The sequence below is a fragment of the Erpetoichthys calabaricus genome, chromosome 4, assembly GCF_900747795.2.
Source record: "Erpetoichthys calabaricus chromosome 4, fErpCal1.3, whole genome shotgun sequence".
In the NCBI taxonomy this organism is placed as follows: domain Eukaryota; kingdom Metazoa; phylum Chordata; class Cladistia; order Polypteriformes; family Polypteridae; genus Erpetoichthys; species Erpetoichthys calabaricus.
The window spans coordinates 82,025,361-82,097,449 of NC_041397.2; the positions used below are offsets into that span (position 1 = coordinate 82,025,361).

Below are 72,089 nucleotides of genomic sequence, written 5' to 3' on the forward strand. Positions count from 1 at the left end.
TATTGTAAGCCTTACATGATTTCTACCCCATTTTCAAATAGGACCTTGCAAACCAAGCTTGCTTTTCAGTCATTTTAAACAGAGTTAAATATTATTATTCTAAAAATAATTGCATGTCTTTAAAAAAAGTGTGAAGGTGTATGTGCATCAGTAAAGCATGCATGGATCCTGTATGGTACCCAATATTCTCTTGATGCTATAATAGAAAAAGAAGATTGAAAAAAATGGACGGATGCAAATAGTCAATTTTTCTGTTCTGCTATTTTACTGTAAACCTCACATTTTCCAAGAAATACAGTTACATAAAGATTATCTTTCATTTTACTCTCAAATTCCAGATACTGCTATCCATAACAAAAACACTGAATCTGCATGGCCTGAATATGTCACATCATATATTCATTACAATCTTGAGTGAAATTTAATACTAAGGAAATGATTAAGCACCTCCTGCATATCCCTAAGGGAATATTTTTTCTGAGAGGTATTTGTAAGATAATATTTTAAAAACTAGTTTTTAGATCAGCAAATTATATAATGCAGTGAATTAAGAGCCAAGCAGTTGAGACCATCATCTAGCAAATTTGACTTTGGCACCAGATCAAGGTTTTCCATTACAAGCAAAGATACCAAAGGATTGTCAGCCCCATGTTAATATGGGTGGATGTGGCTTCTGTAAGATCTATTAATTTAGCTTTTTGTATTTTATTAATTCATTAGTAAATCCTGATTGAGTGTAAAATGTGCAGGGCACCAGAATTAACTCTAAACATATAGGTAAAAATAAAAATGGAAAATTATTAAAAATAATAAGTAATGCTTGCTAGAGTTTATAAAATATTGTATATAATAGCAAGTATCCATCAAAAAGTATAGCTAAAAAACATTCCTAGGTTGTTAATTGACAAAGCCGCCTTTGGCGAGTGGCTAGTTGTGCCTGTGTTTCAGTTACTTCTTTGGGGTTCTAACTGACCTGCTGTAATTTTGCATAATTTTGGATATTTGAAGCTCACCTATTGTAATCTTTATGAAAATCATTTCATTTTTATCCATCAGTGATATATTAGGTTTGCAAAATGAACATCCATAGGAGAAGTTACCCCAAAGATAGATATAATGAAGCAAAATATGTATGTTAATTGTTAAAAAAAAAAAAATACCACTAAAGCTAAATGACAGCGGATAGTATAGCTTAAGTTTGTACAGTATATACCTACACTAATTTAAGTCCAATTCATGGGCACAAAGGAAAAACCGACTTTGGGCGTAACCAAGTCCATTATAAGGCACACTGACTCACACGTGCCAGACTAGTCCCAATCGTCCCAGCACACTCATATTTGGCATATGGGAGGGAAATAAAAGGTGAAACCAGAGGAGCTAATCCAAAATGTAATGTGATTCATTAGTAAGATCCAGTGCCAGTAGCTGATGATGAGCAAGAATGTCACAGACACTAGGTTGAATTAAAGTCATTCAGTGGAAAAAAACAGCAGGAAGCCCACACCTCCATTGTCTGAGTATAGACTTGCCCCTTACCACCACAGACACACTTCTACTAGATTTTTTATATATTACTTATTTTATGGAAACAAGTTCTGTAAAATGAAAATAAACTTGATCAAGATCTGATCCACAATATACTTTTATAGTGCCTGCGAGGTAGTGTTACACTCTCTAGAGTTTGTTGCTGACTTATTTTTGATGTTGCTCAGATAGGTTTAAATGGATTAAAATTGTTTCAGATTGTATTTATGCATGTACTTTTTTATACTCCAATTGACACTGCACAATATGTCATAGTTTGCTTTGCTATTGTAGTTTGGAACACTGAGGAATCTTTAGAGGACTCCTGGGATACTAAAGGAAGTCCTAGAGAAAACTTATCATTAAAAATTAATGTTAAATTAAAGTTAAATAGCATAACCCATTTTTCACCTTAACCTGTGAAATAAAGACATTGTACATGACTTCCATGGCTTTATTAGTTGGCAAGGCCCCTAGAGGTCACACAATATAAAGTTCATATTTGAAGCATAATATAAATCAAAAATTAATTTATAAAGTTCCTTATAACAATATTCAAATGCAAATACCAAAAGTGTGAAAAGATTTCCACCACTAACTCCCTGTGTATACCTGATCCATCCTGTCTGAGCTTCTCATTTAACCAACAATGTCAAAAAAACATATAAGTTATCAATTTTACTCAATTTCTAAACTGATATAGTGCCTTTTAATTGAGTACAATATAGAAAGGTGTAATATAAAATGCATTATATGTGCCTTTGAGATATACTGTAAAATATTTGGGCTGAGGGTAGAACTATCTTTTTTTTTTAAAAAAAGGGATAAAAAACCTTACTGACTCCACGTTGAATATGGCAGCATCAATATTGAAGCAAAACAAAGCTGTTGTGTTTATACAAAGCCAAGTGGGATTTCTAATTACAAATTCAAGACAAAAAAAAGAACTTTAACATTGGAAGGTAAGCAAAAACACTTCTTGTTCTATCTTTTGCCTATCCTTTGGCAAATCTCCCAGCTCACTGTTCTCCTGATCCTACTTAGATTTCATACTTCATGCTGAAGAAGATGTTGGCTGGTCTTAGTAAAGATGAACATCACATTTGCAAGTGAGAAATGTTCAGATTTTGCATTGTGTCACCTAAAGGATAAGATTAGTTTTGCAGTGATGATACCCACACATAACCTCTGCTGGACAGAAGTCAGGGTAAGAGAAGAGGGATCCAGGAAAAGAAATATATGAGGCAAAAGTGGAACATCAACAGAGAGAACACAGGACATGCAATTAGAAAGATCAATTCAGAAAGCAGAGTCTGAATGAAAATCCCAAAACATATGGAGAAAAGTATATATCTGTTTTACAAAAATGTTGCCCTTGCTTGTACAGTTAGCGAATTTACCATGATTACTGTAAACTACAAATTCTGGACAAGGGTAAAACTACATTATGACTTATCTATGGAATATTTTGTGTACCTGTTTCTGTTTATAACAGAACAGATACACAGATTGACTAGGATGGCTTGGATGGCCTTCAAAGCAGAGCATGTATAATCCCTTTGTGTCTAAACAGATTTCATCACATGCTCTGGTTTAACAACAACATGTAGAAGACATAGTTTGGTGATGCCAAAATACTCTGGTGTGACAGAGTGTGGATGTGCACCTCAGCATACCATGAGATGGACTTAAGTCTCATTTAAGGTGTGCTCCATTTTGTTCAGAAATTAACTTCATAGACCCTATAATAGAAAAGAGAGTCAAGAAAATGGATAATTAGAAGATTACTGGTGGAAAACAGAAGTAAAACATCACTGTATGTTTAAAATTTATTAAAGATTAGAATACATACATACACTGTCAAATTTAACTAACCCAATCCAGGGTTCAGGGGCCTTAAGCTTATACTGGCAACACTAGATAAGAGAGAAAATGGGTTATTTGGATGTTGCTGACTTATCTTAACATTACAAAATAATGTACTTCTGAAGATGTGTTACTGATTAATACATGTAAATTTTTTTTCTTGACTGATGTTAAAAAATTTGCCAAATAGCAAATGAACAAGCATTTAATAAGTTTATTATAATAATAATTCTTTGCATTTATTTAGCGCTTTTCTCACTACTCAAAGCGCTCAGCAATTGCAGGTTAAGGGCCTTGCTCAAGGGCCCAACAGAGCAGAGTCTCTTTTGGCATTTACGGGATTTGAACTGGCAACCTTCCGATTGCCAGTGCAGATCCCTAGCCTCAGAGCCACCACTCCGGCGTTATAAACAGAAAGCTCAACAAGGAATCCACCAGAGATTTCTCTGAACGAAATAATATATACAGTGTACTCATATGAATATTGACTAGAAAAAACATGGGAAATATAGTGGAAAATCAATTAGAATGAATCCCTGTGAAGGATTTTAAATCTTTACAAGATTACTTTTAAATGATTGAAACAATTAATAGGTTGGACTCACTAATGCGATAAATACTGAAGAGAAGGTTAGTGAGAAAGAAACTAGATGAACCAAAAAGTGTTGTGCACATACCTCAAACAAAGTGCCATTGGTAGAGTAACTCAAGGAAATGAATGCCCTAAAATTAGCACAAACTTTTATGTGTTATTATGTTCTTAATTGCAATTCAGTTAAAGCACGTGCAATATAAATAAACCAAAATGTGAAAAAAAGCAACTAAATTAAAAAAATAAACGGTTCCTTTAATATATTAAAGAAAGGTGACATGGTGGTGAATTTGTTAGCACTGCTACATCATAGCTCCATGGTCTAGAAATTTGACCCAATCCTGGTTCTTGTCTGTTGAGTGATGCCAATCCATTTTTCATTTGTCGGCATGAGTTTTTTTCTGGGTACGCTATTTTCATCTAAAGACATGCATGATAGATTAATTAGTGAGTTTATATATTGGTATATATGGTAGCACTGCATTTTAATCTCCATTGCTGATTATGTTGAGTTTGTTTTCTTCAGATCCGTTTAAGTTTATACCCTGGGTACTTCAGGCATGTTGGATTAATTGGCACCACTGTGACCTTGAAGTTGATTATGAATGTTAATCAATTTTTTATTATGTTCTGTTATGTCATTTGTAGGGGTGGTGCTGAGCAAAAGGTGGGTGCTGAGACAAAGACAGAGCTCAACTGATGTCACATGGAAAAACTCCAATTGCAGTGCTTAAAGGCAGTCCCTGTGCGCACAACAGTAGGAGTACTACTATTACTTATATATGTCATAGAAAAGGAACCCACTTCTCAGTTCCTTTGTATTCCAGAGGTTGTGGGTTTGCTGCTGGACACTTGCAGTTACTATGGTGTAAATGTCTGGATTGGGATGGATTGTGGCATGATTCCATGTCATAACATTATGTTAAACTGATATGGATATTTGTATGATTGTCCTTTGATGGACTGACATTCTGTGGGTTCCTGTTTCGAGGCCTAAGCTAATGGGATAGGCTCTGGGCAAAAATAAGTAGAAAGGAAAGATAGATGTGTAATAAAGATAACTAGTGCTGTGAATCAACCATTATTACCTTTGTTTGAATAAAAAAAAATATTCACTGTAACATCCTCTTTCAGCAAAAACAGAAAACAATATTACTGGTGATGTGGCAGAATGAAAGTGTCAATGAATTCCCATAGAGCTACAGTAAATAACATTGTTAAATTTCTACATTTTCCTTTTTTAATCATATTAACAAAAAACAGAGTAGTTCTTAGATAGACTATAAACATGGCAGATACTTTATCTGCCAATGAAAACATAAATTAGCATGCAATTAATGTTTTTTTTTTCGTTTAATGCTATTGTCAAGTAAACATTTAAGTTGATGATAGGATTCATGGCCCAATGAATTATAACCAACACTGGGTGGCCACTTCACATTTCACCTATTAAAACTTAATTGTTCCACCAAAACACCTTAAGATCTTTCCAGCACGAATTCAGAAAGGTCTCAAAAATGAAGCACAGAAATGTTGAGCCAAGTCAACTTCAATTTTTTTCAGTTTTTCTGTAAATTAGTAAGTGATCATCGCAGCACCCCAATGGCACACTGGAACTTAGTCACTGTCTCTGTTGATTTGACATTTTCCCTGCATGTCTTAGTGCAGGTGCGCTCAATGGAGGGAAATGTTACTTCATATTATTTGTTCCATCTCAGCTTAAAGATACTTAACTGTAATAAGATCTGGTAACTGTATTAAGGCAAATTCACTTTTATATTTTTGGAACCATCTCAGTGTTTCCCTAACCTTGTGGTATGGAACAGTTTCCTCTTGAAAAAACCTTTTCACTAATTTAACTGATCAGCAAAAAGATATCCTGTGGAATTTGTGTGGGTTGTCAAGTACTGTGCCCTTTCTGTAATAAGTTTCAATAAGTTGTACTTTCAAATATGTCTTTCACCACCATTGCCGTACTCAGCTGTCATTTGGCTGATTATAACAATAATAATAATTCATTACATTTATATAGCACTTTTCTCAGTACTCAAAGCACTATCCACACAGGGAGGAACCGGGAAGCGAACCCACAATCTTCCACAGTCTCCTTACTGCAAAGCAGCAGCACTACCACTGCGCCACCTGTAATAACTCATCAATTACTCTGTATAAGCTGTGTCACATTTATAAATCTTCATTGTCTCTTTTCATTAATAATCCATTTTTGATCACAGAACTGATGTCAGCAGTAAGGCAGCCCATTCACAATACACCCATAACACTGTCACCATGAAAATTCCAACAGGAATGCCACTGTCCCTTGTGCCACACATTCAAACTCCTCTTAAATCTTCAGTTTTTCTTTCTGTAAATCACACTTGCACTTGTACCAGCTAGAAGCATTAAGGTGGATACATTGTAACAGACTCAAAAAGAGCAAGCAAAAGGTTATGATGGGGGGACCTTTTTTAGAATTAGCTATTGTAAAAAGTGGTGTCCTTTGGGAATCAGTGCTAGGGCCACTCCTCTTTGCAATATATATAAATGATCTGGATAATTATATGAATGACAAGATGGTTAAGCTTGTAGATGATTCCAATCTAAGTGAAAGGCAGATAATTTACAATCAGATAAATTGTTACAGGTGGACTTGGACAGCATAAAGGCTTTGGTAGATTGGTTGTAGATAAAATTTAAGGCAATAAATGTAAGGTATTACACCTAAGAAGTAGAAATGTTAGATCTGAATACACCATAGGAGGCGTGAAAGTACCCCGTATGAGCTCGACCAAGAAGCCATACTGGACTCATCACCATCTACATCCAGACAGTGTACAGAAGTGAGCAAGGAGGCTAATGGGATCCTTGGGACAGCACACCAACACATCCATCCATATTCACTCATACTGATCCAGTTCAGATGTCAATTAACTTAATACATTTGTCTTTGGGACATGGGATGAAACCTGAATTCATAGAGAAAGTAAACATAGAGATGATGGCCAAGCTGAAATCCCATATCCGAGACCAGAAGTTAAGACAAAGAAGTGCTGATCACAATAATTCCATTCTGACCCATAACTAATTGTATTTCAAACAAATTACAAATAATATTGTTCAGCAACTTCTTAACATGATGTTATCAGCTTTAAAAATATTGAACTTTAAAGCTGAATAGCTGTAATTCACCTAAAACCTAATCAACTCTTAATAAAAACAAATGCAAGTTGCCCTACAACTTCCAGAGAAATTGGTTTATTCATTCTCAGTCACCACAAAATCTTTTGACGGACTCACAAACACACAGACATACAAACACAAATCTTTCATATTCCAGAAATATCAAAAAGCTTTTACATTGAAAAATGAAGTTATTTTATTATGAAAAAACACTTTCTCCACATCCGAAATATGCAGAAAATATAGAAGTATTACTTTTAATGTACTATAGCAGATTTGAACTAATAAAAAGTAAAATGCTGTGCTTGTTTAAAACTTAGAAATCAACAAATGGAAGAAGTATAAAGAAATTGAAAAGTCTGATGAATAAATAATGAACACAAGTGAGAAAATGTATTTAGGGCAAGTTTTTTAACTCTATGCAATGTATTCTTGCGCATCAGTTTAAACATGTGGTCACGAAGTGTGGTTTGCACAAGGGGTAGGATTTAGTTCTTAGTACATAAAGAGTCTGTCATGATGATAGTGACACATGAAGACATCCAAAGAGTTGTAACTGATGTCCCAATGGACCTCATAAACAAAAATTTTCAAGAATGCTACCAGGGTGGAATAACTTAAGTGTGATAAAAATCTAATTGCAGTCTCGTTAATTTAATGACAGTCCTCATCTATAATTTACTGTAAAATGAGGAGTGTTCTCAGGAATCATTTTCGTTCATTAAAACATTTCAATTTAATCCACAATGATGGAAATTCATACTAACTGTATCTCAGAAATATTTATTACAACACATTTTCTTTACTGCAGACATCATTTAGCATTTGAAATGCATATTATTACATAAATATACAGTATATCAAATATTAAAGTACAACAAAAACAACATTAGGTATAATATATTAATAAAAAGCACTTTGAGCATTTGAAAGGAGCTACATAAATAAAACCTATTATTATTAAAAGGCATTCATTGACAGATTTTTTCCAGACTTACCAACACATGCCATGTAGCATGGCAAATATGAAAGTAGCCTATACCACACATGTAAAGAAACTGTTGGAGGTGCCTCACTCTCATATCAAGTATAAAATTGCACAGTCCTCATTGACGGGACCTACTCAAAGTCCTACCTGCCATTATATGTGCTTTGTAGATTTCTTTGAATTATTTGCTGTGCTCTTATGAATTACAGCAATTACCTAAAGAGTCTGATAGGATCCTTGTTTAACTGGTATATTTCTGAATGAAATATTACATCTTTCTAAAAGGAAATTGTTTCATTCATAGTAATTATCATCCAAATCACTTAACAGGTGTCACAGGAAAATTAATTAAAGTGATTAAAAATAATTGGAGATAGTAATTATATTACACAATTATGTGTTCTTTGGTATCTTTTTTTCCATTTTATTTTTCTTGTTATATTTGTCATACTTTGTAATATACCTGTTTAACTATTCAAACTTACAAAATCTTTTTGTATATAGCTTTTATTAATTATTTGAAGTATATTGTGATATACCAGCTAGCACTAGTTTAGTCGGGAATGACTCTCTTTCATTACTATTACATTCCATACCCTTCCAAGATCCAGAAATATACATGTCTGGCATGGCACAGAGGAGAACTACTGCCTCTGTGATGCCCAGAACCCCTTGCAGCACATTCTTTCGGGGTAATAATGTAATTTTTGCCCATCAATTTACACTCAATAAAACATAATGACAAAGTGAAAACATGTTTTAGAATGTTTTGAAAATTAATTAAAAGTCAAAAATTGAAATCTCTAATTTATATTAGTACTCAGACCCTTTGCGATAGCACACCAAATTGTGGTCAGATGCATCCTTTTTGCTTTAATTATCCTTAAGATGTGTCTGGAACTTGATTAGAGACCCCCTCTGTCAAATAAAATGGATTGGATAATGTTTAGAAAGGTACACACCTATGTATTTAAGATCTCACAATTCACACTGCATGCCAGAAAAAAACAAAAGTCATTAAGTCCAAGAAACCATTAGATTATGTTGAGGCATAGATCATGATAAGGTTATAAATACCATTTCTAAAGCTTTAAGTGTTTCCAGGAAACAATTGTGAAATGGAAGAAGTTTGGAACCACCAGGAGTGTTCCTTGAATTGGTCATTCAGCCAAACAGAGATACCTGGCAAAAAGGACATGTTCGGGGAGATGACCAAGAACCCAATGGACTCTAAAAAGCTTGAAAAAGTCTTCTGTTTCAGAAGAATGATCATCTCAGAAGCATTCTGTGAATCAAGCATTTATGATAGATTGTCTAGATGGAAGTCACTCTTGAGTAAAAGGCATATCACAGCCTGCTTAGATTCTGAAAGCATCAGGAAAAAGATTCTCTGGTCTGATGAGACAAAGGTTGAACTCTTTTGGCAGAACTCCAAGCATTAATTCTTGCAAAGACCAGGCACTGCTCATCAGCTGCCTGATACCATCCCAATGGTGAAGCATGATGTAGGCAACACTTCACAGTGGCAGGGACAGTGAGACTGGACAGAATTAAGGGAAGAATGAATGTAGGTCCTGTTGGGTTTGGGGAGGAACAGTGCCCTCTAGTGTTCACAATATATATACTAGCCATCCCCCACGGCTCTGCCCATGTAGTAGTGAAACAGGACAAACTTTAAAAATCAATAAACAAAAAGGTATTGCTAGCTAAACGGAGGCAAGGTACACAACAAAACGAGGAGGTAGACAGATTCCCCGCTGCTGACGTCACACTTCCTCTTCCTCTCGATCCTCTGCCTCTGTCTCGGATTAGCGCAAATATATCACTCCTACAAGTGAACTATGATTCTTAGCGCGATAAGAGAAGTCGGAAAATCAACCGGAATCTTCAAAGAAATTCTAGAAAAAAACCCAATCTAAATCTGTTAAATTGTTCTCTTGTTCACTAGCTAAGAGGATGTAAGATACTCCCAGAGGTTGGTGCATGAGTGAGGAGGGCCCTACCTCCCTCCCCTCAGCCCACTGCATCTCTCTCGGATTCGCGCAAATAAATAGGTACCACAAGCAAACTATGATACTTAGCGCAATGAGAAAGGTCGCAATATCAACCGGAATGTTCAAGCAAATTAAAAAATCGATCTAGAAAAAAACTTGATCTAAATCCATTAAGTAGTTGTCTCATAAAAAGCAAACATACAGACAGATAAGACGTTGGATTTTAGATATATAGAGATATACATCCATCCATCCATCCATTTTCCAACCCGCTGAATCCGAACACAGGGTCACGGGGGTCTGCTGGAGCCAATCCCAGCCAACACAGGGCACAAGGCAGGGAACCAATCCCGGGCAGGGTGCCAACCCACCGCAGGACACACACAAACACACCCACACACCAAGCACACACTAGGGCCAATTTAGAATCACCAATCCACCTAACCTGCATGTCTTTGGACTGTGGGAGGAAACCGGAGCACCCGGAGGAAACCCACGCAGACACGGGGAGAACATGCAAACTCCACGCAGGGAGGACCCGGGAAGCGAACCCAGGTCCCCAGGTCTCCCAACTGCGAGGCAGCAGCACTACCCACTGCGCCACAGTGCCACCTAGAGATATACAGTATATATATATTTATTTATACATTGCAAGGTTTTTTAACTCTTTTAGGACTCACAGAAGCACCACTGCCGCATTTGTGGAGGTCTGCTTGTCCGTCGCCGAGGCAACCACAGGTGTGCAGCACATTATGTCTGTGAAGGACTGCTTGTCCATTGCTGAGGCAACCGCAGGTTCGCATTGCAGCAGCATATCGCTGCAATTGCGAGCCAATCATGGTTGAGCTATACGTGCCTGTCGCCGATGGGTGATGCAAGGAACATTATAAATACAGGGAACAGTATAACTTGGCCACTGACCTGGCTGCAAATATTCCCGTTTGCTGTGTCTGTGTATAGGAGAGTGGTAGCTCCTACTGCAATAAATAACCCTGCTGTTCCTGTTTCAAGTTGAATAAAGCTGGTTTTGCTAAAGTACTGAGACTCAGCTTTGTGTTTTGGGGTGCAAAACAGTGACTCACACGCCACTATACAGTATCTGCTAAATAATACAAAGAGTACACAACATGTGCTTCACGCTTATAAGGATCACACCTCGGACATCAGCACCTGAAGCGATTATTAGGTGGTTATCTACCAGGTAACACTTTTGTTTGGTCGCTACGTTCCGTCAGTTGCGAGAAGCAGCTCATAGATATGTGATACAGTATCTGCCAAATAATACAAAGAGTACACAACACATGTTTCGCCCTTATTGGAGCTCATCAGGTGTATGTACTTTTGCATCACCTTACAATCGAACCTCGGACATCAGCGCCTGAGGCAAAGCTCTCTGATGCTGCGCCACAATGGCTGATTCACTGTGTGAGTTAGTAGATAGTATATATGTACACTCTCACATACTGTATATATACAGTGCCTCCGGAAAGTATTCACAGCGCATCCCTTTTTCCACATTTTGTTATGTTACAGCCTTATTCCAAAATGGATTAAATTCATTTTTTTCCTCAGAATTCTACACACAACACCCCATAATGACAACGTGAAAAAAGTTTACGTGAGATTTTTGCAAATTTATTAAAAATAAAAAAATTGAGAAAGCACATGTACATAAGTATTCACAGCCTTTGCCATGAAGCTCAAAATTGAGCTCCGGTGCATCCTGTTTCCCCTGATCATCCTTGAGATGTTTCTGCAGCTTAATTGGAGTCCACCTGTGGTAAATTCAGTTGATTGGACATGATTTGGAAAGGCACACACTTGTCTATGTAAGGTCCCACAGTTGACAGTTCATGTCAGAGCACAAACCAAGCATGAAGTCAAAGGAATTGTCTGTAGACCTCCGAGACAGGATTGTCTCGAGGCACAAATCTGGGGAAGGTTACAGAAAAATTTCTGCTGCTTTGAAGGTCCCAATGAGCACAGTGGCCTCCATCATCCGTAAGTGGAAGAAGTTCAAAACCACCAGGACACTTCCTGGAGCTGGCCGGCCATCTAAACTGAGAGATCTGGGAGAAGGGCCTTAGTCAGCGAGGTGACCAAGAACCCGATGGTCACTCTGTCAGAGCTCCAGCGGTCCTCTGTGGAGAGAGGAGAACCTTCCAGAAGGACAACTATTTCTGCAGCAATCCAACAATCAGGCCTCTATGGTAGAGTGGCCAGACAGAAGCAACTCCTTAGTAAAAGGCACACAGCAGCCCGCCTGGAGTTTGCCAAAAGGCACCTGAAGAACTCTCAGACCATGAGAAAGAAAATTCTCTGGTCTGATGAGACAAAGATTGAATTCTTTGATGTGAATGCCAGGCGTCACGTTTGGAGGAAACCAGGCACCGCTCATCACCAGGCCAATACCATCCCTACATTGAAGCATGGTGGTGGCAGCATCATGCTGTGGGGATGTTTTTCAGCAGCAGGAACTGGGAGATTAGTCAGGATAAAGGGAAAATGACTGCAGCAATGTACAGAGACATCCTGGATGAAAACCTGCTCCAGAGCGCTCTTGACCTCAGACTGGGGCGACGGTTCATCTTTCAGCAGGACAACGACCCTAAGCACACAGCCAAGATATCAAAGGAGTGGCTTCAGGACAACTCTGTGAATGTCCTTGAGCTGCCCAGCCAGAGCCCAGACTTGAATCCGATTGAACATCTCTGGAGAGATCTTAAAATGGCTGTGCACCGATGCTTTCCATCCAACCTGATGGAGCTTGAGAGGTGATGCAAAGAGGAATGGGCGAAACTGGCCAAGGATTGGTGTGCCAAGCTTGTGGCATCATATTCAAAAAGACATGAGGCTGTAATTGCTGCCAAAGGTGCATCGACAAAGTATTGAGCAAAGGTTGTGAATACTTATGTACATGTGATTTCTCAGTTTTTTTATTTTTAATAAATTTGCAAAAACCTCAAGTAAACTTTTTTCACGTTGTCATTATGAGGTGTTGTGTGTAGAATTCTGAGGAAAAAAATGAATTTAATCCATTTTGGAATAAGGCTGTAACATAACAAAATGTGGAAAAAGTGATGCACTGTGAATACTTTCCGGATGCACTGTATATAAATACATAATATATATATATATATATATATACATACATATATACATATATATATTGTGACAGTTTGAAGGTCCTCTCGACCCCTTGACCCCTCTGACCACTCTTCAGACACCAGGTAAAAGTCCAATAATTATTTATTTGGACAATAATAAAGTGCACAAAGCACCTACACTCCACAATACTCATACGTATAATAAATCAATAATCAATCACAATCAATACAATCCTCCACTCCCAGACGCGTTGCCACCCTTCCACCCAGCTCAGCACAACACTCTGGTCTCTCACAGTCCTTTTTATAGTCCTTGACCCGGAAGTGTTTCGTCCTCTCTGTCCACATGACTAGGAACACTTCCGGGTTAGATAAAAATCCTTTCTTCTTCAACCCGGAAGCACGTCATTCCTCCTGTCCATGTGACTTGAATGTACTTCCGGGGCGTAGGGCAAATAATCCTTGTTCCTCCTTGCAGCATCCCCTAGCGGCCCCCACGGCATCCAGCAGGGTTGGGGATAAAAACTGCATTGTCCAGAATTCCCTGCTGGCATTCGGGGCACCTCCATGCTGCAGGGAGGGCTCCACCTGGCGGCCTGTGGGTATTGGCCGGGATGAACGGCCGGCCACATATAACAATATATATATATATATATATATATTGTAAGGTTTCTAAACTCTTTTGTGGCTCCCCCGAATGGGACAACACGCCGAAGAGCATCCGAAAGTGTGACTGCCACATCAATAGAAGATAGTCTATTGGTTGCCGGGGCAACTGCGGGCTCCCAGCGCTGGAGCAGTTCGCCGCGAAAACAAATTCAAAAAGATCGCAGTCGCACTATAAGCACCTTGCCTGATTCATGTGTCTGTGTATAGGAGAGTGGTAGATCCTGTTACAATAAATAACCATACTGTTCCTGTTTCAAGCTGAATAAAGTTGGTTTTCCTAAAGTACTGAGACTCAACCTCATGTTTTGGGGTGCAAGACAGGTACTCACACGTTACCATATACAGTTAGGTCCATAAATATTCGGACAGAGACAACTTTTTTCTAATTTTGGTTCTGTACATTACCACAATGAATTTTAAATGAAACAACTCAGATGCAGTTGAAGTGCAGACTTTCAGCTTTAATTCAGTGGGGTGAACAAAATGATTGCATTAAAATGTGAGGCAACTAAAGCATTATTTTAACACAATCCCTTCACTTCAGGGGCTCAAAAGTAATTCGACAATTGACTCAAAGGCTATTTCATGGGCAGGTGTGTGCAAGTCCGTCGTTATGTCATTATCAATTAAGCAGATAAAAGGCCTGCAGATGATTTGAGGTGTGGTGCTTGCATGTGGAAGATTTTGCTGTGAACAGACAACATGCGGTCAAAGGAGCTCTCCATGCAGGTGAAAGAAGCCATCCTTAAGCTGCGAAAACAGAAAAAACCCATTTGAGAAATTGCAACAATATTACGAGTGGCAAAATCTACAGTTTGGTGCATGCTGAGAAAGAAAGCAAGCACTGGTGAACTCAGCAACGCAAAAAGACCTGGACATCCATGGAAGACAACAGTGGTGGATGATCGCAGAATCATTTCCATGGTGAAGAGAAACCCCTTCACAACAGCCAACCAAGTGAACAACACTCTCCAGGGGGTAGGCGTATCGATATCCAAGTCTACCATAAAGAGAAGACTGCATGAAAGTAAATACAGAGGGTGCACTGCAAGGTATAAGCTACTCATAAGCCTCAAGATTAGAAAGGCTAGATTGGACTTTGCTAAAGAACATCTAAAAATGTCAGCACAGTTCTGGAAAAACATTCTTTGGACAAATGAAACCAAGATCAACCTCTACCAGAATGATGGCAAGAAAAAAGTATGGAGAAAGTGTGGAACAGCTTATTATCCAAAGCATACCACATCATCTGTAAAACATGGTGGAGGCAGTGTGATGGCTTGGGCGTGCATAGCTGCCAGTGGCACTGGGACACTAGTGTTTATTGATGATGTGACACAGGACAGAAGCAACCGAATTAATTCTAAGGTGTTCAGAGACATACTGTCTGCTCAAATCCAGCTAAATGCAGTCAAATTGATTGGGTGGCGTTTCATGATACAGATGGACAATGACCCAAAACATACAGCCAAAGCAACCCAGGAGTTTATTAAAGCAAAGAAGTGGAAAATTCTTGAATGGCCAAGTCAGTCACCTGATCTTAACCCAATTGAGCATGCATTTCACTTGTTGAAGACTAAACTTCAGACAGAAAGGCCCACAAACAAACAGCAACTGAAAGCCGCTGCAGTAAAGGCCTGGCAGAGCATTAAAAAGGAGGAAACCCAGCATGTGGTGATGTCCATGAGTTCAAGACTTCAGGCTGTCATTGCCAGCAAAGGGTTTTCAACCAGGTATTAGAAATGAACATTTTATTTCCAGACATTTAATTTGTCCAATTACTTTTGAGCCCCTGAAATGAAGGGATTGTGTTAAAAAAATGCTTTAGTTGCCTCACACTTTTATGCAATCATTTTGTTCACCCCACTGAATTAAAGCTGAAAGTCTGCACTTCAACTGCATCTGAGTTGTTTCATTTAAAATTCATTGTGGTGATGTACAGAACCAAAATTAGAAAAACGTTGTCTCTGTCCAAATATTTATGGACCTAACTGTATATACAGACCAGTAGGGGGCAACTATACAGGCACAAGTCCTATGTTTACATAAAAGATTATGTAAAAACAAAGAATCCTTCAAACAAAGAATGCTCCTCCCCACATCTCGCGCTTGCAGTTCTCAGGAAACTCAGATGGGTCACCCATTGGCACTGTAACTTCTATGCAACCCTGAGAGTGTGCACATAGGAAATCTACCAGAAGGATGGTGCCACCTATTACACTGGGGATGCACAAGACCCCTGGAGGATGCTTCCTTCCATCCATCCATTATGCCAGCCTGAATGGGCACTGTTTCCATCTATGTCCCCTGTTTTTACATTCAAAATATTTTGCTCCTTACCCTTCTGGGAGGCCAGCCAATCCATGTCCCCTTGACAATGCATATGAATCACTGAATATCTCCACTACTATAGCAAATGACCATGAAAGAAACAAACAAAATTAGATTGAATATGTTATAAAAATGAATTATTTAGGAAATTGAAAAAAAGCAATAATATTGTCACCAAACATTTACAAGATGCCTTTATAATATGTGTTACTTTTCTTTAAATTATTAGTCTGAACCATGCCCATTCATCACTGTTTCTGAAAGCTGCTTAGAAGTAAAATTTGTGACTTTTTGGTGTGTGATATTTTAATTACAATTTCAGCCCTACAGGCACAAATAATTTTTTTTTTAGTTTTTGCTTTGGGGCTTCCTTTACATGGTTTGGCATTACAAATTCCTCTTATTCTTTTTCTTGCAGCCCCAGCCTTGCGCTGTGATAGTTTAATATAACATGTTCCAAGACCCTGATGCCAAAAGATTTAAGGTATCTGTCCTCCAAGCTAGCAAATGAGTGATCTAATAACTCTTATCCTTTCAGTTACAGATTAAAATAGACCGGAGAAGAGAAACAGAACTGGAGAAAAAGTACATGGCCTAGGGTCTAATTATTTTTAAAAGTCTGGCTTATAATTTTTTTCTATTCATTCCTGACCACAATGATAGAGACTTCTTTCGTCTCCACTTCCGATGCAAAAGTAAATCTTTTTTACATTTCTTCTACAACAAAAAATAACCAGCTGTTGCTTGTATGGTTCAGGAAACACAGTTTGAAATATGACTTGAAAGTTATTTTTGGTTAACACAAACCAAGGCTGCCCGAATAGGACTGAAGAAGTCACTCAGGCCTGTCCACTTAAAGAGCTCCTTCTTCACTCATCACCTCTGACAGGCTTTATTGACAACGTATGACTAGAGCCTCTGAGTATTTTAAAGCAGCGGGGGTCTCAGCTGAACAATGGTGCTGTCAATTACCTTTTCCCCTTGGTTGTGAAAAGGGGGCCCACGACAAAGCAACTTCTCAGCTGGGGATTTTGCTATACTGGGTAAGGAGCCCTCATGGCACAGAGCTGCATTCAAAACACAAAAATGGCAGCCTGACACTTATGTATGTATTTTATTATTTGTTTTACAAACTACAATGAATTTGCATTATCTGAATATTACATATACAGTTTTTTCAAATGGACTGTGTACTTTTATGTGTGTGTGTTTTTTTTTCAAACTTTAAACACCATTTTTTTTCCTTTTTCTAAACTTCATTTTATAAAGAAATAGTGCAAGTTACTCCACCCACATTATGTCCTTTAGAAAACTTCCTGTGTCCATTGATCACTAACTGAAAGGCCTGTCCATCATACAGTCGCTTTGTTTGGCAATCACTTCTATTTGAATTTGACTGACTGAGGAAACCTACGTTATTTATAAAGAACAACAAGGCTTTTCATTCATAAATTCAGCAGGGGAACAGGGTGCTAATGCCTGAATAATGGGGTGATGTGGTATTCAGGGCAGGAAGAAGCCCAACTGGTTGCCAAATACGAGAGTGATATAGAAGTAACTCAGTGGATGGTGAAACAATAAAAAGGAGGTCACACGTGCATATAATTACAAATTAGCTTTCATTTTTAAAGGTGTGAAAGTATGGAAGAAGATTACTGCAGAAAATTAGAGAAAAAAGAAGCTTGTAGCCGTTCAGAGCTGTTTCATTGCCAAATACTCCTACAAAATAGAACAAGACATTTTTTTCAGCAGTGTCCCTAATCTGCTCTACTTAGTTAACAACCAAGTCACATCTATTAAGAAATAAGTACATACAGTACAACTTATACAAAAAAATTCTCTACAGGACTGAAAATCACGAAGAAAGAAACTGTGTGTTATTCAGAGACTAAAACAAGCACTCTCGTCAGAAACTGATCAGAATGCTTAATAATAGGAGTTAAAAAATTTAAATTACAATATAGTAGTTACCCAATAAAAAATACAAACGTTAGAATTATTAGAAAATTAGAACAATAAAATGTCAAACTTGTGTAAAGGCTTCAGAAAGGCTGCACATAAAAACAGAATTTTGGGAAGGGCTTCATCCAACCTTCAATAAGTCTCATAATGCCATGCACGGGATTATGTTCAAAAAAATAAAACATGTTGATGGCACAATAAAGTTAAAAGAAAATAAGTATATGCTGCTATATATTAGTATTTCAGTTAAACCTGATGAATTCTGAAAATATTTTTACATTATATTTATTAACTGAAGTTATTAAGGTTTGCAAATGAGGTCATTTCATTAATAAAATAAGTTCAAAAATTGTGTGAAACCCTAAATGGTTCACTCTTATGACAGCACACTTTTCAAAGCACTGACCTTGCTCTGCAATAAATACTGTAATATTGATTTTTCTTGAGGCAAAAAGAAGGCACATTTGATGTTAACAAATTCAGGAATCTGACTCACTTTGTGTGACCTTTACTAAAGTGACAGTACTAATACCCACTGAGAATCTTTGTCTTTATAGTTATTATCACTTATTAAGGTACTGATAATTAAAATTAATCAAAGCTATAATATTAACACACTGAATCACACCTCCTGGTATAGTGTGAGGGGACTGGGGATCTCACACAATTTATTTAACATAACACATTTGCAGTCAGCTTCATCCTGAGGTACAGCATTTCACAAGTCTAATACAATTGTTCACACATTTTTAGAGTTGGTGTACTGACATGTTAAGTAACTTGTTCAAGGCAGCACAATGAAGGTGAGTACTGAAGGTGCAGTCTTGAGTCTTAAAATCCAAAGATCTAAACACTCCAAGTTAAACACTCAAGCCCATAATAGACAAAAAGAAAAAGACAAGGACCGAAGACTTCCAAATTAGCTTGCTTAGATTGCACCGTTCCAACATTCTGATGCACATGTTTAATTCAAAGTCGCCGGGAGTCTAGGCCTATCACAAAAGAAAAAATAAAACGCAGAACTCTGATCCATACTAATCCATTCTAATCCTAGGCAATTTGGAATCACAAATCATCCTTAGAACATTTATTTAGACTCTGAGACAAAAAAGAGGAAACTCACCCAAACATGATGACAACATGTAAGCTAACTACAGAAAGCAAGTTATGTGACCCAGCATGCAACCTACTGTGCCATCGCATCTGAACTATTTGAAAACAAATACGCATCTGTCTGTAAGAAAAATATTCTAATTTTCTAATTACAAAAAAAAAAAAGATTATGAACTGGGCAAAAGCAGGAAAGATGGTAGTTACTCATTTTTAATATATTTAAAGTGCCTCGCCAACCACATGTATGTTCAGATTGCCTATAAACAAAAACTAACAACTCATGTATAGCAATTATGGCTGCAGCTGGTGGAAAGCATCAATTGTGACATGCAAAATATGAGACCTACAGCTCTTCAAGGGAAATTTTTACTAAATATTTCCTGAAACTTTTATGGGTCAAGGATAATGTGTAAGAATGTCATCAGTTAGGATATAGTTGCATCTGAATTTAGTAACATATTTAACACAATAAACAAGTGATAATAAGAAAAATAACATTGTGGCAGATAGTACTTTCTCTTTCTTCCTTTTTGGTTTTATTCAGGTTACCCCACAAATATCCTCTAACACTGGGGGGTGATGGAGTAGTTTTTTTTAAGGTTGAATGCTTTTCCTGATTCTAGCTTCTCTTAATTGCATTTTATGACATGCAGAACTATTAAAATCTTACAATACAAGGTCACCAGGTCATTCTGGAACATATAAACAATTTATTTGGCTTAGAACCTTACTGCAGTATATACTGTTTAAGTAATTGCATTTGGAGGAATCTTAAGTGATTCTCTCACAAAGCACCATGGGTGGGGATTGAACCTACAACCCTGTAACGCTTTTGCCACTCACCCATCCTACTTACTTGTCATTTACAGAGGTCATTACAATTTTTTATGGTGTAATCTCTCAATTGATTGATGCATTCTTAAAGCATGATTAGTTTTAGAAGATCTATACAGAGAAAAACCTGTCATTGGCTTCAACTTGCAAAATGTTTCCGTTTCAGTGCATGCTCATATGTTGATAAAAGGTTACGAAAATCACTATTTACCAACACAGCAGGCTCTAAAACACCAGTAAAAATTAAGAAGTGTAATTTTTCATCTTATTGCTCAGTAAATTAACCATGTTTCCTTAGTATAAATATTAAACACATTATAGTAATTAGTCTAACTGTTGTACTGTATGTGCAAATATATTTATTTCACACCAAAAAATGATTACTTAAAGAGATGACATTCAAAGAAGTTCTCGATTAAGTATTAAATGTGAAAGAGTAACCATTATAAGAAAAGAAACACTAAAACACGGAACAATTAAATATGTAATTCTTATAAATAACCATTTGAAGAACAGAGTATTTTCACTTCGTCTCGAGAGTTGTTTTAACCTTTTTTTTATATAAACTTAAAGCCTTAATAATGGGGGGAAAGCATTAAGTGTTACTATTATCAATATACTCAAAGAAACTGACAGTCAGAAATGTAACTGAGAAGAAAAAGTCTAAACCCCTCTGGTGGCCATTAATGACTTTGCAATGAAGAGTTCATTTTTTTAACGTAATAACATACAGTATTTACCATACAAATACAGTATTTTTGTAAAAGTCACTCTTGTCTCAGTTGTGATGATTAAAACATAAAAGGCAGATTTTGTTTGAAATAACATGAAACATAATGGCACAGTAAATGCTACTTTATGGGTTTTTTTATTCACTCCCCACTTCATTTTCTTGTGCCAATACAAAATCTGGTGCAAGTCATGAACAATACATAGATTGGATGCCAGTTCAATGGTGGCACTACCTACCCTAACCTCTAACACACACATTGGTCGATTTGCCAATCCACCTAACCTTCAGTAAATTAAAAATTATGTTAAACACTGCCTGCATTCCTGTTTACTTTTATTTTAACATAACTGACAAACTGGCAAAAATAAGGTGTAATAAGGAAACAATTTTCTTGATCCTTAAAGAAATATCAAGATGCCCCTTAATAAAAGCAGCTTTTTGAAGTCTGAAAGGATGCTTTTATTATTGATGTGTGGAAAGACAGTTTGAATACAAGGGCATTCATTAGCTTTGATATATGTAAAGTGTTAGCAAGAGACGCAGAATACACAAAGTAACAGCCTTCAATTAAAACAACACCCTGAGGACCAAACTCTAAACCAGATCTCCCACAATTCAGATACAATTCTTATCAAGATAGATAGATAGATAGATAGATAGATAGATAGATAGATAGATAGATAGATAGATAGATAGATAGATAGATAGATAGTGTTCTGAATGCGTGTTATCATTATAGGACTTTAAGACAAATTCAATATCGTAGTGTCTAAAACACACTTGAAAATTTCTTCCTAAATTTTACGGGAAAACCATTTGACTGATCAATATCCTTTAAGTGAGAAAGGTGCATTTTAATAGTGATTCTGTCATTTTTTATGCTAAATTGTTTTGAAAAGGAATAAACTATTTGTGATTTGGATTTTCTCAAAAAAAGTCCATGTGCCGCGTGTTCGTTCAGGATGGCGTGTCCCATTTAAGAGGGTTTTTCCTTTGCGCTCCCATTTTCCTACTTTGGCATTGCCCCTTTAAGCGCGTCCCCTGCTGCTCCGAGTAGCTGCTGGCACCAAGCAGTGTGAATGTGAGTCCTGTCGAGCCAATGAGCTGGGACCGGATACGATATATCCTCTGGGACAACAACTGCTCTGTTCCTCCTCAGATCCACTTGACGCCATTTACAGCATAAACCCGACCTCCTCCGGAAAGAGAAAAGAGAGAGAGAGAGAGCGAGAGAAATAGAGAGAGCGAGAGAGAGAGAAACTCGAACGCACCTCAGCTCTCAAAACAGCTAAACATTCACCAAGTAGAGCAGCGCTCTTCCAGACACCACCAGATCCCAAAGCACTGAAATGCACGTCCTAATCTGAATCCGATCTGCAGCGCTCTGCTTTGCTTTTCGCTGAAGTCGCAACAGTTTGCTGGATTCTGTTTACTTTCTTTGCAAAAGAGTATTCGCTGCATTACTTGGCCCCCGCTGACGCCCTCGTGTTCGCCGAAGGAAGAATATCTTTCCTGCAAAGTCTTAAGGCGGACCGTGAAAATTTGAATTGGATCATTCAAGACTCTATGTCCTGTTTTGGGAAGTGCTGTATTATTATTATTGTTTAGTTATCGTTATTTTTGGGTGGATTCTCAACTGGACTGAAATTAATTCTGATTCGTTTTCCTCCTATTCCGCTTGGAATTATTTGCAAATTCAAGAGAATCTAAGGAGAGGGGTGCAGCGCTGCGATCACGGTGAGGACTGTGTTTATAATTATTTTGCAACCTTTTCACTACGGCAGTGCAGGATCAGTTGTTACACCCCATTGTAAATTAACGTTTTGAGACTATCCGGATTTGATTTGTCACTGGCTGCTACTTTTTAACCTGTGCGGTTACGCTGTGTTTGTGCATGTGCGTGTATGCGTGTGTGTTAAGTGACTTTCCATAGCCCCAAGCTCCGCGCCATTGGGGCTGCAGAGGGGGCGTAAATCCAGTCTCGTGTTCACCAGTTTTCATTTTAATGTAACTGATCAGTTAAAAGTTTCGATCCCAGCAAGCATGCAGAAAAACGTGTGTTCGGCTTATTTTCGAACGCTCAAACACATCGATCGTTTTACTTTGTGTCAGAGCCAATAAAAAGCTAACTTTTTTACAGTGGCGCATTTCACGTATTCTGCATTTTAATCGTTATCCTAAAGCTACCCGTAACGTATACGTTGCCCTTTGAAGCTTGCTCGTTCGTAAATGTAGAGATCATCCAAAGTGACAGTTACTTTTTCATTTTCCTGTACTGACTATTTTAAGATGCTCGCTCATGTTGTGGTTTATTTTATTGTCTTTAGCTCAGTGTGTGTCTTATCATATTTTTCCAACCCCTTGAGTGTTTACCAAACGCCCCACCCCGATAATGCAGTCCTTGCGCCCCTAATTCTCAGTCTGCTCACACAACCACGCGCGCGCTGCACCGTGCATGGTGGCGATGGTGGCGGCGTTGCTGTAAACGTTTTCCTTCGCTTTCCCATCCTTTGGATGATATCGCATCTTAAAAGATTTGCTGCATCGGTTTCTAGTGACGGCGGAGGTCGCTTGACAGCGTGCGCAGTTTGATCGTCGCAGCCTTTTTGCTTGACGACTGAAGCGAATATCGTGCACGTTGAGTACAAAGTTACACGGTGACAGCTTCACTTCCATGGACTGCCAAAAGTCCGTGTGCGCGTACGCGTCTCGACCCGCGTGAGGCGGTTGCACGCTTGCGCGCTCTTCGCACGTTTATTGCGGCCGAGGTGGCGGACGGCTCCAGGCTAGATTTTTTCTTTTTAACAAAAAAGAAATGAAATAATAAGGGTGTAGTGGTGCCAAATACTATACTCTCATGTTTCGCAATAGCGATTTTAATGGCAACCTCCTGCGTTGTTTTGACCTCAACTACAAGCAGCTCTTTTTCAAACACACCGCCGCTCGCCCTGTTATCCTGCACTTCACATTTATTATTTCCTTCCCCCGCTCTCCGTTGTTGTTCATTTCTAATGTAAAAAAAAAATTGAGCTCATACTCGCCTTTTTTGTTTTCGATTTACATCTATAAAGGTGCCCTGGAAATGCGCCGGCGACTGTTTGTTATGTTAAGAAGCCTGTTCGGTCTTATTGTAATTCACGAGGGACCTCGAATAGATCTTAAAAAAAGGGGGTGGGTGGGCAGGACTGCTGCTGTGCTGCAAGGCAGCTCCGGCAAAAGTTCGTCCCGGATGGCTTCATGCATATTGCACATGCGGTATTTACACACTTGCATGTTTAATATTCCTGTGGGGGCATGTCATTTGTTACCCTTTAGCAATTATATAGCGCCTTCATTCACTCACCGTTACCCTAAGATAGTGGAAACACTGAGTTGTTTAGACCAGTCTCCTGGTGGCTCTAACTTGCGTACTTTTTAATTACAAGCGTGGAGTTAAATTTCCCCATTGTTTTTTTGTTGTGCGTGTGCATGCACAACGTGTAATATTATAAGCAGTGAAATTCCTAAGTAATAAGGTGAAAATCAGTAGGAGTGAACATTAGGAAAAATTGCAACAATAAACAATCAATGCCACCACTCCACCCATGAGAAGTGACCGTTGGTTATTTTCATATTTGTCTGGGAATATTATTTTATTCTTGATGCACACAACCCCACCTTTACTTTTTTTTATACGTTTAATTCCCTTGCATGTTTTGGTCATCTCTTGTATGAACTTGGTGGACCTGCATGTCCAGCAGCCAACACAGCAGCACATTTCCAGCTGACAAAGAGTGCAGCAGTGAGGAAGGATGTAATGGGGCTTATTAGGCCCGTAAACTCTGGGTGCAAAGGTGATTTTTTTTGTAATCTTTTTACTCAAAGAACGAGGGGCATTTACTATTCTGAAATTGTGTACATATATCCTTTTTTTGCTAGCAGTCCAAATGTGGTTCTCATAGCCTTAAAAAGTGTGGTTTTTTTGGTTGTTTTATGAATGATTGGTGCTCAAAAACCAATGACACATTATGTGTGAGAAGAACATGTTGCAGAATAATCCTTTGTTTGACTTTTGTCTTTATCTGATAATATGGGTTTACTTTCACAGTTTGTAAAGCCAAGTATTTGTTGTTAGTAGTTTTTGACACTAACCTATACTGCACTGATATGCAATAACCTATTTTATTATGTTATTTAGTGAATAATTAATAACCTTTGCTTTGAGTACATTGGGTGGATTTTGGACCATACTTTATAGCTCTGGTGGCAATTAATTAAAGTCAACAGTAGACCATATACAGTGTGGAGTGTTTTGGTACGTCATTGCGATTAATCATATTATCGACTATAGTTATCCTTTTTGGCTGCTTAACACAACACTGGGTAGTCAAGTGTAATTATTAAAGGAGAGCATCCCTTTTCCAGTCATCCAGTTGAAATGTACTACTTTAGAATTATTTGATAAATCACTTTTTACTTGAACATTTACTGTGAAAAACAGTGTTGGTGATATTATGATAAAGTTACCAAACACAAATTGTCTTCTATTATGCAAATTAGCTTTATTATACTGCAGTACAATCTTTGGCTTTGGTGTTTCACTAATTGAGTTAAACAATTTGTTCACAGCTACTTCTGAGTTCGGCTTTGAGCATTATCTTCTATATTATGACTTAGATAAAATACCATACCGTATCAATATGTTGTGCCTATGTCGTTTTTGTTATCATTTTTCTATATGCACATAAATATGAGAGAGTTATGGCAGTGGAAAATATAGATAACAAACAAACAGAAGGAGGTCCTGGATATTGAAATGTGGTTTTGGCTTTTACATGTCACAAGGTCTTGTGATGTCTAATAAAAGATAGCAAGTGGTAAAGATCAGATGTGACGTGATACTTGTGTATTCTGTTCATTTATGTTTGGGGTTATTTGGCAAGTGGACATTCAGTAAGACTTGACCTTGACAATAAAGAATAACTCTTAACTATCAAAAATGCTTCTTTGGTATGTACTTGCCACATGTTGCCTTTCCTTCCATTAAAAAAAGAATATAATAATTTTTGTTTAAGTTTTACATTTTTGGTGTTCCCTACAAAATGCTTACAAGACATTTTTCCTAACTTTTTTACGATTTACAAAGAGTTCCTTAAGTATTTTCTTATTTGTCTACACTTTTGTTTTAACAACACAAACTTCATTGAGCATAATAGCAAAATTCCCAGAATTCCTTATCCACGATATGATTTCTTAATTAATTTTTAGGTAATTAATTCTGAAAGTTTGCTGTGTTACATCCAATTTGTTATCTTACTTTTTCTCTTCCTCTGTATCTTTCCTTTAGGATTTCAGATGTGTTCTAGGTCTGTTGGAGTGATCGCTCTTCAGAGTACAGATGGAGACAAGAACTCAAAACGGCAGTGGTTCTCCTACCCTGCTGCATTTTTTGCTTGACGGTGGGAGGCAGCATATGGGAGAAATAGACACAAGAGATGGATTGAGTCCACAGGTTCAGGTGTTGTCACTTGAACAAATCAGGATAATAAGAAGTACAAATGAGTACACGGAAGGACCTATGGTGGCTCCAAGGCCTGGGGTAAAGCCTGTCACTTCCCAGCCTCCCCAGCAGAAGACTGAAAGGGTGCATGGATTGATGAGTGAGCAAGAGCATCAGAGGTTTACACACAGAGGTCAACACCACCATTCTTCACACTCTTCTCGAGTGCCCTTAACTCGATCAACCAGTACAATGAGTACTACTTCAAGGAGTAGTACCTCTTCAGAACAAAGACTTTTGGGAACATCTCCCTCGCCGCCAGGTCAAATTGCAGACCGGATAATCAGGGTACAGCCCAAGTCTCCGGAACTGAAGTCTGATATGCTGAAACCCTTGCACTTAGAAGAGGGTGGCAAACACATGTACCGTTGTGAGGACTGTGGAAAGTGCAAGTGTGAGGAATGCACCAATCCCAGGACTCTGCCCTCCTGCTGGGTTTGTGACAAACAGTGCATTTGCTCAGCTCAGAACCTGGTTGACTATGGTACTTGTATTTGTTGCGTAAAGGCCATTTTCTACCACTGCTCTAATGATGATGAACATGACTGTGCTGACAACCCTTGCTCATGCAGTCAGTCCAATTGTTGTGTTCGGTGGTCTGCCATGGGCTTCCTGTCCCTCTTTTTGCCTTGTTTGTTGTGCTACCTTCCAGCCAAAGGTTGCCTTAAATTGTGCCAAGGATGCTATGATTGTGTGAAACGACCAGGTTGCAGATGCAAAAATACAAACACAGTATACAGAAAAGTCTCAAATCCCTCACCTCGTAGTTACGAGAAACCAACATAAGAGGCACGGCTCTCTCAAGAACTTTCTTCATACACAGCAAAAGCTAACAAAGTAGTTCGGGCACTGTAGTTATCAAGGGGGGGGGGGTTTGGGTTTACTTAGTGATTTTTAAGTGACCCACTTTTAGCTGCCATTTTAATTGGAAAAGCTTTTTGATAAATCCCAGCCTTTTTTTTCCCCTTCATTCTGAGGCTTATATCCAGAGTGTTAACTGTTCAGATTTCAAGTAACTGATAAACTAAAGCTGCAAAAATCTTCTTGACCCTTTGTGTATTGTTTGTGAATAATTCTTGAAAAATATGTAAATTAGCAAATTACTTTTTGTCCAACCAGAGATAATGTTATTATATTTTTGTATATATAAAATTGCAACTGTGAAAGAATGGTGCCACACTTGGTGGCATCTGGATAAAATATTATACTAATATGTTGTACATTCGGTTGAATGTGAATCAATCAGTATGTTCTAGATTATATTTTGCCTTACAAAAGCCACCCTTTGTGAATCTTGTCCCCTCAGCCACTTGTATATTGTACAGTGACCATACAAAAACAACCTTTATTTTCTAATTTTTTTCAACATATTGTTTAGTGTAAAGAATATTTATTTGAAGTTTTATTATTTTATATAAAAAGAAATATTTATTTTAAAAGGCATCTTAAAATATTGCCCTTTTTTAAAGAAATCTTTTTTGTTGCTACAGAAAAGGGTGACAAATCAGATGCATATGTTCACTATAAAATAGAAAATATATTAACGTTTGAAATTAAGATGTAGTGTTTGTCTTTTTTGCTCTATACTTGATGTTGTCTTGAAGGAATGCTTTACTTATTTGAATCTGAGAAGCAAGAGTCAGTAGTTAGTGGTGGAAGGATAGATTTTGACATGTTTAATTCTTATAGTGAGATAAAGTAGTGTGTGTGTGTGAGTGTGCAAAGAAAGGCAGAAATTTAACATACTATGTTTCTTACATATACTTTGGATTTCAGGGTGGATGATACGTTTTTGTCAGTGTTCCATATTGAAAAATGCTTACTTATCAGAAATGAAGTATAATTGCCTAATTCACATTACATTAATACACCAAACTCATAACTTTGCAATATTACACATTGTACTCATTTTATAACATAATTTTAGTGTTTTTAAACACTTGTATGTCTATCTTGTTACACTTTGAGGTTATTGTAGGGAAAAAAAGCATATACGTTATGTAAAAAAAACAAATGTCTAATCTATATATATTTATTTATATATATATATTTATATATATATATATATATATATATATAATTGCATTATAACTTTTATTACAGCAATGGCTTATTCAGCTATGGGTGACGTAAGGATTGGATGAGATGTTATGAAACCTATTTCTCGTTTTTAAAAAAAAAAAAAAAATCCTGAATTTGTTCCGGCAAATTTTAAAAACAGTTTTAACACATTTAGGTTACAAACAGTGTCATAATTAGAATGGGAAATTTCCCATTGTTGAAATTCAGTAAGTTGTTCTTTTTTTAAATTAAACTGTATATAACAATTTTTAGAATATTACAGGAATACTATTAAGGTTTTGGGTGCATGGCAACAACCCTCCCTGGTGGCCACTAATACACAAATGGCCAAATTTAAATCACTAATATACATGTTTTTTTGGTATTTGGAAAGTAAATCTATGCCAATACAAGGAAACGTTGCAAACTCATGTAGACAGTGACAGGGTGTGAGATATAAACTAATGTTGCTTGATCTCTAAGTCAGCAGTGCTAACTACTGCACCACTATACTGCCCCAAAATAATAACAAAATGTGGAAAAATTATATAATTAGTAATTATGTATATATATAAACATATATAAGTAAAAATATTTAAAATAGTAATTCTAACATATTTTGAGAAGTATTTCTACATCTTCAAGATATATATATGTGTGTAGCTTTAATGTTAACAAATAAAAAGTCAAGAGGTTCTGGTACTTGAAGCAACACAGCATTCATGGTGAGTGTAATGTAGACAGGCAGCAGTAAAAAATATTGAAATCATGCACCTAAAGAAAAGGTATGGAGTGTTATCCACTCTTGAGCCGTGGTTTATTGTATTACCTATAAGGTTGTTTGTAGAAAGCCAAATATATTTTAACCACTGTAGGACAAAATATATAATTTAGAAATAAGTTTAAGATGGTTATACCCATTACATTTGAAACTGTGCAATTGTTAACTGTCCCCATACAATTCAAAAAGATAGTTTACTGAGTTCTCATGATATGCATTTATGTTACAGATATTAAAAAATTGGAAAAGCATCTTGTGCTATATTTGAAGTATGCAACAAATTTGGAATTTAGCATTGTGCACTCTTTAATCAATGCTTTAAATGTTGTGAAGTATACAGTTGGTCTTGTGAATTGATTCCGGGTAAAATTAACATTTGCCTTAAGAATCTTTCCTGCTGGTCTAGCAATTTTGACCCATTTATGTACTTATTTGTTTTTGATGTTTGTAAAACAGAATCAAATCAAAATTTTGTAAACATTGCAAGAAAAAGAGAACAAAGTTGACAAATTATTGTCATGTCATTTTCTAACCTGCTTAATCCAGACCTGGTTCTAGCATAGGGTACAAGGCAGGAACAAACCCTGGACAGGGCGACAGTTCATCATAGGACTAACACACCCACACAACACAAACACACTAGGGCCAAGTTAGAGTTGTCAGGTCATCTAACCTGCATGTCTTTGGGCAGTGGGAGGAAACTGATGCAGACATGGGGAGAACATGCAGACTCCGCTCAGGGAGGACCTTGGATGTGGATACTGGTCTCCTTACTGTGAGGCAACAGTACTACCATGCTGCCCACCACAAAATGCAAATTGGATAATCTATATTATGTCAGGATTTTAGTACAGGGTTTCCCATATTCAGCAACTTGGTAGATTATTTGCTGTTTACAAATATGTATCACAAGTTTGGGTAAATTTGGTTTAACTAGAAAGTACAAAGTAAATAGCTTTTTTTTTTTTCAATATGCCAAAACTGAATGCATTTTCAGCATTAAAACCTGATGTTTCTCGAATGCAAGTAAAAAATTTCTGCATTTGTGTGTGTGTAACATGATGTACAAATATGTGTGAGATTGAGATGCATCACTTTAAATTGAGTTGGATTCCCAAAAGAAAAGTTTGACCTTCATGTTTCACTTAGCTGTTAGGCAGGGAAGTCTGCTTGAGGTAGAGACAAGGATGTTGTTGGGAAGGCTCAACCAAAGTATTTATTAGTTATTCTACCATTAACAGAACATTATATGATAAAGGGAGGAAATTTTATTACTGTGTTAAATAAATATGTTAGACTGCAGCACAGGCCTAGAAGAAGCAGAGTGAATGAGATTCATTCAAATCGCCAAGCACCTGACTTCTGTCTTGATGACTATATAATAGCTGCAAGTGCCAGACTTGTATTTGCTAAAAACACTGTGCTTCTGCATTATAGTGATCCAAGCCTCTGAATCACCTCACTTTGCTGTTTTTTTTTTTTTGTTGTTAATGTGCAATTACCTTTTTCATTTTTATGTTTGAACATGTGCGCTTTAAACTAGTGGTCGTTTCAGCTGCTTGTGTTAAGACTCTTATTGATTAAAACTGAACTGTTGCAGCCCTTATTAACAGGTTCTAAAACATGCACTTATTGCATACTTTTATACTCTGGCTGAAGTGTCTGAAAAACAGGAAATAAGTCTGAAAGCTTTTTATCTTTACAGAGGGGAAGAAAGGAACAGAAGTTGGCTGGTTTCCTTTTTAGCTTCAGTTCAATTGCTGGAATCTTAATTTTTTCCTTCCAAGTGCGCATCTGGAAGTTGTAGAGCAGCTGAACGGTTTTGCAGGGTTTCTTTAGTGGCGCTGCTTGGGAGGGCGGCATATGCTACACTTGAGCTTTGTACCCAGCTCAACTGCGTGGCCTGTATGCCAGATGTTTAGAGTACATAAAGGCATATCAGATTTTAAAATACAGTTCATAGAAAAAAAGCTTAGTTGCAGGAAAACACACCCTGAATCCAATTAGATCAATAGCCAGATAGAGGTTGAGTGTTAAATTGCATCTTTGTAATTATGGAAAAAGAAAGTCTGCTTGTATTGCAATAGTGTGTCTCATTTCAACATACAATACATATATAACATTTATGTCCTGCACCTGAAGGCTACACCTCATTAAAATGGAGCTTCCTACCCTGTTTGTACAGCAGGAGACAAGTTATCCATTTATTAGGACATGATATTTCATATTCTACATTAGAAATATAAATGTATTGTGCAGGATATTTGCTAAATATCCTGTGTTGCAGTATTGTTTATGTGGCAGATGCCTTTACCCTAGGCAATGTACAGGATCAGGATGCATTACAATTGTTTCCATATATATTTTTAACAACTGGAGCACAAGCATGGTTAAGTGATGACTCAGGGTCACACATTGAGTCAGAGGCGGTGATTTAGTTGACAGCCTTGTAGTTTAAAGTCTGATACCCCAGCTAGTATGCCACAATAAATATGAAAGTGGGTCAGCCTGGCAGCAAGATGGCATGGGCCATTCTACACTGTGGTGTCAATAAAGTTTCCAGAATTATCAGAGTAATTGTGTGTCCTGTGCTAAAACAATCATGCTTTTAAAAGGATTAAACTGCATTGTGTAAAGTGCTTTCTTATAGCTAATATAAATAGAATAATTCACAAATAAACATTAATTATCATAAATGTATATAGTGGGAGGCTCAGTGCAGCTTCACTAGCATTTGTCCTGCACGTTCATTTTGAGCTCTTTGACATTCAGTGCTGTTGAAGCTTTACCTTTCTTTATAACCATTTTGTGCTGAAAGCGTCCCTTGATCAGCTCTTTAGTTCCTTTAACCTATTTTTCATTTGCTTGCTTTTTCAGATACTCGGTGCTAACCTCAAATAATAATCCACTGTTTTCCTAGACATTCACTCATTCTTTATTATGGCAATATTCTAGAAAAGGTTACCTTTACCCCGCAGTATTGTGTCCTGAATTTAAACATAAAATTGTCAAATATGATCTCTAAAGTCAAAGTACATTTTAATTTAACTATTTAATTAGTAACTACATACTAATGAACCCCACCCCCAACTCAGGCTACTGAACCAGTACTTCAAAGAGGACCCAAAAAGTGTAAACATCATTCTCCAATCTACCAGTCTTGCAAGATATTCAATGGTGTTAACGTGTCCCTTGTGAAAGTTTTCATCTGCCAGGCTACTGGACCATTCCAGCAGCTTTACAAGCTAGTATTAAGAGATAGTTTACTACTGAATCCAATCCTTTCCATGGGAAAAATGGCTATTTTGGCTTCTTCATAAAATTTTTTGAGACAGGAGACATCTTGCACATGTGACTACTGGCGCTTAGGGGGCACAGGAGATCATTACACCTTGTATAGTGGTGGGTGCTGCTGATTAAACGTGTACCTCTACTTGAAGACAGTCATTAGGGATGGCAGGATGTTTACAAAACCTCTTGGCTGCCAGAGTGCATATTGTTAAGATTTTCACTAGACTAAACAGATTATAGTGACCAGGAAATTAATAAACTGAGATAATGCTGTAAACACAATTGAATAAGCACTGGTCAAAATACCAAGCGAGCTAATAGGATAAAAAAACTGGAAACATGGGAAATTTTGGCTATGTATTCTATGGTATTGTCTTCTCAGTAACAGGGAAAAGTTGAGAGATTTGAGAAAGAGATCCAATGCATACTGCTATCTTTTATGGGCCAGACATAGTGACATAATACATCAACATGGCTTCTAAGTCAGGTGACATGCAATGTTGTGGAGAAATCTTCAGAAAAAAAAGAGCAGAGCCTTCAGAGAGGCAGTCAGAATTTAAGACTGTACTGCATAGAATAGAAAACAATTGCAGAGCACATAAAGCCTGTCTTAGTTCATGAAATGAGCAGGTGGTTCAGGTGCAGTTTGTTTTTTATCCATCCATTATCCAACCCGCTATATCCTATGTCAGTTCTAATCACAAAAACATCCCCATTTTGTACATAATTCTCGTCATTCACTTTACATGTTGTCTTCGTAATAATGACCTCGTGCTGTACCTGTTTTCATAACAATTGCCTTGCTTTGTAAACCTCTCTCCTAATATTAATCAATATTTTCATAACAATCATTAGGACTCAAAGGTCGTACTTGCCGCCTGGCCTGGAGATGACCATCATCTGATCATGTTTTATATTCCTCCCATTCCCACTCTTGAGCTAATAGCAGTTGGAGGCCCTCATCATTAATTTGGAACCAGGATGACCCACATATGAAAAACTGACACAGCCACATACAATCTGACTTAGCAATACAGGGGCTAACCTTGATAATCAATTCTTAAAGCTTCTATATAATTCAACCTAACTAACACAATACAGATTGCTTTTAATCTGATCACCTGAAATGTTCATAAGCCTTAATATATAAATTTAAATGCTAAAAGCGGTGGGCTGGCGCCCTGCCCAGGGTTTGTTTCCTGCCTTGCTCCCTGTGTTGGCTGGGATTGGCTCCAGCAGACCTCCGTGACCCTGTAGTTAGGATATAGTGGGTTGGATAATGGATGGATGGATAAATGCTAAAATGTTTATATGTTTAAAGTGTTTATGTGCTAGCGTGTCAGTTTACTTAGTTTCCTTTATGTTTGGGGGCATTGAAGGTTTTTTCCAAAAAAACTTGTTTAGAATCTGGTGAGTCAAAAGGGCCGGCAGAGTCTCCATGTCCCAAAACAAAAACTCGATTCCCTCAAAAACTACAATGTCCTTGGTCCTTAAAAAACAAGGCAAGTGAAAAGCAAGCAAGCAGGCCATATCAAAATCCATTGGAACGGCCCGTAATTAATAGTGCCCCACTAAGCCACTTAAAAAGATGTCAGGCAACTCCTTTTAATAATCAATAAATCTAAAACCAATAACAAGGCACATAAACTTAAATGCTGGCTGAATTAAATATAAATGTGCGTGCTAATATAAGAACACAGTGCTGTTGAGTCATGGCACGCAGCTGCACAGTGGTCTGACAGAGGCCAAGCTACTGCTTATGTCACGGCACATGTTCAGGAAAAAGTCCCTAACCTTCGACAATCAACTCTTAAGCCCCTATAGTGCTCAAACTAAATAATATCATAATATATGGTATTTTAATCTTATTGTCTAAAGTATTGAAGAGCCCTAATACTTCTAAATGTCATTTGAGTGCTTATATGTTTTATGTGCTAGCCTGAGAGCTTGCCCCCCACTCACACAGGCAAAGGTCCTACACGCAGTTTGTTTGGTCTTCTGTCAGCACTTGCATCCTTAAAACAAAATATGTCTGGTTGCTTCCTCAAAGAACATGATGACCTTGGCTCACAGCTTGATTCACTGAAACTCAAAACAAAGCAAGTGAGAAGGACGAGCGCCCTGTCTAACAAAATAAATGGTGTCTTTTTAGGCTTTTCATAGCTAAAAGCACTAAAATTAATAATAAAGCATATTGATCCTTGATCACAATTCTCAACAGCAACAGGTGTAGTAACAGTAAAGACAACATGGTTTGGACCTTACAGAGATAGCCACGAAATAGGCCATCCAGAAAACTTACACAAAATGGAATGGTCAGAATAATGTGAAAATAATGTAAATGTTACCAGATCAGTCTACAGGTGTACCTAAAGTCCAGGAGGTTCAAAACCCATGATTTCAACAAATACAGATTGAGATTAATGAGACAACTCATGGTTCTCAGCACAGCAAGCAGCAAATGTGTTGCTTGGGAATAAAAGGCCCAGAGACACTTTAGCTTGATGTTTGTGGATCAAAAATAAGGCCATTCTGATTCAGAATGGATTCTACAGCAATTAGCCAGAAATGTACTGAGTTAAGATGTGAGTTGGGGCAAGGACTCAACAGATTTATGGAAGAGAAGTCAGTGTTTTCAGAGTAAGAGAGAGACCAGAGGTGAAAAAAAACAGCGTTTTGGTAAGCAGTAGGTGGGCAACTTGGTGAGTTATGCCAAAAGACAGACAGGAACATGAAACCTACATGGTTTTTGTTTCTGTGCAGTTTATTTTGTTACTTTATGTAAGCCTACTTTGCCCCCTCCAACTACTTTATATATCATTCTGAGTGTTATACTTAGTTTTGAAAATGATTCCTTGTTTATGGCATGATGTCTAATTTGAAATGTGGAGCAGCAATGGGCCACAATGCAACTCTGGAGTTGCAGATTTGATTTCCAACCTGGAGTGTGCACATTCTCTATATGTTTATATTGAATTTCTGTATCTCACAGTAAAAATGTGCTTGTTAGTTTAGTTGGCTCCTCTGAAATGACCTGAATGTGTCGGTTGCGCACATCAGCATGCCTTTGTAATAGACTGGCATCCCATACAGAGTTGTTTCTTTCCTGATACCTGATGCTACTTGCATAGACTTTATTTTCCTGCCATCTTATAATGAATTAAAAATATTTTAAAAATGGGCAAATAGATGGAGGTAAATTAAAATAATGAACATATCTTTTGATGGCAAAATGTCATAATAGCACCTTTCCCTCAATATTCACATAAATTAATTCCAGTTTTGGGGCAATTATGCACAAACGGAGCTCTTTCTTCTTAATGAGGTAGAGTATTCAAAACAATAAATGCAGTCAGTTCTTTCTAGGTGCCATCGTTTTTTGGCAGGTTTTATGGGGCTTTGAACTATTTCTTCTTTGACAATATGGCAAACCTGCATTAGACTAGACACTCTACTGTAAACATCTTGGAGAGGGCCAAAGAAACAGAGCTGATTGAATGACAGGTTTTATAAAATTACCGTTTATCCTTTTCTTCTTCTTCTTCCTCTTCCTCTTTTCCCACTTCTATGTGGTGCCAATCTGCACCTTCTTACCAGTCAGACCCTTTTCCTTCAAATTTTATTTTACTCTGTTCATCCACCTCTGCTTTGTCCTTCCTCACTTTTTCTTCTCCTGTACTTCCATTCCTGTCACTCTTTGGCCTACATATTCAATGTCTCTTCTCATCACATGTCCACATAACTTCAATTTACTATTCTGTACTTCCTTAGATATCCTTCCCACTTTTATTGTACTTCTGATTGTCTCATTTCCTATTGTGCTCTTTTTTGTAACTCCATATATCAATCTCAACATTTTCATTTCTGCCACATCTGACTTCTTCTCCTGTGCTTACTTTACTGCCCAGGTCTTAGCTTCATGTCTCAGTTTATATATCAACCGTTTATTGCATTTAATATTAATAATATTACTTTTTAAAGGAACATTGTAAATTCAGCAGCACAAGATGTAAATGGAGAGAAATAGGTTTGGACGGCCTTTTAAATAACTTTTAAATAAAAGTGAAGGATAATGTTTCTGTGTTACTTGTTAGTTCTTTTATCATGAAAGCATTTTATCTTGAATAGTAGGGGCTGACATACTGTATTTTAAGCTTTAGGGATATGTAGCATTCTATAACTGTTCACTACTATCTGTAGATTTTACTAAATCTAAGGTTGAATATTTAGTGGTGAAAAGATAAAGGAATCATGAGAATCTGCAATGAGACACTTTCCATCAGCTTTATCTTCATATTTAGCTTGGGTAGGTAAACAGCTTGACATTTAAGAGATGTTAAAAATAAGGCACCATATTCTAGAATTTTCAGATTCTTTTGACCAACTCAGAATTTTATTATTATCATATAATTGATTTATACTGAAATTTACAGGATTAGTATCCATCATAATTCCTTTCATTCATTTTTTCACCAATAAAGCATAGGCGGGTTAACTGACTTGATCAAGTCATACAATGAGGAGGAAGAACTGAATTGCTAATCTTTTGGTTAAAGTTCCTGTGCTTTAGGTACTACATCACAATGGCTGGAAAGTCTATTATACAGTATGTCTCCAGTAACTGTTGAAGATTAATTTGGAAAAAAAGTGTGAAAATATAACATTATCAGACCCACTTAATTCTAGTGACCAGAGCCTATATAGGGTAGCTGAAGTCTCAAGGCAGGAACCAACCCCTAGACAGTACACCGGGCCATTGTAGGGCAGACACTAAGGCACACACACACAAACACACGCACGCACACACACACACACACACACATAGTGATAATCTAGAATCGCAAATTCAACTTACAGGCACCATTTTAGGATTACAAAGAAAAAAAAAAAAAGAAATAAGATATAAAGAGAAGACTGTGCAGACACCATCCTGGTTATCAGACATGTTTATCCAGGTATTCGGATGGCTACAGTAGATCCATGTTTTAGCAGTAGTACTAGCCACCATACCAACTTTTGTATATATAACAAACCCAATCGATTGTGTCCTGAATTATGACCCTGCTTACAATCTTTGAAGTTATGTGGCAGTACAAAAGCGATTATTCCAAGTGATAATGAGCCCATGCTGGGTGAATCAGGTAAACAACCTTTATTTTATTTGTACCTTTCTACAGCAAACAGCATCCTAAGGCATTTTAAAAGTTCACATTTATTTATAACTGCTTATATTCATTCTTTACAGCTGGAGTACAGGTAGTTTAAGTGACTTGCTCAGTGTCACACAGTGACTGCATTTACATGTGCTTTAACAATTTGGCTATTCACAGAAACCCTGTTTCAAAAATAAAATAACATGTATACCCTTATTCCAGTTAGAGATTCCAGGATATTGGTTTCTGACAAATCTGAGTTAACACACATAGATTTTGCTGTGAATAACCTGGTTATTGGGCCAGGTAAACCCAGGTTGCAGTTAAGGATTTTGTAGTCTGTGCATGACTTCTGCATGCTGTTACCCTGCACATTTCTTTGCTTCGCACACGCATCCATCAGCCATGGGTAAAAAATTATGGAAGCGACTGCATTATTCCTTCTCCTAGTTGGAGTAATCTGTCTCAATGTTTCAAAAAGTGGTACATTTTTATTGATGAGCTAAATGTACAATGCTAAGCTCAGCAACCCAATTTTGGATTCATGGCAGCCGTTGGTAATATTGTAATCTTTTTGTTTTAGTGCATTATTATGACATCAAAATTTTTTGGCCAAGGAGAGTCAATCAGTTAACTCAGTCATGTAAACTTTTTTTTTTAAGAAAGCAGTGTTGTGCTTTAACTATATTACCCACCTTAATCTTTCTATGGTGCACACTTAACCTGCCACATTCTGGTTTAAACCCTCATTCCTTCCCCACACCACACACCATACCAATGGAAAGCAGTAAAATATTTGTTAATATTGTTTTTTTGTTATAGTGCTTTTAACTCTCAATCCGGAATATATTTTAAGAATGCTCAGTACTATAAAACAAGGGAATGAAAATCAATGTAACAATGGTCATTGTCAATTTGATGTACACCATTACTGAAATTTTTTTTTCATCTGTATTCTGGCATATGTATGCAGGTAGATTTTGTAGGAAGCCACAAACAAAAGCAATAAACAATGACAAATGAGTAGCAATGTGCATTGTATAGACAACATTCCATTGCAAGAAGCATAAAAACACATTTGGAGGGCATATAAGCTCTATAAAGATAGTGTTTGTCCTTGTTATTCCATTGTCCATCCCATTCAAATAAAACTGAAAAGTCAATGGTGTTTTGCGTCACAGTTTAAAGACTTAGGTTTGTTCAGACTTTGTATGATCTCCTAATATCTTCATGGCTTTTCTTTAAATTCTCTGCTTGCCTTCCACATTCAATAGCTGTGCTTATCCCATTACTAAGTTTCTAACAACATATTATTGGCAGGAGTGACTGTGATCATACACGTGTGCCCTCTAATGAACTGGCATTCTGAACAGGACTGGTTTACACTTCATGTCTAGTGCTGCCTGGATGGGCTTCTTTCCATGTGACCCCACACTGAATTATCAGGTTTTTTAAATGTATGCTTGTGTGAAAAGCCAGTATGAGCTATGAATGGAGTAGTCCAGACATGCCTCAGTTAATGATTCCTAAACTGAATTCCTTGCTTGAAAACTTTAGAAAGTTTGCAAAGGAGGCCCAGATGTGATTATATTTGCCACCTGAAGGATGTTAGCACTATCTTGTTACCTGTTGAGTTTAACAAGGGAGGAGGGTAAGTCTTACAAAGCTTCCATCAGAAAGAAAGTTTCTGGGAAGTGCTTACTAGATTGAGCCTTCATTAGCATGTGCAATCTAATAAAATCAGACTGCCAAAGAGCTATGGCTCCAACCCTTTGCAGACAGTTAATCCTTTCCTTAACCTGTCTTTGACTCTGATGTGTCTTCCAGGAGGTGTGCATAATTAATGACAGCCTAGGTGTGAAAATGCGAACCTCTTATGTAAAACCAAAAAAGAGTGACAACTCCTTTTGTCTGAGACAAGCTTTCAAGGAGATTTTTTTTTCTCTCAATAGTGACCCTTCTCCTGTTAAATGTATTGTGTTCAGTACCTTTCATTTATCTTTGTTGTGACTCAATTTGAAAACAAAAAGGTTTATTAATTTTTCCTTTTTATCAAATCCAACATGGGATCAATTTAATAAACTGAGAGGGTGCATAGTGGTACAGTACTAGGTCTAGTGGTGCAGTATCCCAGCGGTATTGTCTTCTTTGTGGATTTTGTATGTTCTTTCAGTTTTTTATTTGGACTTCAGGTCTAAGTTAGGAAAAAATAATTATTGTGACAAAAAAAAAGAAGCATTTTCTGAGCCTGATTTTTCCAAGTGAAGGGTGGTTGCAGCTTATCCTAACACCAGTAATGAAGTGAAAGCCAGTCTATTGTAGCACACACTCACCAGGTCAACTGCTCCTGTTAAATGTGGTGTTCCTCAGGGTATCCATTTTGGATCCTGTTTTATTTTCTATTTATCTTCATCCTATAGGAGCTATTTTTAGGAAGTTTAATATTTGTTTTCATTGTTATACTGATGACACACAGGTCTATATTCCTGTGTGTGACTCTGCAATGAATCGGCTCCACAATTGTATTGTACAACTAAGATCCTGGATGGCTGACAATTTTCTCGATTTTAATCAAAATAAAACAAAGTGCTGATAGCTGGTCCTCCTACGAAAGCTCAGATTGGTTTTGAGCTCCTTGGCTCTTTCTTGAACTTTTGCAAACCTCATGTTCAGAATCTTGGGATTATTTTTGATAGTAATATCTCTTTTGAGAAACAGATCAATTCTGTGGTCAAAAGTTGCTTTTTTCAGCTTTGTCTTTTAGCCAAGGTTAAGCCTTATTTAGCTCCTAGGGATTTTGAGAAAGTTACTCATGCTTTTATCTTTTACTGGGATTGATTACTGCAACTTATATTTTGGGATCAGCATATCCCTCCTATAGGTTGCAGTTGGTCCAGAATGGTGCTGCCCATATTTTGATTGGGACAAGAAAGTTTGATTCTGGATCTCCAATTTTAGCCTCTTTACACTGGCTGCCTGTTTGTTTCAGAATTGATTTTAAAATATTGCTGCTGGTTTTTACACCAATTTATGGGTATGCTCCCACCTATTTATCTGAATTGTGTGTTATACTCCAGCCATCAAGAGAACTTCAATCTGCCGGTAAATTGTCTCTTGTCATCCCTCATACTAAGTGCAAAACTAAGGGGAAACAGGGCTATACCTCATCGGTGGAATTCTTTACCACATTACATTAAGGAGTCACCTTCAATGGAACTGTTTAAAAATAGATTGAAGACGTATTACTATTCTGTAGCTTTCCGTCACCTTCAGTGATACTGTTGGTAACTGTCCTCTTAGTCATTTGGTTGTTTCAATTTACTGCTGGTTTGTATTGTGTTTTATTGTATTTTATTCAATGCATTTTATTTATGTTTATTATATATCTTATTGTAAATAACTTTAGTTACAGCATTACTGATGTTGTTTTAAATGCGGTCTATAAATAAACTGACATTGATATTTACATCCTTGGGACATAAAATGGAACTCAACATAGTCATGCAGATGCGGTGATCTGGTTCTCTTGACCACTGCACCTGTGTGGCACCTCTCAAAGCTGATGAATCGTGCTGATAATTGACGTAAGTTGCAAAGTACTTTAAAAATCTGTTGAAAAGTAAAATTTGATAAAAAAAAAAGTTTCTAAACAATCTGGTCAAATGTGAATATTGTTTCCTTAACTATTAAGATACAAGTAAGAAAAATAGACAAAACAGTGGTTGGGTGAAAAACGTGAAGATATTAAAATATTGAAGGTACCCAGTGTTACTTTTTAGACTGGTGGCACAGCTACCATTTGAACTGAGCATCCAATCTTCCAATCTACCAGTTCAAAAAGAAACCAAAGCCTGTGCAGGTTTCCCTTAGGAAGAAGAAGACTGTTCATTTAAGTCTCTTAAAGGGTCACTTGAACTTTAGTTTATTAACTAACCTGTGTAACTAGAAACCTTCTGTTTTTCAAGACCACCCAGTGCTTAAGGATGGAGGAAGTGCAATTCCAAATAAAGCAGCTTTAGCTCTCAGTTTTCCTCAGCTATTATTTTCTTCTAGGTACTCCTGCTTCTGTAAGTTTTTTTTAAGTGACGAAAACAAATGTTGCTGCGCTCCAATTATCATCGTAACAAGGCAATTCAACTCGGATTCTCAAGTGGTTGGTGTGCATCTCTTGCTATTACAGTAATTAACAATGAAGTCATAAATGAATTGAGAAATAATATAAATTTTCATGTAGGTAAAGCAAAGGCATGGGGTTTAAAAAGTAAAATCATAAGCAGTTGTTTTCTCTTTGAATTTTTCTTTTACCTTTGTTCATATTAATAAGGCTTTGGGCTTTAAAATGTTCAATAGTTCATTATATAACCCTGAACAACTTATTTAATCTATCTGATTACATAGATAGATAGATAGATAGATAGATAGATAGATAGATAGATAGATAGATAGATAGATAGACAGATAGATAGATAGATAGATAGATAGATAGATAGATAGATAGATAGATAGATAGATAGATAGATAGATAGACAGACAGACAGATAGATAGATAGATAGATAGATAGATAGATAGATAGATAGATAGATAGATAGATAGATAGATAGATAGATAGATAGATAGATAGATAGATAGATAGATAGATAGATAGATAGATAGATAGATAACTTGATTTACAATATAGCACCTTATTATACATTTCCATGCAACTCAAGGTGCTTTCAACAGATTAATCAGCAAAAACAAGAAAGATATACCATTGTTATTTAGATATTAACATTAATTAATATTATCATAATTTCTAATAAATGTAAGTATACTAACAGAAAATTAAACTGGGAATTGTTAAACAAAATTGCCTTATACATAAAAATGGCAAGAGAACAACCAGATATAATTTACATATACTGTGTATATATACAGGGGCGGCATGGTGGCGCAGTGGGTAGCGCTGCTGCCTCACAGTTGGGAGACCTGGGGACCTGGGTTCACTTCCTGGGTCCTCCCTGCGTGGAGTTTGCATGTTCTCCCTGTGTCTGCGTGGGTTTCCTCCGGGCACTCCGGTTTCCTCCCACAGTCCAAAGACATGCAGGTTAGGTGGATTGGTGATTCTAAATTGGCCCTAGTGTGTGCTTGGTGTGTGGGTGTGTTTGTGTGTGTCCTGTGGTGGGTTGGCACCCTGTCCTGGATTGGTTCCTGCCTTGTGCCCTGTGTTGGCTGGGATTGGCTCCAGCAGACACCCGTGACCCTGTGTTCGGATTCAGCGGGTTGGAAAATGAATGGATGGATGGATGGATATATATATACAAACAAATATATACGTCAGCGCTAGAGGCGAAGCCCCTAACGTTGCGCCACGGTGTGTGGTTTGTTCATTTGACAGCATGTTGATCGGGGTAATTACATTCACGGCATTCGTAGTCTGAATCACAATCTGATTGTATGGGTTGTTACCTACCAGGTAACGCTTGTGGTTGGTCAGCAAGTCGGCTAACATCTGCCACGGTGCCCTCTTTCAAATGAACGAACCACACGCCGTGGCACAACGTTAGGGGCTTCGCCTCTAGCGCTGACGTCCGAGGTTCGATTCCCGAGAGGGAGTGCAGTGAGTGTGTACGCCTGATGAGCCCAGAATTAGGGCAAAACACGTGTCGCGTACTCTTTGTATTATTTGATAGTAAACTGTTTCAACCATTCTATGATCTGCTTCTCGCAACTGAAAGAGGGCACCGTGGCGGATGTTAGCCGACTTGCTGACCAACCACAAGCGTTACCTGGTAGGTAACCACCCATACAATCAGACTGTGATTCAGACTACGAATGCCGTATATATATATATATATATATATATATATATATATATATATATATATATATATATATATATATGTAAACAAATTAATATATATATATATATATATATATATATATATATATATATATATATATATATATATATATATATATACAGTACGGTAATCCCTCGCTATGTCGCGCTTCGCCTTTTGCGGCTTCACTCCATCACGGATTTTATATGTAAGCATATTTAAATATATATCGCGGATTTTTCGCTGCTTCGCGGGTTTCTGCGGACAATGGGTCTTTTAATTTCTGGTACATGCTTCCTCAGTTGGTTTGCCAAGTTGATTTCATACAAGGGACGCTATTGGCAGATGGCTGAGAAGCTACCCAGCTTACTTTTCTCTTTCTCTTGCGCGGACTTTCTCTGATCCTGACGTAGGGGGATTGAGCAGGGGGGCTGTTCGCACACCTAGACAATATGGACGCTCGTCTAAAAATGCTGAAAGATTATCTTCACGTTTCTATCTTTTGTGCAGCTGCTTCCTGAAACGACATGCACGGTGCTTCGCATACTTAAAAGCTCGAAGGGCACGTATTGATTTTTGCTTGAAAAACAAACTCTGTCTCTCTCTCTCTCTCTCTCTGTCTGCTCCTGACGGAGGGGGTGTGAGCTGCCGCCTTCAACAGCTTTGTGCCATGGTGCTTTGCATACGTAAAAGCAAACAGCCCTATTGATTTGTTTGCTTTCCTCTGTCTTTCTCACAGACTCTGCTCCTGACGCGCACTCCTTTGAAGAGGAAAATATGTTTGCATTCTTTTAATTGTGAGACGGAACTGTCATCTCTGTCTTGTCATGGAGCACAGTTTAAACTTTTGAAAAAGAGACAAATGTTTGTTTGCAGTGTTTGAATAACGTTCCTGTCTCTCTACAACCTCCTGTGTTTCTGCGCAAATCTGTGACCCAAGCATGACAATATAAAAATAACCATATAAACATATGGCTTCTACTTCGCGGATTTTCTTATTTCGCGGGTGGCTCTGGAACGCAACCCCCGCGATGGAGGAGGGATTACTGCATGCAGGTAGGTCCATAAATATTTGGACAGAGACAACTTTTTTCTAATTACCATAATGAATTTTAAATGAAACAACTCAGATGCAGTTGAAGTGCAGACTTTCAGCTTTAATTCAGTGGGGGGAACAAAACGATTGCATAAAAATGTGAGGCAACTAAAGCATTTTTTTAACACAATCCCTTCATTTCAGGGGCTCAAAAGTAATTGGACAATTGACTCAAAGGCTATTTCATGGGCAGGTGTGTGCAAGTCCGTTGTTATGTCATTATCAATTAAGCAGATAAAAGGCCTGGAGTTGATTTGAGGTGTGGTGCTTGCATGTGGAAGATTTTGCTGTGAACAGACAACATGCGGTCAAAGGAGCTCTCCATGCAGGTGAAAGAAGCCATCCTTAAGCTGCGAAACCAGAAAAAACCCAGAAATTGCTACAATATTACAAGTGGCAAAATCTACAGTACATCCTGAGAAAGAAAGCAAGCACTGGTGAACTCAGCAACGTAAAAAGACGTGGACGTCCACGGAAAACAACAGTGGTGGATGATCGCAGAATCATTTCCATGGTGAAGAGAAAACCCCTTCACAACAGCCAACCAAGTGAACAACACTCTCCAGCGGGTAGGCATATCGATATCCAAGTCTACCATAAAGAGAAGACTGCATGAAAGTAAATACAGAGGGTGCACTGCAAGGTGCAAGCCACTCATAAGCCTCAAGAATAGAAAGGCTAGATTGGACTTTGCTAAAGAACATCTAAAAAAGCCAGCACAGTTCTGGAAAAACATTCTTTGGACAGATGAAACCAAGATCAACCTCTACCAGAATGATGGCAAGAAAAAAGTATGGAGAAGGCGTGGCTCAGCTCATGGGGTCTAGCCGTTATAAAGATTTAGTTTTCTTTGGAACTTTGCCAGAATAAATCCTCCTTCTGGGCAGCTGGGGTTCTTATGGTCGGAAAACCAGAAAGGGAAGAGTTAGGTGCCCTCACTAGGTGGCTTCTTGGTGCTGTGGGGAGAGGAGAAGAGAATGTTAGCAATAGTGCCCTCTTTTGTCCCAGCTGGTTATTATATACCTCGGCAGAGCCCGTAATGAGATCCTCCGATGTGCATGCATGTAGATAGATAGATAGATAGATAGATAGATAGATAGATAGATAGATAGATAGATAGATAGATAGATAGATAGATAGATAGATAGATAGATAGATAGATAGATAGATAGATAGATAGATAGATAGATACTCTTGCAGCTGCCCTCACTGTCATGCGTAAAACATTTCTTTTTCTTAATGTCAATTACAATGCTTCTATTTTTCTTGTGCTATATGAGGACAGGATCATTTACCCAATGATTAGTATTTGCCATCTCTTCTTTCTAGATGCCGTCATGAAAAATCCCCTCCAACCCCTCCAGGAGGCACTATCTTGGAGCATTTTAATCAGAGGCTCAATCCTCCATAGTGTGCTAAGTAGTACCTCTGGGGTCTTTCCTGCCTGCTGCTATCAGGCAATTCAGTGCTTCCTCCTGACATCCCAAACTAAATTCTAATAGTCTTGAATTTCATTTAGCAGTTTCTGCACAATATACATTGATTGATTAATCAATTTTGTTCTGTAATTCTGCATGATTGTTTTTATGTTTCTGCTGCTGCATGCATCTCAATTTCCTCTTGGGATTAATAAAGTTTATCTAATCTAATCTAATATGCTGCAGAATTAGATGTAATATGGGGGGAACTGAATACATTAATTCAGGTAGGAAATGTAAAATGCAAGTGTTTTGGCTGTTGAACCTTGATCAAGTTTATAATGTATAATCACTGAGAGTTGGGCAGAACACCAATCCATCACTGGGCATGCTTATGCATAGAAACCACACAAAAGGCAAATTTACAGTCTTCTATTAATGTAGCATAATTTCTTTTGACATTGGGAGGAAAGTGGAGTCCGCAAAACAAAACCCACAAAAATGTGAGAATATGCCAACTTCCACTAAATGCATCCCACAGGGAATTAAAATGAGGGCCAAGCTCTGTGAGGTATGTTGAGTGTAAGTGTGTGCTGGGCCTTGTACCCATTGCTACCAGAAAACCCTCTTTTATCCCTGTGGCTATGTGGTGGAATTAGCACGTTAAAAATGTGGAGGACAGTTGTGAGCATATGTTAAAGGAGCTTCCACAAATGACTAAATGTAAGATTCACATTATTTTTCCATCCTTGACCTTCAATTTTTAAACAATACGTTTAACAAATATATTAGTACCTACATTTTTTATGGATGCTATTTGCTATGCTTCTTTATCATAACGTCTGTCTATTGTGTATTATGACTTGAGGACACATTTACGCTATTTATGTAGTAACCCAGTAAATTAAACAGGATTCACAAATGTTTACACTCAACTATAAGTAACATTGTAAATTACCCATAGCTGCCCCACAGTGTACACACTTCTGCTCACTGAACACAACTCCTTCATCTTGACTGGAAGGAATGAGGAAAGACCCAGAGTGAAGCAGAAATAGAGATGGTGAGCAGTTGGAAGAGAGCAGAAGAAAGCTGCAAAAGTATGGATGGCCAGTGAGTTTAGGGCAATTTCAGGTCACAGACATCCTACAGCTAGGTTGTTTTGTCAATGATAATGGTATAATGGTAGAGAATGCCAAAGTTCACAGGTTACAAGAGGAGTAATAAAAGTAGCCTCAGGGAGTCTTATACAATTATTTTCTTCAATTGAGCACTTTATCTATCTATCTATCTATCTATCTATCTATCTATCTATCTATCTATCTATCTATCTATCTATCTATCTATCTATCTATCTATCTATCTATCTATCTATCTATCTATCTATCTATCTATCATCTGGCCCTGTGAAATAAACCCAACGTCAAGAATTTAGGTGTTATTATTGACTCTGAACTTAATTTCGGATCACATGATAGTAATATTACCAAGACTGCTTTCTTCTATTTAAGGGACACTGCAAGGGTGTTGTTTAAGTGTTGTTTACAGGGAGGAGCGGCAACAACATGCGTGCGCCAGCGTCCCCTCACCTGTCTATGTGTGTGATCTCTTATAACATTTAAAAATGCTGAAAAATTGATACCTGCCTTTATATTTAGCTGACTTGATTACTACAATGTTATCCTATCAGGACTACCTAAGAAGGTTGTAAATCGGCTGCAGCTTATCCAGAATGCAGCAGCAAAACTTTTATCCAAAAAGAAAAAATATTAGTATGTTTCCCCAATATTAATATCTTTATGTTGGCTCGTTATTCCAAGATCTTAGCATAAAAGAACTGGTTTAGCAGGCTTCTGTTTACATGAACTTAAAATTTTAATAATTTACCAATAGAAATACACCAGGCTAAATCTGCATTCTAAACGTTAATTCTAAACATTTTTAAAAAAACTTCTAAAAACACATGTTTTTAAATCTGGCTTTCCAGTAATTAAAACATAAAATAGTGATCTGATGATAACTTTAGCTCTTTGATGTATAAATAAGTACCCAGCATTAATCCATTGCTTTCTTTGTTTTGTTTTGTTTATTTTTTTTTGTCTTCCATCCTGTGTGGTGGCGCCACCCACACCTGCTGAAAGCACTTTATTCTGCAGGCACCTGGGGTACTGGAGGAAATGAGGAGGCCTTGGAAACTTTTATTGACGACCGTGTCCACTGTGCCCTGTGGAGGGTGGGTGACCAGCTGGCCTAGGTCATCCTGACTTCTACGACGCAGAAACTGAGTACCATCAAATCTAACTACTTGATTTGCTCACATCTGTCTTCCGACTGTGACCCAGAGGTTTATTTTTCTTTTTGCTGATTAATCTGTGGAAAGCACCTTGAGTTGCATGGAAATGTACTGTATGATAAGGTGCTATATTGTAAATAAAGTAAAATCTATCTATCTATCTATCTATCTATCTATCTATCTATCTATCTATCTATCTATCTATCTATCTATCTATCTATCTATCTATCTATCTATCTATCTATCTATCTATCTATCTATCTATATACTTTAATAGTTAAATGTTCATCACTTTTACACCGAAAACCAAATAATTTAGTTTAAGAGCTGAATATTCATATTCACCCTATTTTAATAGTAAACAACACAATGTCAGTCATTGTGTTTGCTGTCTCCTATTCCTGTCCCTATCTGAAAAGGGAGATAAGAGCATGCTAGCAGTAACAACTAGAACCCCCAACCGGCAATAAGGTTACTCAGAATATCTAAAGCCTCTCCTATCAACAAGTCAAAGCAGTCAATGGTGCTTTTGAGAACTCCAAATCAAAGATATATTATTCTTGACAAATGGTCTTTTCCCTCACACCATTCCTTAATTCTTTTTTTTATTGTTTGTTTACAAAAAATATTTTGGTATTGGTGCACCATGTATTTGAAATAAATTACATTAAAACATGGGCCCAAAAATAAAAACAGGAGAAAGCCATCAGGTTCTTTTACCTTCTGAGTTTAATGTCCCAGTAATCAGTTCTGAAGTGAGGATCCTACTAGTTTGGAATTTTAATATAGTTTATTGTAAAAATAAAGTTTAAAGGAATTTGCATTGTATTCAAATTATATGTCAACAGGCTCTGTTGCTAATAGTTCTTAATCATTTTTTACTACTAAAGCCCATTTTTGTTGATTAAAATCAGAATCTAAAGCAGAAATAAATAAAAGACAAAAGATAAAAAAAAAGTTTTAGACTGTAGCATCAGGGACAGTTGGTCTGATTTATTATAAGACAGCCATTTCCGGAAATAAGTGTGTTATAAGAGTGGAAAGTCTAACAAGCACCTCAAATGATTTGATCAGTAGGGCCAGATTTTAATCTCTTATTGAGTCAGCTTGCTATTTGTATTCTTGCTTAAACTATCAGATAAGATGTGTTAGCATGCCTAATCGTTTAATAAATGTATACATTTTTCAACAGAAAATGTTTGGGTCATGGGTCATTTTTGTTGTGTGTGTTTTTTGTGCTATTCATAATGGAAAGAAACTTTAACAACTCAGCTGAGATATTTTATATAAGATGCATTTGATTGTAATAACAGGATTAGTTAGAAGCACCAGTGGGCTAATATGGGATTTTACATTTTTCTCTGGTAATGTTTTCTCCATAAAGACACTGTTTTCATTTTCACCAAACATAATCTTTATGACTCCAGTTAAAACAGAAGATAAACTGCAAAAAGTTCTCTCGTATAGTCATATAGGTTTCCACAGTATGCTAATGTATGCTTTTCAAACTTCCTTTTCCTTATTATCTTAACTGTTGTACATTAAAAACAATGAGGGTTTGGTGACAAGCAGCTATGTGAAAGGAAAGGGTTAAAGACATCACTTTAAATGACAAAAGCTGAACAGTCTACCCCATATTCAGCCTCTCATGTATTCATCCTATTTTCTATGGACTTGGCTGTTTCAGCTTTCTAAGCCCCTCCACTACCTGCCCCTAATTGGTATTCTTGGAAGGGGCTTTGAGTTTGTGTGTGTTTTGTATTTGTGTGCTAATAGGGATGAGCTCGCCTCAGAAGAGTACAGGAAGCTTCAAATGGAGAGTGGAGCCATGCTGCATTTCAGCTCTTAAATGCTTTTTTAATGTAGCCCAAGGACAAAAGGCCTGCTGATTATACAGAGAAAATGACACCCTGTGAAAGACAGCCTGCAGATCCACACACCTAGGTGGAAATGGAATTAGTCAACATAACACGCTTACAAAAGGGGACAGCTGAATTTTCCCACGTGTGACGAGCCAGAAATATTTGTAAAAGTAAACATTTTGGAGAATTTGCTGGGTTGGAAAAATTATAAGTATTCTAGCACCTTATATTCATCAATTTGTTGAACTTGCTATTTCTATTTCAGAGTCACAACAAACACCAAAACATGTACTGTTCACCTTTACCCTTGAAAATAATGAAAATGAGACATCAGTTATTCCTTATTTGTTTTTGAAAAATAACACTTAGAGAAGTATTCTGTTACTGAAAAGAGATTTTGGTAGTTAACAGCACAAAAGAAGAAACTTCATTTAATCCTGTAAAATAATTTGGGTGTGAAGTTTCAAATGCTGCTTGTGAGTCTTTGATGAGGCTGGGGAGTTCCACAGTGCTACCTTCCAATGACCAGTATAAAACCACTATCGCCTATTAATAAGCATTAAAAAGCCTCTGATGCTATTTTGCTGCAAAGCTGATTTTTAACATCTAAAAAGTACCAAATTGCTAGTAAAGTCACTGGGACCACCATTGCTTGTATTTAAACATGTTTACAGCGTTAGCAGATTTAGTCAGTGTTTATTTCCAGGTTCCGGGGGGCCTAGGCCCACAAATGCTTATTCGTTTATGTATTTAGTTTATGCATTTACATGAGTGAAACTGAAACTTCAGGGGTTGTGTGGGCTTTGTACAGCATCATTGCAGCTGTCCAGACTTGAGGGAATCTATTTTCTGCAGTCAAAAGTACAAGTGAACTTTTTAGGGTGCAACTTAATTACATTTTCTTTTTTACATCATGGCTCTGCTCAAGCCTAACTTATTTAAAATAGGGTAATTCCCAAAACACTGATCTTTGAGGAAGTGTGGGTAATCCTCTCACAAAATATTTTTCTCCTGTGGGTATATGGTGGCTTCCTGGAAATCCATGTATCCATACTCTGATTTATATACCCAGTTAAATTATGTACAGGCAGCATTGAATTCAAGGCAGGAACAAACCTGTGCGAGATCCAACTCCACTGTAGGTGAGAAAACCCGCAGTCACACATACCATGAGAATTTAGCAACAGCATCTTTCATATTTTGAAGGAAACTCACATACCATGCATAGCAGAACTAGCTTAAAGGAACTGAATGTATTAATGGTGGTACCTGACCATTCACCTCATATTATGACAATTTCTTGTATTTTCAGTAATTGGTTACCATAGGGTAAGGTGGACATAAAGAAATAATTTCCTATGATAAAAAAGAACATTCAAGTCTGTGTAGAATTTGCAAAAGACGCATTCAGTTTCCCAAAACTATATGAGAAAACATCTTATGGTCTGAGGAGAAGAAGGTTCAGCATTTTGTCCTTAAATCTAAAACATGTTTTTTATGAAAATAAAAATATGTTTACTTTTAGCAAAGGAAGGTTAATGTTCTAGAATGGCCTAGTCAAAGCTTACACTAGACTCCATGAATTCTTTTAAAAAACAACTCAAAACTCATCTGTTCAGGAAGGCTTTTAGCTCTACTTGACTTTATTACCCTTCTCTCAGTTTACCTCTCTGTCAAGATGCTAATGTAACCTGTGTGTTTCAGAATTTACTGTCTTAATCTTCTTTATTTATTTATCTGGTTTGTACAATACTATATACTATATATTCTGCCGTTCTTTATTTATTCTGTAAGTGCCTTGAGCATGGGAAAGGCGCTATATAAATAAAATGTATTATTATTATTATTAATAAAGGTTTTTTATAATAGACCTCTCATTATTTGACTCATCTTGAACAATTATATGACTCATCTTTTTAATTATGTACCCTAAAAGTTATACAATTGTTTTTCACTTAAATCAGCAAAAGCTTGTGTTAAATCTTGATATCCATAAACAGTACAGTGATGAGAAAACCCCTCTGAATTTGCTTTGCCTCAAGTTCAGTCAAAACATGGAAAGATTTGTGAATTTCGGCCAACTCTTCGTTATATATATGTTTTGAGTGGGCTATAATGGTGTAGTAGTCTTTTAAGTGTCCGTGTCAGCTAGGAAGTGTCTAGAATGAATATTCTGGCCAATTATATGACCTGAGCTGTGATGCAGCATTGCTAATTACTGTGCCACCACTCTTCCTTGAAATAAAATTATTCTGAATCCACAAAACTCTGTGTCATTTATCTCTCTCTGCATCACCTGAGCTCCTATCACTATGAGTAACTATAATCGTCAACACCTGTGATGCAAGGGACCAGCATTAAAGGGTGAGAGAACTATTCATGTCACTACCCAATCAAGCAATACATAGCAAGGACCATAACATACTTAGATAGATAGATAGATAGATAGATAGATAGATAGATAGATAGATAGATAGATAGATAGATAGATAGATAGATAGATAGATAGATAGATAGATAGATAGATAGATAGATAGATACTTTATTAATCCCAAATTCACATTCTTCAGCAGCAGCATACTGGTACAATAAATAATATTAAATTAAAGAATGATAATAATGCAGGTGAAAAACAGACAATAACTATGTATAATGTTGAATGTTAACGTTTACCCCCATGGGTGGAATTAAAGAGTCGCATAGTTTGGGGGAGAAACGATCTCCTCAATCTGTCAGTGGAGCAGGACAGTGACAGCAATCTGTCGCTGAAGCTGCTCTTCTGTCTGGAGATGATACTATTAAGTGGATGCAGTGCATTCTCCATAATTGATAGGAGCCTGCTGAGCGCCCTTCGCTCTGCCACAGATGTTAAACTGTCCAGCTCCATGCCAACAATAGAGCTTACCTTCCTCACCAGTTTGTCCAGGCGTGAGGCGTCTTTCCTCTTAATGCTGCCTCCCCAGCACACCACTGCGTAGAAGAGGGCGCTCGCCACAACTGTCTGATAGAACATCTGCAGCATCTTATTACAGATGTTGAAGGACGCCAGCCTTCTAAGGTAGTATAACCGGCTCTGTCCTTTCTTACACAGTGCATCAGTATTGGCAGTCCAGTCTAATTTATCATCCAGCTGCACTCCCAGATATTTATAGGTCTGCACCATCTGCACAAAGTCACCTTTGATGATCACTGGGTCTATGAGGGGTCTGGGCCTCCTAAAATCCACCACCAGCTCTTTGGTTTTGCTGGTGTTCAGGTGTAGGTGGTTTGAGTCGCACCATTTAACAAAGTCATTGATTAGGTCCCTATACTCCTCCTCCAGCCCATTCCTGATGCAGCCCACGATAGCAGTGTCATTAGCGAACTTTTGCACATGGCAGGACTCCGAGTTGTATTGGAAGTCCGATGTATATAGGCTAAACAGGACCGGAGAAAGTACAGTCCCCTGTGGCACTCCTGTGTTGCTGACCACAATGTCAGACGTGCAGTTCCCAAGACGCACATACTGAGGTCTGTCTTTAAGATAGTCCACGATCCATGCCACTAGGTATGAATCTAATCCCATCTCTGTCAGCTTGTTCCTAAGGAGCAGAGGTTGGATTGTGTTGAAGGCGCTAGAGAAGTCTAGAAACATAATTCTTACAGCACCACTACCTCTGTCCAAGTGAGAGAGGGATCGGTGTAGCATATAGATGATGGCATCCTCTGCTCCCACCTTCTCCTGATATGCAAACTGCAGAGGGTCAAGGGCGTGTTGAACCTGTGGCCTAAGGTGGTGAAGCAGCAGCCTCTCCATTGTCTTCATCACATGTGATGTCAGAGCAACAGGCCGAAAGTCATTCAGCTCACTAGATCGTGATACCTTTGGGATTGGGGTGATACAAGATGTTTTCCAAAGCCTCGGGACTCTCCCCTGTTCCAGGCTCAGGTTGAAGATGCGCTCAGGTTGAAGACTTAAACCAGCACTGAAGACACCATGTACAATGAATCTATGCAAAACAGCAGAATATATCATTATTGGAACATTCGGTGTAATGTAAAGTTTAAATAAAGTTTGAGGTGAAATACTCTTACAGTAAGGTATGCATATGCAAAACACAAATTTGTCAGGGAGCACAGATCGAGTAGTGACATCCCCATCCATCATTGACTTCTATACCTTTTTGATGTCACTTTGGCCTCACAAAGCATCATGGGGATTTGAGGGAAAAAAAAGTTTGCCTAAGCTGACTGTATGTGAAATTTTCAGTGAAAAATTTGGCGAACAGGGTCACCATTGAATCCAGCAAATTTGTTGCTAAAAACACTTTGATGAATTTTGATGACCAATACACAGTATATTCAAATAACAAACTTAGGGTACTGAATATAACATCAGTATGTTTAAGGAACTACTCTTATGCACTTTCCCATCTACACATTCCCAAGCTGCACCTGTTCCATGCTAAGAAAACTTGAGAAACCATTTTAAAAAACCCAAACACATTCATAAAAAACATGCAAACTTCACACAGACTGAGACTGGGATTAAATTAGGTTCTTAGGAATCCTAAAGATGTAAGGTAGTTGGTACGGTAAAATACATTAAAAAGAAGATAGGCTAGCAAATTATGTACTGTTGTAGTTGTAATAGTAGCAGTAGTGGTGTCACATGTACAGTAACACTGTCACTTACTTGTCTGACCTACAGTACATGCACTCCCGACGAGCAGAAGGAGAAACCAGCACTGGACAGGCTGCCAACTCATCCTTGAGGACCCTTGCACATACCACAACTTCCCCCATTAATAAACGTTAAAATGCATGTCTTTAGAATTTGGGAGTAAACCGACATATACAATACATAAAATATAAATGTGTGCTTGTCCTTTCCTGTTGGGATGCCACTTCATTATAAGAAAGAAAAATAACATAAAAAGAGTGTCTCACAATGATGTGATGGACTTAGAAAATAACTGAACAAGTCCAATGAAAACACGAGGAAGGGGCACATCAGGTGATTTGTGTTTTCTATTAAACACAATAGACTTCTGTATATTTTAACACATTCATATTTATATGAGATTTGACTTTTTAAATCAGAAACTCTGGTTACAGGAACGGATGAAGAGGATAAACACTTTATAAATCAAACACACATTTGAAACAGTACCTTTCAAAAGGCACAACACGGTCTTTAATGTCAATAATTATATGAAACCATTTAATTTATTTAAAAGCATCATTATAAGGCAATATGACACTTATTTAAAAGAATACTTAGCATATAAACCCAGTCAACAGCTTAAATAAATAATAATAACATGACATGCTGCCATTAAAGGAGCTGTACAATAAAAAAAAGAAAATAATTGGAAAGACAGAATCAAATCAATGGGATCAGAGTCTGTGATAGACATAGGGAATAATGGCTCATTTTGCTTTCTCTTGTGCCTGGTCCCCTGTGGCGTGCAGCCTTGTTTCTGTGTTCTATGCAGTCCAAATCTGTAAAAACCTTAAGCCCATCCGTCTAGCACATTGCCATTTAATGATAAACAGTTTTTTTTTTCCAAAGATGTATCTTTTTTTCAGAAAGCAGTTGTTTTAATTCTCCGACTTTTTAGGCAGAGTTTTTCCCTTATCTTATTCAAATATATCACTTATTTTGTAAACGAACAGATTTAAAAAATCTCAACATTAATTTTAGTAGAAAAAAGTGATCCCTCTTTTTCCTGGCCAAATATACACACATTCACCCACGCACTGACAAATCCAAAAAAAAAGTTTTCCTCAGCTCAGTGGTTTGGCTATGGTGCAATTGGAAATGCCTTATAATGGCTCTTTGTTGATTTTAGCTTGCTCTGGAGTCCAGAGTTGCTGTGAAGCACAGTGGCATTGATTCTGCTCACTCAGGCAGAACACTCAACAGGAAGGAAGGAAGCAGCCATTCTTTCTGCTCCTATTGTCTAACCACCAGGCTTAAGCAATCAAACAGTTAGGCAGGCAGAAGCTGAGGTGCTCGCACACCAGCCTGTTATGAAGGGGGGGAGGGGAAGCCACCAGATTATAGCCACATTTTATGTCCCTCGTTTAATAAACTGCAAATGTTCAGGAGGCTCTCTTTTCCTTCCTGCCATCCGTTCCCTCCTCTGAACTTTTGGATTTGTGTCAACATGGTGTGACTCGTTTGAATCTCATTTTGTGAAAAATAAATAATGCCTGGGAATCTGCTCCTATGCCACTGACAACTTTGCTAATGCAAAGAGGTCTGGGAAAAAGATAAATCTAATAAAGGAAGATTAAAAGGAAGCAGACACCTTTCCAATATCTTGCCCTAATTAATTTGTGTTTTTAATTGTGTCGTAGTACTCATCAATTCGGTTTTCCTGAAAGCATTTCCAGTTAGTGATTTTCTCCTGCTTTAAAATAAGCAGCATGCTGATGCGTCTGAGATGGAGTGTCACTTCATTCCAGGTTGAGGTCAAGAAGAGTCACAAACACAACAGGGGGTGGTGAACTGAGGAAACTAGGAACTATAGAAAAGGAACATATAATAGCTGATGCTTTGGCCCCAGAACAGCTCATGTTGAATTATGTCCCAAAGGTTACATGTTAGGTTACCCCCTCTATGCGCTCTGCTGCACTAGCTGCACCTTAACATGGTGCCCCTAATGGCAAGGATAAACTAAAACTAATACAATTTTGACAGTGTGGACTAAATTAATTAATTAGACACCGGTTATCAAAAAGAATACAAAGAAGGACTCCGCCAATAGCACACAAGACACCCACACACCCAATGTACTGCAAAAAGGCAGCAAGAATAGTTGATTAGTTACATGGACAATTAGTGCAAATACAAAAGCTTCCAGAGTGCAGTCTTAAAGGCCACACTATGGAATTCAACCTTCTGATTTTAAATTGGGGCAGGGGAGGGGTGGAGGTTTATACGAAAAGAAAGACCCATGAAGGCTATTCAGGCCGAGCCCTTCCTCTGTGGCTGGGTGGCTTGGTGATATCCGGTGTGCAGTTGTTGTCTGTGTAAAGAAGTAAGCTGACAGCATTGAACTTCAAAAGGACCTCCATCCTGCAGCTACGCAGGTGGATGTCATTAGCGACATATTACAAAGGATACAAAAATAAGAAGTTACTCAAGAAGTAAAAGAATAAAATGATGCAGCTCACTAATTAAGATAAGTCATATGAAAGAAGGGGCTTTGATAGTTTGACTCTGAGCTGAGCTGTGTATATTTTGTTTTATAATCCAGGCGAATCAGATCCTTTCAGCCCAAAAATTTTGTAATGTGTATCTGATGCATAAGGCATTATCCACAGTTCTGTCCATAGCCCCGGTGAATGCCTGTGACTTATAATGGTGTTTGAGAAATGCAGGGAAAGTCAGTCTTCCTTTCATTGGGCAAATTCTACCACAGTTACAAAACACACTCTCACAGAGGCCTCTCAAACAAGGGAGCTCTGGCGCTCTGTTCTGCCGCTACTCCACCAATTCTTTCAGCCTATTATACTTTTATACAATTCCCTCTTCTTTTGGGTGCCTAATTTATTTGGGTTTCATGAGTTGAAGCAGCAGTGATTTCAGTGACTGTTAAAGAGATATTACTTTTGCTCTAAAGTAAGTTAAGAAAAAGTTGGTGCCCATTATAAAGATCACAGTAACATTAAAATATGTCACATTCAAAGATGTGAACACACAACATCTATCTATCTATCTATCTATCTATCTATCTATCTATCTATCTATCTATCTATCTATCTATCTATCTATCTATCTATCTATCTATCTATCTATCTATCTATGCTAAATTTTTCCAAAGAATATTTAGTATATGAACAAGCTTATCCTAATAATCCATGTAAATAATTTGCAAATAGGATGTTGATTTTCTAACCAACTAGCAAAATGACTTTAATCTTGTCACTGTTTACAATGTAACTGAACATATTGAAGTAAATTATGATGTCTGTTCGACTGTCAAATAATGACATTAATTAGAACTTGTTTTGGAAAACCTTTAAAGATAAAAATAAAAGTTCCTTGCCTTTAAGTTCAATTTTTTTCATTTTCTGAACTGTCTTAATCCACAGCAGTGTAGCAGAGAATTAAAATTTATTTAGGAAGCAACAATCTTAAGATGGGAACTAACCTTGGTGGGGATTCCAGCTGATCACAGCTCAAACACCTGAACATGGAAACAACATAAAATACAACACATTTGAATAATGTAAATTACATGCAGTTTTCCTTATTGTCATCTGTCAATATAATCCATTAATGGATTAATAAGTGCCTGTTTAAGAGACAGGAACACCAAAAGTGAAACAGTTGTAAGAGATATGTACAGTAGCAAATCCATTCTTTTCACTTTGGTACATATTATTATGGAGTGCTAGGACACACTCATGCCCATACTAACTCTCACTCATATTGGACCAATTCGGAGTTTCCATTTAATCTAACACACATCTTTGAGACCAGAGTATCTGGAGAAATCTGGTGTGCATATAAGGGAAATGATCAAAATGAGAATCAAACCAAAAATATGGACTAGTATGGCAGCAGAGCTAACCTTTAAGCTGGTGTGTTGAACAATTTTATAATTTGTTTAACTGTATTTATTTAAAACCTCTTAATACTTTGTTGTTCAGCTTGATTCAAATTAAGCCGTATCCAACATTTTAAATATGTATTTTGTGTCATTAAATAAATGACATACTGAAAACTAACACAGCATAATTTATCTGAACTTTTTTTATTAAACCATCTCTATTCTAAACCCAAGTAATCTGGCACATATCAAGATTCAATTTTTGTAAGCCACTTATTCTATTTTGAGCAGCAGTGAAAAGAAACTGATTGAGCTGCAATGGGTAGACATAGAACTCACCATTAAGAAAATGGTCAAAAAGTACAATGTTATAATCTACTTCTTTTCCAATAAGAGAAAGAGGATGTCGATGCAAAGATAGATAGAGAGCCTACAGAAATCTTAGGGATCAGATTTGGAGAAGAGAGGCAAGGAACAAAGGACTGGAAAAAAACTAAAGAAAAACATTTTAAAACTTTAAGTTTATTCAAATGGAGAAGAGAGGGACGTTTTTATAAAAGGGTGCAGTTTTTATATCCTAAATTATGTTTTAAAGAAATTACAAAATAGTTTATTTTATGAATCAATTGAGAGAGAAAAAGTGATGTTAAGAACAGAGCAGGGAGGAAATGGTGTTCTGAATTTATGGGAACTGATGAATCTAAAATATATAATGCCAATTAGGAATATGGTCCAAAATGGACAAGGGAAAGTCCCAAAATGGCTAGATTTATGGAAGAAGTGACATTAATGAAGTTCAAGCTCTATAAGTCTTCAAACATTTTTTGAAATTGGGTCATTTCAAAGGGACTATGTGCCACCTTGTTCCCCGGACCTGTCAACTCCGTATTTCTTCCTTTGTGGAACACTGAAAGGAAAAGTATACAAGAACAAGCCTTGTATACTAGAGCAATTACAGTGAAACATTGAACAGGAAATTGCTGCTATCACCCTCACAATGCTTGCGGATACTTTTGCCAATATGGATCTCTGTGTTGATCTGTGTTTGCAAGAAGAAGGCAACCATTTCCTACAGCAAATGTGATTGGATCGTTTATACATCTATCGTTTCATTGTTATGTGAGTTATACAGAAGTCACAAAATTCATCAAGCAATGCAAAATTAAAGCAGAAGAGAAGGAAATATGGAAGAACTGGCCATAGCTAAAGGAAAAATGCATGAAAGGGTAGAGGAGATAATGGAGTAAAGAAATTTGTAGAAAAGATGTAAAGTATACATGGGAAGAAAAATGTTAAGTAATGAACAAAAAGATCTGCGCATGATATCTTACAATCTGATTAACAAGTGCATAACAAACAGCAATGAAAAATAGCTAATGTCTAAGGCAAGGTGGTAGAGAGAAGAAAGAAACATGATACAGTATGTGGCAATGTCCCTTTGCCCATGACATCTAGAGAGTGGCAGGAGGATTGTTTCATCAAGTTTTGATAGTCAAAGAACTGGACAGAACTTTCCCACAAAGAAAGAAATAAACAAAGATGAGAAGTGAGAGGTATAGACTTAAATAACAGTGATTTAAGAAACATTGTGGATGGTGAATAGTTTATTGACAAAACAAAAGAAAATTAATAACTTTGAAATTGTGATGAAGGTGAATAGAAGACAAATAAAACAGGATGCATTTTATTTTAAAAAGGTTTTCTGTGTTCAGAGGAATCAGAAAGAATGTTCCCTATATAACACTGTAGATGACTGAGAAAGCTTGTAGAGAAAAGAAATAAGATTTCCAAACATTGGTTTAATAAATGAAGTGTGGAATACAATGTGTATTTTACTCAAAAATATATTCCAATAATGGTAACAACTTTTAAACATTATCAAATAGATAAATTATCCATTTGCTTACAATCAGTTGAAAAAAAAATTCATTGACTTTACTGAAGGAAGAATGATCTTCTTCATTGATACCTCTCTAAAATGCTAAAATCTGAAAAATCCTATAATCTGAAAATTTAAAACCTAATCATCAGCTTTATTCTTTCTTAAACATTTGCTTTTTTAATTTTTATTAAAACTACATTGAATAATTACATGAATTCCGATTGATTTTTCCAGCATGGTTTGTAGGTCACTGCCGCTGCAGCTCATGGCTTTGATCCATGTAATTTGTGTGTTGACCTGCCAATATTTGTGATCCTAATCCTCTCTCTCTCTTTTTTCTCTGTGCTGCTGTTAATCCAGTACTACTTGTCCAAACTCCAGATTATAATGCCTTATCTATTAAAGGAAAACAGAAAAGAAAATTACCTTGGAGGAGTTCCCATTCAGTTTTCTGTAGCCTAAGGAAAAACAAACCTTTGCTCAGACAGACTAATTCACTGCAAGCAATTAGTAATCTCACTGAAAGGTAATTATTGCTTCCAGGTACAGTACTTTGTTTTTTTTCTTTCATTCTTATTTATATTCTGGAGTTGTATTCTTTCTCAAAAGAATTAATTAAAAAATATTATTGCCAATGTATAAAATAATATAGCTAGTCTTAAGAATTTATCTCCTTTTATCTATTCTTCACCATGCATTTTCTGAACTCCTTGCATCAGTTATAGAGTCAGAGAGAGAGTTTTTAGGCAGGAACCTATCCCAATCAGGCACTAGACTATGGAAGGGCACACTCAGTAAACCTGGACAAATTAAGCCAAATGCTAAGTACCTGAGGAAGAATCACAAATGTAGGCAGAATGATGTTAAGCAAAATGACACCTTTTATCAGCTAACTAAAAAGAGTGCAATATGAAAGCTTTCAAGGCAACTCAGGCCCCTTCTTCGGGCAAGATGTAACACCCTAGTACTACAAAAGTAGACAGATGAAGAAAACTCCAAACACCTCCCTACAACTGGGCTCTGTGGCTCTTTGAAATTAACTGTTGGCCTCAGTGGTTTTCCAGACAAGTCTTCTTCTTCTTCTTGTGTCACTGGCAATATAATGCAGTACTGTCTTTTTTGCAATGTTTAGCCAACAGTGCTCTATGTAATACCCAAATCCTGATATTTGTTGAATTTTCCTGTACCTTTTCTTTACTTCATTCTTGAACTAAAATAGCATTCTGATCTTCATTTTTGTATGTTTCCTCAGGATTCACTGCTAGAACAAATATGGATACTGTACATACTGTATACAGTAAACTGAAATAATGACACTTTTATTGCTCACTGACAGAACACAGACTTAACTTTATATAGGGCTTCAAGGCAATGGCTTGAAACTAAATTTTGGCTGCCACAGGTGCAAAACAAATTATTTTACTGTTTCTTTTTTTTAGTAGTGGATACAAGGCTAGTTCAGTTTTGGGGATCATACTGGACTCATTGGAGAAAGTGATAAAAAAGGGGTCACTCAGGAAGCTACATACTATCCTGGACAATGACTCACACCCCCTGTATAAGGAGCACCTTCAGTAACACACTGAAACAACTGCATTGTTCCAAGGAACACTATGTGAGATCATTTCTTCCATCAGCCATTTGAATTATGCCATGGCCGAGGTAGTATTGTTCCCTTTGTGCTTAATGTCACTAAGCCAGCCTACCATACATCTTAACAGATAATGATACTATGTTATTATTATTATTATTATTATTATCACTACCACTCCTCTCAGCACACTAAGATACACTGGTGCTTTCGCAGAGGTCAACCAGACCTTTCAGGCTTTGAACTCAGCTTGTTGTTCAGTTGGGAACTCGTCTAAGAACGTGCCGAACAGTACACTCTTTTGGATCTCTTTCACTCTTGTCCAGCTGCTTTTGAAACCTGGTATCGATAGTTCCCATTGTGACTATGACTACTGGAGTCATTCTTGTCTTTGTGTTCCACAAGCATCTGACTTTGATCTTCACATCAATAAAGGATTGTCACATCAATAATGAAGCAAACTTACCCTTCTTGGCATGAAACATGATGTCTGGTCTGTTAGCGGTACGGTCTGTGGAAATGGTCTTGTCCCTAATGATGACACAGTCTCTGATGCCAATAACTGCATTTAGTGTATGATTGTACCACTTGTCCGCTGTCAGAACACCCAGCTTTTAGCATAATGTCCAGTGTACATTCATACCTACCTTGTGAAGTTCAAGATATTCCTTCAGGGCGAGTACATGCATCCGGACATTATATGGCTGATGGTCTTCTTACCTTTACTACACAGATGGCATTTGCCATTGACTGATGTGCCTATGACATACTTCTGGTGGTGCAGGGTTTTCAAGGCTTTATCTTGAGTGGCTGTGATGAGGCTTTCAGTTTTCACCTTGAGACCTGCACTTCGAAGCCTAATTGGCATTGATGAGATGTAGCGATGCTTGACATCTGCTTTCAAAACAAGAAGGCCTTATATCATTAGGAGCTTTCTGGTCTTTCGGTTTATGTTCTTTACCTCTAAAGAGGACCATGAGATGATGCCAAGGCTGTATAGGACGGCTGGTATAGCCAGATTGTTGATGGTTAAGATCTTATTCAGTGAGCTGAGCTCTGTCTTAAAGTCAAGTCCCACACAACAATAGTATTCCTCGTCCGTGACTGGTAGCTATACAGTAATCCCTCCTCCATCGCGGGGGTTGCGTTCCAGAGCCACCCGCGAAATAAGAAAATCCGGGAAGTAGAAACCATACGTTTATATGGTTATTTTTATATTGTCATGCTTGGGTCACAGATTTGCGCAGAAACACAGGAGGTTGTAGAGAGACAGGAACGTTATTCAAACACTGCAAACAAACATTTGTCTCTTTTTCAAAAGTTTAAACTGTGCTCCATGACAAGACAGAGATGACAGTTCCGTCTCACAATTAAAAGAATGCAAACATATCTTCCTCTTCAAAGGAGTCAGGAGCAGAGACTGTCATAAAGGCAGAGGAAAATCAATAGGGCTGTTTGGCTTTTAAGTATGCGAAGCACCGCGGCACAAAGCTGTTGAAGGCGGCAGCTCACACCCCCTCCGTCAAGAGCACAGAAAGAGAGAGAGAGACAGAGAAAAACAAGCAAGCAAAAATCAATACGTGCCCTTCGAGCTTTTAAGTATGTGAAGCACGGTGCAGCATGTCATTTCAGGAAGCAGCTGCACAAAAGATAGCAACGTGAAGATAATCTTTCAGCATTTTTAGACTAGCGTCCGTGTCATCTAGGTGTGTGAACAGTCTCCCTGCTCAATCCCCCTACATCAGGATCAGAGAAAGTCAGCGCAAGAGAAAGAGAAATGTAAGCTGGGTAGCTTCTCAGCCATCTGCCAATAGCGTCCCTTGTATGAAATCAACTGGGCAAACCAACTGAGGAAACATGTACCAGAAATTAAAAGACCCATTGTCCGCAGAAACCCGCGAAGCAGCGAAAGATCCGCGATATATATTTAAATATGCTTACATATAAAATCCGCGATGGAGTGAAGCCGCGAAAGGCGAAGCGTGATATAGCGAGGGATTACTGTATAATGGTCACTTCTTTTCATAGTTCACTATTGTAAAGCCCTATGAGCAATTTGTAGCTTTCTTTTTGCTCCTGCTCTTGCTGAGAGGAAAAATAGGTAAGGGATGCTGCAGCTACCAAATTCTTCCCCCTTTGTTCTCTGTAAATCCATCCCAATATACTGTAGGAACCCTTGATTTATGCAATTGACAAGGCATATATACACATTTTAATAAAGAATCTATTCACTAGCACCTGGTGGAAATAAAGTGTAATGTGCTTTTAAAGATGGCACTTTTTATAATACAACCTGTAATAGTGCATTAACTATATATTAAAAAGGTGTGCACAGTAACTTGAGCAGTGTGATCATCACTTCTCATTTTATTTTTCCTTGCAGTCAAAAATATAAGAAATGAGTGAAGAGCATTCAAGCTTTTTTATTTTTAAAATGTAAGCATGACACTCTTCTACCCTTACATAATATCCATCCATCCATCCATTATCCAACCCGCTATATCCTAACTACAGGGTCACGGGGGTCTGTTGGAGCCAATCCCAGCCAACACAGGGCGCAAGGCAGGAAACAAACTCCAGGCAGAGCGCCAGCCCACCACAGACCCTTATATAATAGAAGAGTATATTTTCTTCAGTTAAATATGTACATCTGCAAAGTATCATTTATTGTTAGGAGCCATTCACCAGAGCTGGTGGTCCCCATTGTTCTACCAGTGCTACAAAATGTCAGAGAAACAGCAAAAGCAGCAGTTTAAATCAACAAAAACATAAAGCACCAGCGCACAATGCGAAACTTAATTCTCACTGTTAGATAATCTAGGTAATGTTTTTGCTTGAATCCCGAGTCTTGGACAGTTGTAAATAGAGCAACACCATCTCAAATAATTACATCTACAACATCTGGGAGGCACATGATGGCAGTGGTAGTCAGTGTTAAATTCAAACACTTTAGAACAATGTACAAAATATCAGTACCAAGTACTAAGAATAAAATACAAAATGGTGTCACTATAAATATATAAAATAAATGTAAATATAAAAATGTGTCCATACAAAGAATTAACAAGTTCAAAATGAAAGTAAAACCACAAATACTTCCAGAAATTAGTTCTAAAGATTCACTTTAGAACAATGTACAAAATATCAGTACCAATTTCTAAGAATAAAATACAAAGGGTATCACTATAAATATGTAAAATAAATGTGAATATAAAAATGTGCCCATACAAAGAATTAACAAGTTCAAAATGAAAGTAAAACCACAAATACTTCCAGAAATTAGTTCTAAAGGTTCCACAATGATCAGCTCATAAAACACCTTGCTTGTTCTGTCACTCTATTTAATTCTAGGAAAGCCCCTATCATTTATAGACAGCATTTCAGCTCTACCCTCATGTCAGATTTTATAATGGTGTCCGAATTGTATAGGCAGATGGCTTTCTTTGAGCTGACCAAACTTTGGGAAGAGAGAAGAAAGAATTCTGAATTGGTGCTTAGGTGCGACAGAACAGTGAAGAACCCACTGAAGCAGGCACACATTGGACTAAGATCATCAGAAAGTACACAGAGGCTGCTAGAGGGTATAGAAGGAGTGAATCATAGACTAGTAATGCTTCTTGATCACAGACTTGGGTTTGTTCAACCATGGATGGGTCATCCTGATGCTGGAGAAACCCAAACACCCAATGAACTCAGGTACCATACTGATAATATATCTAGGTGCATCAAAAGATGTAAATTATAAGCAAATCCTAACATCACCAAAACAAAAGTACATCGAATTACATAAGTACATAAAATTTGCAAATGAGTAATAGTTAATTGTCAGCAATTGTAACTTTTATCGTATTTTACAATATTGTCCTTTTAATAATTTGTGGAGTTATGCTGAACTCTGTAAGAGTAGACTTCCCCATTGCAAGCTATTCCCTGTTTAGAATTAGTAGTGCCAGGTCAGAATGGCTACTGTACCCCTCTCTGCAGAGGGATGAAATTCCAGCCTTCACTGGGCTAAAGGAGAACTCGGTTAATCTAACTGTTAGGGGGTTTTGACAGTGACTAGATGATTTCACACTTTCTAACAGTCTCACTCCCCGTTACAAGGGTTCCTAATTAGGCAGTTTTCAGCTTTCACTAGCTCTTGGTACATGTTGCTCTATTTATTTCATATCATTTATTAATAACTGGCATGTTTCTTTGTTGTTATGCTGCCTTGGTTACTAAATAATGTTGTTTGGAGACTGCTGGAGATTTCCAGTGCTTTGTCCGCCCACTCAAAGCGTTTGTGACCTATACTCCCATGTGTGAATTCATTTGTTCAAGTTTAAAGCTGTTGCATATGCTTCAAAACATGTGTCTTTTTTTCTGCCATTTCTCTTCTATTTTTTTCTATTAAATTTAGACCAAAGTAATCATATGATTGAAGATTACAGAGATCAGAGGAAGCACTTGATTTTAAGGACAATATAAATAAAAAGATTATCTTTTAGAATTTTTGAGATAAAAGTATTTACAGTATATTTAGCTGCCTAGGGATTGTTTACATCCATCCATCAATCCATTTTCCAACCCGCTGAATCCGAACACAGGGTCACCGGGGTCTGCTGGAGCCAATCCCAGCCAACACAGGGCACAAGGCAGGAACCAATCCCGGGCAGGGTGCCAACCCACCGCAGGATTGTTTACATGTAAGGTGGAAATCTGTCTTATGTTTATGCTACAAAACAAAGACAATTTTATTCATTATTGAAAACCTGAAATCTTTAGTTTTATAATAACTTGGAGTTAAACATATTTTCTTTTATAATGTTTTAAGACAATATGTTGGTGAAGTGGTTAGTGCTGCCGATTCAGTGTGGGTCCATTCATTGTATGTCTGGACTTTACATTGTAAGGATGTCTGTTTCATGGTGTGAGAAAAACAATTGATTGATTGATACTAATTATTTGGCCTTTGGCAATTGCAGCAATTAATTAAATAATTTGGTATGGCTCCCACTTTATCTTACTTACATTTCTCTGTAGGAGGCAGTTTCCAGCCATTAGACTTATATCAAGGTAACTGAAGCACTCTGATATTAAGAAACAGAATAATACAATGTATTGATAAAGTTAAAAGAAAGAGCACAAGACAGACAAACAATACAAAACAGAACAGGCTGACTGTGTACTGGCCATTTAAATTTCTAATTTATTTTGGCAAAGACAAACAGGTTTGCAATATCAAGCCATCAAGATTGATGTCCGATGCTGTGTGTTTTGTTCCAGGTTCAAGTGGGGGACTCTTCTTGTGTCAGAGTGCACTCTTGGTGTTTGCTATGTGGTCCTCTGTCCGTGTTGTGACGCTGCCTTCCTCAGTTCACTGTTAGGCTCTTTGCTGTGTCCTCTGAATCTTCACAGGGAAAACCATTACTCTTTCTGGCACATGGGTGTAGGTCCTGAAGTGATGCTGCTTCTCAGTCTTCTGAGCTGAGTTTGGAAGAGTAGATCTTAGAACTAATTCAAGGCGTCCAGCTACTTACAACATTTGAGATACAATTCATTACATTTCTTTTTCCAGTTAGAGCATCGTCAGGTCTAGTGACTTGCTCGTGGTCACACAGTGTCAGTGGCAGGATTTGAACCCAATAACTCAGGGCTTGAAGTCCAAAGCCTTAACCACTGTGCCACACTGCCTTCTCACCATAAATAAAACAGACTGTCATCTTTCAGCTGTCAGAAAGAGACAGAAGAGATGGATACAGCTAGTTATTAAGGTAGGTGTAACCTTAGTTCCAGTTACAGATCCAGTGCCTGCTTATAGGTGCCTTATTTTGTCCATCACTTCCAACCAAAGTTGAGTTTGTGGTTACAAGCCTAAATTTAATGTCCATTTGGGCACCCTTTTGTCTGAAGGAGTCTTTGCAGAGGGGTCAGGTCAAACCTGATTTACACTTTTGTTATCATGTGAAGTACAGGATTGACCAAAGTGTTGTTGGAGCTGAAGTTCAGTCATTTACTTTAGTGTTCACTCAGGAATGTAACTGGGTGTACAACTGAATTTCTACATCTGCTATCTTAAAAGGCCTTGTATGCCACTAAAAGCCTAGTAAATTGGGCAATACCCACTTTGTCCTACAGCAATGTTCTCCTCATGTCACGTGGTTTTTCTTCCACTTACTTCATCACAAAAGATGTGTAGAACAAGTTGATTGGACTCTCAAACTGACCTCAGTGTGGGTGTGTATACCCTGTGTGGAATGAGCCCCGGACACAGACAGGCAGACATGTTCTTTTGCACCACCACGTTTATTTACACTATTATTTACAATGTCCAAAAGTGCTCCACAAACCCCAATCTTCCCCAAAGTCCAGGCCAACCACATTGCCTCTTCTTTGGACCACCTCCTTCTCTCTGTCTCTGACCTCGTCCTGCTTCCACCCAACTCCAGCCTCGAATGAAGGGAGATGGCCCCTTTTATCCATACCCGGATGTGCTCCAGGTGTGCACTGGCAATCTTCCACCGACACGCCCCAGTGTGGCAGAAGTGCCGGCTGTCTCCCCGGAAGCACTCCGGGTGTTCCCTTTCTTCTTCCCCCCCAGCACTTCCTGGTGTGGCAGAAGTGCTGGGGTCCAGGGTCCTCTAGGCATGGGGACGCCCCCTGACGGTGACCACAGGCCCCTACAGGGTTGAGCTTCCAAGCCCTGTACCCGTGGCCCCCAATACAACCAGGGCAGTCACCCCCTCGTGGTCTGGAGGAGGCATGAGCCCTCCTCCTGTCTCCCTGGGCGTCCGGCAGGGTAGGAACCCCAGTCGCGTGCCACACCTGTGATGGACTGGTGGCCTCTAAGAGGGAGTTTTCTGCTGCTGATATAGCTCTGAGGTCCAGTAACCTGACTTGGATTAAAAAGGTATGAGATTGTATATGTAATGCTTTAAATGCTCCAATAGCAATAATTTATATGCTACCGGAGTTCTAAGGTCTAAGCTTATATATTGAAAATTAATGCTTCTTTACAGTATGTAATGTATTCCAGACACAGAGCATCGGGCCTCTTTCCAGTTTGTGTGCCCAGTAATAGAAGTAAGGATGTTGTTTTATTATTTTTAATCAAAATCTTTTACTAACATAATCCAATCAACATTTCTATTATATCTTTATTTATTTTCATATAACAAACTTTCAGTTAACTTTATAAATTCAATTTATTATAATAGAGCAAAGCTCTGTTCAAATGTGTTTGTAAGTTTGAAGTCCTCATATTCACTAAAATAAGATCATTTGCTGACATATTTCATGTGTGAAGCTCATAGTTGGGCTCAAAAGCTTAAGAACTATAAAGAAGTACTGTATAGTCACGAAACACTGACCTCTCCACATTTTAAACAAGTCTTCACAAAAACAATATGAAATGTAATGTTTCAATGAGAATATAATTATGCACTATAAAACACAAATGTTCCTTCACAGTTAATAAATTTATATTTAATGTAGGCTTGCTAAGTACAATGAGATAGATAGATAGATAGATAGATAGATAGATAGATAGATAGATAGATAGATAGATAGATAGATAGATAGATAGATAGATAGATAGATAGATAGATAGATAGATAGATAGATAGATAGATAGATAGATAGATGGTTGGTTTAGTAGCATCACAAGAATTAGAGCACCATTTGTCTGTGTCCTTATATTCCATTGTCAAGTGTGTTGAATTAATTTTATAAAATTTAAGGATTTAAGATTAATCGGAGTAAGAGAGTATTATTTTTATAAATAGTTCAAATGTAAGCTTCTTTAACCACCTCACAGTTGTTTGCATATTTATGTAGGGATCGTAATTACACAATAATTTAAAGACATATTAATATTTACCATTAATATGACCTGGTATAATATGATAGATAAGACCCCTCCCTTTGGCTAGCTGTGAAAATTAATATTAATCGGATTTATGAATATTTTTTTCCAGATTGTTGCTATATCTTCCAGTAAATTCCAATATATATTAACAAAATACTTTTACTAAACTCAACTATAACCTTCCTTAAATATAATGCAAAGGGGCATGAGGCTACTCATTTTACACATATGTATAGAAAAAATAAAACTGAAATGAACTTAGACATTCTTGGTTAGCTATGGAGAGAAAATCCTGCACTAGATCCTCCTCTGCATTAGAACACTAGAACATTAGAAGAACTGTGACGAGATAAAGGCCATTCAGCCCGTCCATCATATTCACCTTGATTGTCTAAAAAAAATCAAGTCGAATCTGAAAGTCCCTAACACCCTACTCTCCACCAAACTACTTGGTAATTTATTGTATGTATCCGTGGTTCATTGTGCAAAGAAAAACTTTCTAACATTTGTGTGGAATCTTCCCATAACAAGTTTCCAACCATGTCTCCTGTTGAGAAAATTGTTTTAAAGTAACAGCCTACTCTACTGAGTCTTTTCATAATTTAAGAAATCACCTCTTAATCTCCATTTGCTTAAATCAATCATCTTACCTCTTAATATCTGTTTGCTTAAGAATTCTTTGCACTCTGCACCATTTATGTTAACTGGTGGCTCTGAGGCTAAGGATCTGCGCTGGTATCCCAAAGGTTGCCGGTTCGAATCCCTGTCGCTGCCAAAAAGAGATGCTACTCTGCTGGGCCCTTGAGCAAAGCCCTTAACCTTCAATTGCTCCAGGAGCGCTGTACAATGGCTGACCCCAAGGGGTATGTGAAAAACCAAGTAATTTCCTTTGGGATTAATAAAGTAAAATTAAAAAACAAAAAAGAAGCTGGAATGGGGGTTCAGCACTGGCAAGCTGAGATGTTACTGTCTATTGTACCCTTACAAGGCATTGTAAATTTCTGTCTCCCTTAAAGGACATAACATTTAATTCATGAACTACACTTAGTTTTTGGATCTTTAGAGATTTGTATATTGACAATTCTGCGTTATCTGTATGTCACTTGCAGGTGCTTTGTTAAGCAGTGTGATATGTTTTGTATTGTTCTGGCATTACGATGGCCACTTTGCCTAACATGATGGAAATCATGGCAACTGCTCCATGAAAGAATTTATCTGAGCCTACATGTGCTGGAAGAGACAATTTCTTGTGAACCACAGGGTGAAAGGTTAGTATGTTGTGTGTTTTCCTGCCCAAGAAAATGTTCTAATTTGTACTATGATTTGCTTTCAGGAATCTTCATGCAGAAAATATTCAGTATTTTTTCAGTGATGGAACATAGCATGTAGGATCAAATTAATTTAACTGATGTGCACATTGCCTTCCCAAAGTGTCTGCGGAAAAAAAGACAGGAAATGCAGAAGTGTGAATGAAGTGTAATCCCTAAAAGCTTTATTTGAAGTAACACCAAGAAGAATGTTATTGTTTGATGAACAATATATTGTGATTATTTACACTAGGTTGTTAGCAGACCACTTTATCTTTTTTAACTGAAAAAATCCTAATCCACATACCATAATCCTAATCCACATACCATACCTAAAATTATAAAGTGTAAATTCACTTTATAAGAAAAAGTTGATTTGTTTCAGTCTGGCAAAGGATAAACAATAGTTCTTTTATTTAATTGAATATCTAAAACTATTGCCGATCTTTTGAATATTTCATTATCTCTGATTGATTACTTCTTTCTAAATGTTTTTTTGTTATTTACTCTGTAGATTGATATTGGAAAGGATATCTAATCTAAATAAAATGTCATAATATTGCATAAATTATCAATCTATAAAATATACATTGTAATGAAAAAATAATTTCTTTTCTGAAATGTCCAGTGGTGTACTTCACTGAGATACGCATACTATAATTTATTTTACTAATTCCATATTGTGAGGAATAATAGTCTGT

The 72,089-nt window shown here is 37.4% G+C and overlaps 1 protein-coding gene across 2 annotated transcripts; it reads left to right on the forward strand.

The window, feature by feature from the left end:
* Positions 1–22,120: 22,120 nt before the first annotated feature.
* On the forward strand, positions 22,121–27,992 carry spry2 (sprouty RTK signaling antagonist 2). 2 transcript variants are annotated; one of them, XM_028799573.2, is made up of 2 exons: positions 22,121–22,633; positions 26,223–27,992. In XM_028799573.2, the coding sequence occupies exon 2, from the start codon at positions 26,274–26,276 to the stop codon at positions 27,219–27,221; it is 948 nt and encodes a 315-aa protein (XP_028655406.1). In that variant the 5' UTR covers positions 22,121–22,633; positions 26,223–26,273; the 3' UTR covers positions 27,222–27,992. The 2 variants fall into 2 exon arrangements, with proteins under 2 accessions (XP_028655406.1, XP_028655407.1); XM_028799574.2 differs by lacking the exon at positions 22,121–22,633 and adding an exon at positions 24,382–24,729.
* Positions 27,993–72,089: the final 44,097 nt, after the last annotated feature.

What these genes read in the sequence shown, in the direction of transcription:
- spry2 (XM_028799573.2), top strand. Translation starts at nt 26,274, where the DNA reads ATGGAGACAAGAACTCAAAACGGCAGTGGTTCTCCTACCCTGCTGCAT.